General features: G+C 34.8%; 3 protein-coding genes and 1 long non-coding RNA gene across 5 annotated transcripts in view; 2 read left to right on the top strand and 2 right to left on the bottom strand.

Annotated features, from left to right (window-relative positions):
• Positions 1–1,604, top strand: part of LOC104893113 (60S ribosomal protein L13-1) — a 2,617-nt gene extending 1,013 nt beyond the window's left edge. Inside the window, exons 3-5 of the mRNA XM_010679191.4 lie at positions 19–152; positions 831–989; positions 1,199–1,604. Of these exons, the coding sequence (XP_010677493.1) occupies positions 19–152; positions 831–989; positions 1,199–1,420 (515 nt within the window). The 3' untranslated portion in view covers positions 1,421–1,604. The remainder of the gene's footprint in view (positions 1–18; positions 153–830; positions 990–1,198) is intronic.
• A 22,748-nt stretch (positions 1,605–24,352) lies between these two features.
• LOC109134953 (uncharacterized) lies at positions 24,353–25,405 on the bottom strand. The gene is made up of 2 exons (XR_002039833.3): positions 24,779–25,405; positions 24,353–24,643 (listed from the first exon to the last, which is right to left on the bottom strand). It is a non-coding gene; the product is annotated as an uncharacterized LOC109134953 (long non-coding RNA).
• Positions 25,406–35,973: 10,568 nt separating this feature from the next.
• LOC104893309 (glycine-rich cell wall structural protein) lies at positions 35,974–36,444 on the bottom strand. The gene has a single exon (XM_010679406.2). The coding sequence runs from the start codon at positions 36,442–36,444 to the stop codon at positions 35,974–35,976; it is 471 nt and encodes a 156-aa protein (XP_010677708.2).
• Positions 36,445–43,959: 7,515 nt separating this feature from the next.
• LOC104893308 (amine oxidase [copper-containing] gamma 1-like) lies at positions 43,960–65,974 on the top strand. Of its 2 annotated transcripts, XM_048644710.2 has the most exons (4): positions 43,960–44,694; positions 62,281–62,969; positions 63,607–63,720; positions 65,729–65,974. In XM_048644710.2, exons 1-4 carry the CDS (start codon positions 44,187–44,189, stop codon positions 65,759–65,761), a joined length of 1,344 nt encoding a protein of 447 aa, XP_048500667.1. In that variant the 5' UTR covers positions 43,960–44,186; the 3' UTR covers positions 65,762–65,974. The 2 variants fall into 2 exon arrangements, with proteins under 2 accessions (XP_048500667.1, XP_048500666.1); XM_048644709.2 differs by lacking the exon at positions 65,729–65,974 and having other exon boundaries at positions 63,607–63,872.
• The last annotated feature ends 6,115 nt before the right edge of the window (positions 65,975–72,089 follow it).

Genomic DNA, 72,089 nt, shown 5'->3' with positions numbered 1-72,089 from the left:
TTTTGTATGCAATTACAGCCAGGCAAAAGAAGGCTGTGAAGATCTTCCCAAGGCCTACAGCAGGACCTCTTCGCCCAGTTGTTCATTGTCAAACTTTGAAGTACAACATGAAAGTCAGGGCTGGAAAAGGATTCTCTCTAGAAGAGCTGGCGGTAATTTATTTGCTTTTCTGATACTGATTTTATGTATCCTGAGAAATTCACTGTGCTGGTTTGCTTGTATTTGAATTTCGGTATGGATATGCTCGATTTTATTTGAAATGGTGTTTGTTGTCATTGTGCCTGTAAAATTAGTATTGTATGTCTGTGGGACTTGTTAGCTATCTGAATATGTACGTGGAGAATTATTAAGGGTACATGGCACTGCTGTCTTTAGTTTTGCCTTAAAACCTTTAATCATACTCCTGTATTGTTGCTATGTCTGTGGTGGCAAAGCATGTAGCTTGAAGAGCTGGATTCGAATCTCATACTTTCATCTCTCTTGCTGTTCATTTTTTGAATAAACATTATCTCATAATTTTATGATGCGGCAATGTTTTGTTCTGATTAGGAATGGTTGAATTCCTGGCATCACATCTGCTTAAAAACAGTATTTAGAATGACTCGTGTCTTTTTGTCTGGATTATGATTGATCTCTCCATCATTTATAAGGGGGTTTTAATGATGTCTGGTTTGTCTGTCCTCCTGCTGGGCTTTTCTTCTCTGTTAACTTGATAGTCATAGGAGGTATCATTTGTTTATACTCGTCAAAAGTTTGTACTTTTAGTTACCTTATTTTGTTTTTCTCCTACCCGCTTCAGTTTCGGTATTCTTGACTTTGTAATGTTTCAGGCCGCTGGTATTCCAAAGAAGCTGGCTCCAACAATTGGCATTGCAGTTGACCACCGACGCAGAAACAGTTCTCTCGAAGGTCTTCAAACTAATGTGCAGAGGCTGAAGACCTACAAGGCTAAGCTTGTTGTCTTCCCAAGGCATGCAAGGAAGTTTAAGGTAAAATATTTATGTTTCTAGATAAATCACAAGTAATATATTTGGTTAATATTATCCACAGGTGATGAGCAATTAATGGTCCAAGTATGAATGTTTTGGGTGCCCCTTAAAAATTAAGGAATGGTGTATTATCCTGCGATAATTGTTTTTGTTTTATGTTGGCTGAATGCTGATTGGGCATTGTCTCATTTCTATTACTTCTTTAACAGGCTGGCGACTCTACTCCAGAGGAACTTGCTAATGCTACCCAGGTCCAAGGTGAGTTCCTGCCTATCAAGAGCGAGAAGGCTCCTGTGGAGGTTATCAAGGTTACCGAAGATATGAAGTCATTTAACGCATACTCTAAGCTTCGTCTTGAGAGGACAAACAAACGCCACCAGGGTATTAGACTGAAGAGGGCCGCCGAGGCTGAGAAGGAAGACAAGAAGTAAGGAGTCTATAGACTTGGATTATTAGGAAACCTGATGTTGTTCTTGTCCAAATTTTGGCTCCAATTTTGTGCTTTATGAGACTTTAGTAGTTTTACTTTGTTTGTGTAGACATATTGTTTTTGGATGAAACTTCAATTGTGGGTTTGTATCAATCCCATGCTATGAATTACAGACTTGTTTACAAGCTCTGTTGAATGCGTTTGTAGTCATTTTGTGGGCTGGCCACGCAGTTGATGTTATTGATGTCGTGGTATCCAAATATTTAGGATTTCTCTTTGATATTGTTTCTGGCTGTGATTTTGATGCTTTGATTGTGGAGTCAAGTTCATCATGGGTGCGAAAAAAGGGAGTTCGTAATAGAAAAAAATGAAAAATTTAAGGACCTTTTAGTCGATCCACAAAAATACATATTTTATAGAGTTGTATTTTTAATGTATACGTATACTTTTTTTTGCTGTTTTTCATTCATTAAAAAAATTCTGGTGATAATCTGCACTCTTCAAATGTTTTCCCTCCTTTCCCCTCGAAAAAAAAAACCTCACCTACTAGGCTACTAACAACACAAAGGTGCGAACGTTTGACATGAAGCACTCCATCATGATTACCCCTTAAATAAAAGTCCTATTTCACCATTCCTCACGAGCATCCTCCATGCAACATCATCTTTGAAAATCAACACCATGGAAGAAACTCCTCTCAACACCTCCTTGACAGTTCCAATGATCACCCAACAATTATCCAGTTCCAATGATCACCCAACAATTATCGATAACCACTCCAACAAAACTCGTGAACTATAATCTCCATCGACAATCCACTTACCTCGGTCGTCTAGTAATCTCTCTAACGTCTTTCACCCATACACTCTTCAGTCTTCAGCCCATTCCCAATTCTCTTCAACTCGTCCAACTCGTAATAAATCAGCCATGTAACTTCATCCTCGAAACCCAAATTGCTCAATCTCTTCCCCTCAACCTAGAATCCGATTCTATGGAGGTCATTGAGCAAGCCTGTAAGGACAAGCTAGCCATGATGAGTTGTTCGCTTCAAAACCTCTAACCCACAACCCAAAGCCTTGCACCTCACCCGAGAAACCAATCTCTCCCCAACAAATTCACATCTCCTCCAGAAAACATTCCAATATATTCCTTACAATTAAAAAGCATTTGAACTAGATTTAGAGCAACCATCAAACCGTATCTTAACTCTTCGGTCCAAAAAGAAATAGTGGGAGTCCAAGTGGAAACCCATCACCATCCATTGCCGTCGGGCTCCAAGGAGATTCAAGCAATGATCAATGCAGTCACATTGATGGACTCGTGGGGACTGAGGTTGTATCCGCTATGGGAGGAATATATGCCCATTCGATCCAGTAAGGGGAAGGAACCAATGGGGATGACTGGTCCCAAACCTCTACCTAACTTAAGAATGAAAATCATCGCCTGGAATGTTAGAGGTGCTTCCACCAATGCCTTTGTTCCCCGTGCTTGGGATGTAATTCGTTTTCACAAAGCCTCCATCTTCATTTTCTTTGAAACTAAAGCAGAAAAATGTCGTGCTCGACAAGTCATCAGAATCTTAGACTTCCATGATTCAAAGCCATTCTCGCTGTTGGTAATAAAGATGGTATTTGGATGCGTTGGAAAAATAACGTAGAGCTTGTCAATTGGAGTGTTCCTCTCCCTATTAGTTTCATTCTCTCTTGAAATTCAACCCGAAACATTGAAGTCCTTTTGACTAGGATGTATGTGCTTTGTTCGGCTAAATGGAGAAAAATCTGCCTCCAGAAAACGTTCCTTGGATGCTACTTTGTGATTTTAATGAAGTAGCTACTCACATTGGAAAAGGGGTGGTAGAACTTTCAACCTTTCTCAATGTCGTGACTCAACTTCAATGATAATCCTTTTACCCGGAGCATTGCTAGAGAAGGCTCTGCACTAATTTCGAGAGTGTCTGGATCGTGCAATAATCAATGCTACTTGGCTTGCAAAGTTTTCAAATTTCAAGTTAATTCATTTACCTGAAACTCACTCTGACCACTATCATGTTTGCATTAATGTAGATTATTCCAATGCTCATAGTAATTATCCATTCTGTTGTAAAGAAGCTTGTATTACGCATTCTTCATTTTGTTCCTTCTTTGTTGAAAATTCATAAAATACAAAATATTTTCAAATATTTCAAGTTAATTCATTTACTTGAAACTCACTATGAATCTGAACTAAATCCTTAAGTAGATAGTAGAATTTTTTTTGTCAACCATAATAGTGTAGGGCTCTAACGTGTTTGGAAATCTTACCATGCAAAAGAAAATTTTTTTAGCCCACATTAATGGTATTCAAATTGCTCTTTGTAAAAACTGGTCTTCCTTTCTCATTGATTTGGAGAAAAATTTACTTAGTGATTTAGATCAGATTCATAGTGTTGAAAGACGTATTTGGGCTCAAAAAGCTGAGATAAATCGGAGAAAGGTTGGTGATTATAATACAAAATATTTTCATCTTGTGCCTAAAATTGAGAAATCAAAAGCAAAGTTTCTTCTCTTAAGGATACTAATGGGAATTGTATTGAGGAAAATTCGATTCTAAAGTCAATGGCTAGGGATTATTTTCTTTCCTTTTTCACCACAAAGACCACTCATTCTAACATGAATCCTTCATTTAGGTTTATTAAGTCCATTCTTTCCTCCTACTTTAAGCTTAACATCCCCTATTTTGCATAATGAGCTTAAAAACATCTTATTTTCCATGGCTCCCATTAAAAGTCCTAGTCCGGTCGATATTCAACTGATTTTCTCCTAGCAATTTTGAGAGGACATTAAGGATCCTGTGATTAGCTTTGTTAATAATTGCTTTATTTCTACAGCCACACTCCATCTTTCTTCCCTTCATTTGTTTTTTGATTCGGAAGACGCTAGCAAGGACCCTCAGGAGTTTAATGACTCATATTTATGTCTAATTCCAGAAAAAGAAATCACAATCTCTAGTAGTGATTTTCACCCAATTGGCATTTGCAATACTATTCTTAAACTTATTACCAAAATTGTTGTGCATATGATCAAACACCTTCTTCCGGATCTCATAAATCCCTTGCAAGCCATCTTTATTTCCAATCGCACCATTGATGAAAATGTCATCATTATTGAGGAAGTAACTCATATTTTTAAGAAAGCCAAAAAATCAAAGCACATCATGGCCTTGAAAATATATCTTATAAAGGGTGTTGACAGTATTGAATAGGGATTCATTCATGATACTCTTTTGGCTTTCAATTTCCCCATGGCTTGACTAGTCTCATCATGAATATTTTTTCCACCCTCCTCCATTTATGTGCTTTGGAATGTTAAGATTACCTCAGCTTTTCTCCCCTTTTAGAAAATAAGACAAGGAGATCCTCTCTCCACATACATTTATGGAGAGATTTTCTTTTCTTATTGAACATAAAGTTAGAGAAGGGATTTGGAAATCGCTTAAGATCACTCGAGATATTCATGTCTCTCATCTCCTCTATGCTGATGATGTTTTTGTTTTTGGAAAAGCCTCCATTGACAACCTTTCTATCATCTTAAACACTGTTCATGAGTTTGGTGAGCTCTCTGGCTTGCATATCACTATGCAAAGATCAAACCTTATTCTTCCTTCCAACATGGATCACAACGTCAGAAGGGATTTGGCTTCTCACTCTTCCCTTACTTGCACTTCTAGCTTTGGAAAAATATCTAAGCATTCAAATTAGTCCTAACAAGATGAAAATAGCTGATTATTTTGAATTATCGGAAAAAATTAAAGAAAGTATTAGGGGTGACAAGCTAGATTGCTTAACATAGTTTGTCGTTGCACTATGATTAAGGGTGTTTTAAGCATCTACCCCCTTTATGCAATGCAAACGAATGTTCTTCCCTCCAATGTTCTTGATGACATTACTAAAAATTTGGAAAAAAATTATGGAACAAGGTTAGTAGAATTCAGTATATTGCTCGTACAAATCGGGATAATGTATTGTCTTTCTATGCAAATTGGGGGGGGGGGGGTTTAGGCTTTAAAAATCTCAAAATTTGGAATCTTTGTCCTATGGAAAAGTTGCGTTTTAAAATTTTGACTCAGCCTAAAAAGTTTTTGGTTCAAAATTTACTCCAAAAATAGGGCAAAGGTACAAACTTTATGGATGCTATCTCCAATCCTTCTCAATCCCCGATTTAGAGAAATATCCTTAAAGGGAAGGACATCCTTGCTTCGGGTTTAATGATCAAAATTGGTAATGTGTTGACACTTCCTTTTGGATCATTAGGTGGGTGATTCTCCTCTCTTTAGGATTCATGGGGTGAACATGCTTGACAATACAACCCATTGGAGGGTGGCTGATGTCATTAATGCTCATGGTTGGAATGTAGCCAAGTTCTAATCTTTGATTTCCCCTGAATGGGTCAATAAGATAATCTCCATCCCTCTTTCCAAATTTGTGCTTCGGCTAACAATTACAAATGGAAATTCTCTTCTGATGGTGCTTTCAGTATCAAATCTGCGTACCACGATAATTCCGAAATGGGCCCAATTCACTTCTCCTTTAGACAAATTATGGCCAAAGGTTTGGAAAGTTAGAGTTCCTTTCAAATATAAAATGTTAGTGTGGAACATCATGCATGCCATTCTCCCTGTGGCTATAGCTTTCTTTCAACCCATATCCCTAACCTTAGCCCAATTTGTAGCTGTTGTGCGCTTTATGACGAAGACCGCCTGCATTATTTTATAGATTGCTTCTTCTCTCAAATTCTCTGGGTGCGTATCCTCCATAAATTCACTCCTGATCTATCCATAACCTTCAAGTATTTTTTAACTCTTCTTGGGACAAATGGTTGATGTTTAACATGAATCAAAGTCACTACTGGCTTACTAAGTTTGTTGTTGCATTATGGGCATACCTGGAGTTTTGGGAAACAAAGTTGTTTTTTCAGGAGAGCATGACTCACTCTACCTCCCTCTTCAACCATTTTTTTATTGATTACACTACTGCTAACTTCGTATTGCAGAAAGACAAGAAGGGCAAGGCCCCTCTAATCATAATTAGACATGGAAGCCTCATTTTCAGGGCATCTAAAGCTAAACATTGATGGTTGTTGGAAGAGCAACGATAAAATGAAGGTGGTGTCACTAAAAAGATTGATGGTTCTTGGTTTATTGGATTGGATGGTTAATCTTAAGCACGCAAAAGAGATGCAAACATTATGGTCCCCAAGTCCACAACTTGTGCGCCTAGCCTAGCCATGGAAGAGGAGAAAAAAACTCACTTCTCCCCCGGCCTGTGGGTTTAAAGACTACGCACAGGAGAAGATTACTAGTGGTGGTATTATGTTGGGCTGATGTTGCTTGTTTTGACTCTTTTATGGCCCCTTGTGGTTTTTGCTTTACCTGCTTTAATTGTAATTTTAACTAGAAACCTCTTCTACCACTTCCCTGAGTGGGCTGTAAGTACTTTTATATATATGTTTATTGGACTGAGGCCCAAAACAATAAATCTCCTCATTTTGTGTTAAAAATAAAAAAGCCTACAAATAGAACAACCAAAGAGAATCCAAGTAACTGGCCCCCGATAACGTAACAAAATAAGGGAAACTCAAATGGTACTTAATTTACAGAAATATTTAAGGTAATTGTTTAAAAACTGATACATAGAAAGGTAATAAAAAAAGGACATATTGAACTACCAATCTACCATTTATCATGTAGGATCTAAATTTAGTTCAGTTTAGCAAAATTCAATTCAATTAGTTTCCTCTTACAATTTTAATTCAATCCGGTACAATTCAGTTCAGTTCAAGAAAATTCAGTTCAGTTCAGGAAAATTTAGTTCAATCTGACAAATTAAGTTCGATTCCGTCCAAAAGAACAAAGCCTTAGCTCAGAACTGAACATTTAACATTAAAATTTATTTCGCTGCAAATTTCACATTATTTCATTCTCATTTGTGACCATCATATATAGTAATTTTTTTTCCAATTGGGTTAAAGATTTTTTATCTAAAAAAAAACCTCTAGTAATTATATTGATTGTTGGGAGAAGTTGAAGAGTTTAGGGGGTGTTTGATTTCACTAGTTTTAGGTATGAGGTATGGGTTTGGAATGAACAAAACCCATACTTAGTGTTTGTTTAAATTATTTCTAAATTTTAAACCCATACCTCAAACCCATAAGGTATGAGGTTTAGAAACCCATGGGGAGAGGTAGGTATGGCTCATACCTTACCTCTAGGTATCAAATAAAAGAAGATTTTTCATTCCTAAATGAAACCAAACACAAGGTATTAAGTATCAAGTTCCAAACCCATACCACCTTGGTTTCATTCCTGATTCCAAACCCATACCATTATATGAACCAAACGCCCCCTTATTGGCTTGCGTGGGGGATGCCAGATAGTCTTGGATGAAGACTTGATTTCGATATTTGCGGGTGACCCAGAAGCAGCAACACTTTTTTTTTTTAGTTTTCCTATTTAGAACTAAAGTCCATGGGCCATAACCTCTCTCTTCTAGATGTACCTACTTAATTGTGGAAGGAGAGTTTGAGGCAAGTGGAGCATCATTGGCTTGGGTGAGATCAGGTTGACAAGGAGGATTAAGAGAGATGTTCGACAAAACACGGTTTGGAGGTAAATTGTCTGAATTAGGCGGATTAACTTTGGGAACAACATTGAAATTTTCGGAAGTCAATTGGGAACAACGATCTTTCAAGTGGCCCAATATTCCACAATGAAAACAAAGAAGATGATGATTTTTATAGCGAATTATTTGCCTTTGATTCCCCACCCAAATTTGGGATACAAGGGGATCACTAATGTTAATTTCAATACAGACTCTTGCATATCGAGCTCTAGTAAGAGGATTTGTAGCAAAATCAACACGAATTGGCTTTCCTACTTTATGACCAATTTTATATAAAGCATTTGTTGAGTCGTGTAGTATTTTGATGATTGTAAACAAATGATGATTATCTAACTAACATGTGTGTTTGAGATGTGCATATTACATTAACATGAAACAAGTCATCAAAGGTTGAATATATAACATCATGAAGGTCTTCCACAAGTGAAGTTCCTAAAAGAGTTCTTATAAGGAACACAACTAGAGCGGTTCCTAGGTACATCCTATGAGGAACATTGAATATGAAGTTCTGGAGCAGTTCCTGAGTGGGAGCAGCAATATAACTTTCAGAGTTGAAACAAGAAGTTCCTGAGCAGGAACTATGAGTGCGAAGTTTCTTAAAGGAACTAGCACACTGAAGTTCCAAAGGTGGAGCATCAACATGCGGTTCTTGAGTTGGAGCAGCATGGAGCATGAAGGCAGAAAATATGAGTTTATTTTCTAGGATTCATGTAAGTATATGGAAATATGAAAGGTAATGGAACAAGGTCTAAAGGAACTCGTAAGGTCAAAGGAACTCGTGGAACTTAGAGTCAAAAGTATTTAAGAGTCAATAAATCTGATGCATATTATTATCTTAATCTAAAGAATTTATTTAGAGTTTATTTCTTAATAAATCTCTACGTGGTTAAATATTTATAAATAATGTGCATTAGTTGTTTTAAGATAAGTTTTAGTTTTAAAATAAAAGATAAGTTTTAGTTTTAAAATAAAAGATAAGTTTTTAATAAAATCGGTTTCTTTGGAAATATGATTTTAATTAATTTAATTTTATCTTTTCAGTTTTTGGAAAATAAAAAGCCTAGATTTATAATACGTATAATGAATATTGTTAAAGAAATTGTCTGTCTGTTCCTCACTAAAGGAACAGACGTGGTAGTCTATTAATCTAAGTTAAAGGAACTAGACTTAGACGTGCAGTAATATAACGGTACAATTATGAAGTTGAGTAAGTCATGCCTAAATAATAGGAAATCAGTTTTACCCAAGTGAAAATCAGTTTTAATAGAAAATCTTTTAAGGAAAAGATTTTGTTTTTTGAAAAAGATAAGAAAATATTTATCCGGTTTTTATGAATATTTTATTTAAAAGATAATATTTTCTTAAAGATTAAAATTAAGTTTTAATGATAAATCTGTTTTATAAACTAACTGATTTTCGGATAAAGCTCAAGGAACTCCTATTACTTAGGAGTAGTGGCTAAAATATATCCACGTTCATATTGAGATCATGGGATCATGGGACATGATAAGGAACGTGTTCTTTCGTGTAAGGAACATCATGGGATAATGGTTTAACCACAACACATGATTAATCCACGTTCATTCTAAAAGACTACTATAAATATACAAGTTCAATTGAGTTTCAAATTGTCTGACTAGTGTCTTTCCATAGTGTTAGACTTATGTCATTCCATAAGTTTGGCTTAAGGAATAAAGTTATAAAAGAATTATATTTTATATTCCTTGTTTGAGTCAGTTCCTTTGAGTTTCAAGTTCCTACGAGTGCCATGTTCCTTTACAGTTATTCAGTTTCTATATACTAGAGTTAAACCAAATTATCAAGCGTCTGTATTTGAGTTTGGGGTTAAAGGGTTTGAGTGAACTCTTGTAATGGGAACTTGGTAAAGGGTTTGAGTGAATTCTTGTATCAAGTTCGAGTTAGGAACTTGAGTAAGTTCGAGTTAAGGAACTTGAGTAAGTTCTTATTGTGTATGCGTAGACTTAGGGTGAAGTCTATTCAAGGGTGAAGGGTTTGAGTAAACCTTTTGTAAAGAGTTGTGTGAACTCTTGAAAGACTTAGAGTTAAGTCTAGAGTATAGAGTGGAGATTGAGAGAGTTGGAGTTCCGAGTGGAACTTGAGTATGTAATAGGTTGAATCATAGGAGATTTCCTATTATAGTGAAGAGTTTAAATCCTGAGTAGGTCGTGGTTTTTCTTCTTGTATTGAGACAAGAAGTTTCCACGTAAAAATCTCTCTTGCACTTTCAGTTCCTTATTGCTTATGTTTTAAATTCCGCATTATTTGGGCAATAAGTTCCACACTACAATTCACCCCCCTCTTGTAGTGTTCCTAGTGAAATAACAATTGGTATCAGAGCCGGAACTCATTGATAAGCAGGAAACCTGCTGAGTTAAGTTCCTGCAAGAAGAAAGAAACGTACGAGAAAGGAACTCCACCCGATGTCATTCAAAGGAACAAGTGAAGGCTGACTTTTATACACAATTAAAAGTCACTCAAGGATTATGAACAACTCCTTTGATGTAAGTATCTCTTCCTTGAGATATTCTTTATACGCATATATTACATTGGAACTTGTTCCTTATAGTATTTCTAGTAAGATTGTTTTATTTGGCTTTGATTTTTTATAGAAATTTAGGATAACTTTAACATTGTTTTCTAAAGACAAATTCAGATTTCCAATTTCTTTAAAATATCAAAGAATCATATACTAGAAATAGTTGAAGGAACAAGTTATATGGAACAATGATATTTGTGTCTCTGGAACTTGGTTTCTCATCTTAAGAAAAATCCATTATTTTTGGCATGTTATATGCGCTCATATTATTATTCACTTGCCAAATGATAGTTTTATTATGCGTCATGAATATTTGAAATATTTCTTATGTCGGTACATGATGCTCCTTGTTAGTAGTAGTAGATATGTGCGTGCATCATGAATATGGATATTTATGTTGCTCCTACTACAAGAAAGGACCCAACATATATTTGGGTACCAAAAACCAGAACTTGCTTATTTTGCAGGTAATGTGAAAGGAACTGACATCTCTTGATGTAGAGGTTAGTTGTTTCTAGAAAGTAGTTCTAGACATGAGTTCCTATGACTACAAAAGCTAGAAAAAGTATGTAAAAGTGAAATATATTTCTTAGGAAATTGGGTAATAATCTTTACATACTATATATCTTGGTTATTATCTTATCAAATTTGATTTTTGATATCTTATAAATACATGATTGAAGAAGGTTATGAAAGAGAAGTTGTTTTATGGTTGTTACATATATATGAATTATTTCAATCTAACTTCTCTTCAAGTTTTTGTGCAAGTAAAATTAATCATTGTAGGTTTGTCTAGGATATAATTAATATTGGTAAAGGAACTTATGGTGTAATAAGAAATGATTATCAGTTCCTCTGAAAGGAACAGACGTATTGGCACAACTAAAATGATTCAAAGTAATAGTCATAAGAACATATAATTAAGCATGAACAACATTAACTTATATTCACGTCCTAATGGTAATAGAAGTTTAAGGCTAAAATTTAGGAAGGTTTTAAGAAAAAGAATTTTAACTAAGTTAAATCATTTTATTTAAAGAAAACCTTCTTAGATATTATTAAAAGAATTGAAATTAAACTCTTATTTAGGATAAGAAAAGATAATAAAGATCATGCTTAACAATTTCCTAGAATTTAGGAAAGTGAGATATGGATATAACACGTTAATTGAACGTATACAAATGGTGCATGATGTGCTTGTTCCTCAAGGAAAGGAACAACGTGTAAATCCATGATCCTATGACTAATCTCATGATTAATCTAAATAACTATTATATAGGATCTTAATTAATGAAGTTCTAAGTTCCTGACTAAGTGATTAAGTGAGTTAAGTAATTAAAGTCTAGTGCTTTTATTCTCTTATAATAGCAATTGTTCCTATTGTCTACTTATTCTATTTCCACACAAATTAAATGCATAAAATCAGCTTCTCAAATCAAGAAACATTGACTATTGATTTGAAGGAAGCGATGGTAAACTAATATTGTGGAACTATAAATGGTAAGAATAATCAAATTTGGAACGAGTTTCAATTCTTTTGAAATCATTTCGTTCAGAACAAAGCAGAAGTTCCTTTTCATATGAGACTATATTTTTTAAGGAACTTTATTTCATTATATGCTTTAACTATATTATCTCTTTTGACTAACCTACTAATATTAAAATGCACAAAGTATTTCTTTTTGGGTTCGCTTTACGGATTATATTTCTTAGTTTATGACAACCCAAAATGAAGGAACAAACAATATTTAGTGAGGGGAACAACTCGTAAGATATAGCTCGACAATGAGTGTTCCAAGCATATGATGATAGACAAATCAACATTACTCTCGCTATATGCTTATGATGAAGGAACTGTAGCTTCAGAAACCAACGTAAAATGGTAAGACTGTTTAATAATCAAATGTTGGTAAGTTAAGTTCTTGTTTAATTGTATATATCTTTATTGTCGAGTTAATGAAGCACATTATGTTTACAGTTTTTAAAGTTCACTAACTTTGGTTGTTTTGCAATTAAATTGCATCATCAATAAAAGCTAGAAATGTCATACTTGAAGGGAATCAAGTAGGGAACACATACTTTGTGGATCTCAATTTGGTTCCTAACAACATACATGACTAGTCATTATTGAGGATGATATCTACTTATATCTATCAAAATATTAACATTCTAACTTCATCATGGTTGACAAACTTAGACCAAGGAACTTGATTATAGGTATATCTTATATCTGGTAAATGTTTGTATACTGTGTCCATGAAGATAGTATGTGATCTTATCTTCTTTCAGAATTTGGTGTGCATCACAATTAATTCTTGAACCTTTTCAATGAATTTGCGTGGCAATTTAAGTGTTTAGATTAGAATTTTGAAGGAGATTTTTCTTGTTTATAGTTATTTAAGGAACACTTGATTCTTTACTTTAATCGCAAAGATAAGTATTCCACATAATGTGTAATCATGATAAGAAGATTAAAAGTATAAGTGTTCATAAATTATTATATTCAAGATCTAACCATGGAACCAAGTTCCAAACAAGTTTGATGATGTATGCAGGAACAAGGAACAAGTAAGAAAAAGCAATCGATATCACTTGCTAAATCATCAACAAAGGATGATTATAAGTTGATCAACAAGACATCCTATGACATCTTCAAAGGAGAAAACATTGGTATTATATTCTTAAGCATTTGATTTAAGTGTTTTGGAATTAATAGCAATAAGAATCATCTAAGGAACTTTAAAAATAGAAGCGATGAGGTAGTGTTAAAATGCACCTCTAATTGTTAAACACAAAAGCTTATAGCAAAATGATATATAATGTGTTGACATATTTATTATGAAACTAACTTGTTTATTCCCAGAAAACAAGTTAAAGATGATTTTTTAATATTTATGTTGAACTCACAAGTTCCTGTGGAGCTAGAGTTCTTAATATGAAATATGTCACTCTAAAAAGTAATAATAGCCAGCTATATGAACGTATGGAGAAGAGCTTAAAAATGAAGATCAAGTTCAAGTTCATCAAATAAAAGTTAACTCAATGAATATGTGTAAGCAAAGTTCCTGCCAATTAGTAGGAACAAACAATTCCAACAATCGAGTTTCTTGATTCTAACTGGAACATAAGAAGTATTACCTATGGCTCATTCACAGAACATAGGAAAAGAAACTCTATACAGTTAGTTGTTGAGAGGAACAACTAAACAAAGGTATTGATTTTGAGGAAACTTTTATAGCTAGGTCATGAAATAATTGAATATTCTTTTTGTTGCTTACATGGGATTTAGGTTGTTCTAAATAGATTTTCAATGTGTTCAAAATAATTTCTTTTCTGAAAATCTACGAGGAACAACATCAAGTTTCTTCTTGAAAAATGATTTCAAAATTAACAATAATTTCTGTTTTCAAGAGGAATTGACTTAGTAGTTGTACATCGTAATATGGATAATATGCTTGGTACACTAACTATTTTATGCAAGAGTTTTTGCTAACCTTATACGCAAATGAGTACACGAGCATGATAAGGGAACTCAACTACTCTCTTGGAGCATAATGATATTATGACAAAAACATGTCAAGGAACTTTTGAAGAACGATGAGTTGAGTCAAGTTGGAATGGAAGTGTCCATCAGATGTGAAGACATCAAAATGATGGAACTAACAGTTCGGGAATTCAAAAGTAAGTCATCAAAATCAGTCCAGTACTTGAGGTAATTTTATATTCATGGTGAAATATGACTTAAGTTATGATGTTCCTATTCACATTAATATATTACATTGTTAAAATTTATTAATCTGAATGCATAAATTTTATAAGTCTTGCTTTAAATTATGTGAATATATGTTCTTTATAATTTCACCTATTCATGGACTGTTTAGAGGAACAAGACTTAATGAAGTATGACTTGAGTATAAACATGTTCTTTTCCAAAAGTTTTGTCGAATTGGGTTCTTACACATACTAAAATTGAAGTGATTATATGCACACTAGAGTAAATATGTTACACTTAATTTTTGTGTCGTAAAGGCATATTCCCTTGCCTAAGAGTGTTAGAGGTCTCATAATAGAATGTGGATGCTGTCAAACATGAAAGTCCTAAGTTGCCAAAGGTACAATGAAAGAAACCTTGTTGGAACAAGACGGTAAATTCCCTTAATATATTCCATTTCATTTAACTTTTAAAGGGAACAAACCTATTCTTAGCCAACTATCAACAGTTCACACCACTTTCTTCAAATACCCTTTGATTAATTAATTTATCATTCCATTATATCTGTCACTTCAAATATCCTAATTCCCATGTGCTCTAAATTAAAATTCATGACTTTTTATGGTTCAATGATACATAAAGAGTGATAAATGGTAAATACATTTTGAGGGGGAAGTTAAGGAAGAAGTGAGAAGCAAGTATTATATTGTTTTACAATTGATGCTCAGAAAGATATATCATTAGATGGAACTACTCATATAAGTTCCTAATGATGAAGGAATGGTAAGGAACTCAAGGGGAATAAGGAAGGAATCGATATATATGTTTTCATTCTTGGTGGTGGATTTCAAGTATGTGTGAGTAAGCAATTACTTCTTTGTGGCTGGTAAATGGACATTCTAGGAAAAGTGCAACAACTTGTAGTGACACCCTTGTTTAAAAAAAAAAAATAAAAAAAAAAAAAAAAATAAATAAAAAAAAAATAAAACCAAAAAGAAGGGTAAACAAGGGGTGATCAAATCTTTATTATTTCCCAGAACTCAAAATGCCATATATATGATGGTGAAGATGCTTACTCATAAATTTGATGAGAAGAGGAACATGAGCGGAAAATTTGAAAAACTTGATTATAAAGATGAACTCGTTCAAGTTTCTTCACTCAATGAGTTCCTCATGGCTAATTAGTCAAGTTAAAGTGAACTTGATAGATATATATCAAGTGAATGTGTGTGGGGTTTGACAGAGATTTCAAAAGTGTGAGGTGAAGTGATTAACTCTAATGATTGTTGAGAACCTCTTATTATAAGTCTAAACCATAGAGCACACAATATATCTCAAGTTCCCTCTACTCAAAATTTTCCACAAACTTCTTTCATATTTCTTTGAGCCGGATATTACAATGTCCTATCATTTAATCCATTCTTGACCTTTAAAATTGATTTTTGCTTGACTTTTATTTTCTTACTTGTCAAGTTCCTTCAATGGTTTTTGAAGTTGGGTCTTTGGATTGTGAGTTGGAAATTTGTGTAGCACATGCATCCTAAGTTTGAAAACTGAGATTCTTGAGGCTTTTGGGACTAACAAGTGCTTTTATGGTGGTAAGGTAGCATATAAAATAAGTGTATATGATTTACCTAAAATAAATGTGTGTAAGATGATCCTTTTTGATAATGACAAAAGGGGGAAGAATATGTATGATGCTTATGGTCAAATATAGTTAAGCCTATATCCTTCTATGATGAATGTTCTTTATATGATGTGTTTATTTATGTTGATATCTCATGCATGACTTGTTCATTATGGGGAATTAAAGTACATCGTTTATTGCTTAATTTGTGATAAGCATCATTTGTTTGTCATCATCAAAAAGGGGGAAATTGTTGAGTCATGTAGTATTTTGATGATTGTAAACAAATGATGATTATCTAACTAACATGTGTGTTTGAGATGTGCATATTACATTAACATGAAACAAGTCATCAAAGGTTGAATATATCACATCATGAAGGTCTTCCCACAAGTGAAGTTCCTAAAAGAGTTCCTATAAGGAACACAAATAGAGCGGTTCCTAGGTACATCCTATGAGGAACATTGAATATGAAGTTCTGGAGCAGTTCCTGAGTGGGAGCAGCAATATAACGTTTCAGAGTTGAAACAAGAAGTTCCTGAGCAGGAACTATGAGTGCGAAGTTTCTTAAAGGAACTAGCACACTGAAGTTCCAAAGGTGGAGCTATCAACATGCGGTTCTTGAGTTGGAGCAGCATGGAGCATGAAGGCAGAAAATATGAGTTTATTTTCTAGGATTCATGTAAGTATATGGAAATATGAAAGGTAATGGAACAAGGTCTAAAGGAACTCGTAAGGTCAAAGGAACTCGTGGAACTTAGAGTCAAAAGTATTTAAGAGTCAATAAATCTGATGCATATTATTATCTTAATCTATAAGAATTTATTTAGAGTTTATTTCTTAATAAATCTCTACGTGGTTAAATATTTATAAATAATGTGCATTAGTTGTTTTAGGATAAGTTTTAGTTTTAAAATAAAAGATAAGTTTTAGTTTTAAAATAAAAGATAAGTTTTTAATAAAATCGGTTTCTTTAGGAATCTGATTTTAATTAATTTAATTTTATCTTTTCAGTTTTTGGAAAATAAAAAGCCTAGATTTATAATACGTATAATGAGTATTGTTAAAGAAATTGTCTGTCTGTTCCTCTCTAAAGGAACAGACGTGGTAGTCTATTAATCTAAGTTAAAGGAACTAGACTTAGACGTGCAGTAATATAACGGTACAATTATGAAGTTGAGTAAGTCATGCCTAAATAATGGAAATCAGTTTTACCAAGTGAAAATCATTTTAAAGAAAATCTTTTAAGGAAAAGATTTTGTTTTTTGAAAAAGATAAGAAAATATTTATCCGGTTTTTATGAATATTTTATTTAAAAGATAATATTTTCTTAAAGATTAAAATTAAGTTTTAATGATAAATCTGTTTTATAAACTAACTGATTTTCGGATAAAGCTCAAGGAACTCCTATATACTTAGGAGTAGTGGCTAAAATATATCCACGTTCATATTGAGATCATGGGATCATGGGACATGATAAGGAACGTGTTCTTTCGTATAAGGAACATCATGGGATAATGGTTTAACCACTAACACATGATTAATCCCACGTTCATTCTAAAAGACTACTATAAATATACAAGTTCAATTGAGTTTCAAATTGTCTGACTAGTGTCTTTCCATAGTGTTAGACTTATGTCATTCCATAAGTTTGGCTTAAGGAATAGCGTTAAAAAGAATTATATTTTTATTCCTTGTTTGAGTCAGTTCCTTTGAGTTTCAAGTTCCTACGAGTGCCATGTTCCTTTACAGTTATTCAGTTTCTATATACTAGAGTTAAACCAAATTATCAAGCGTCTGTATTTGAGTTTGGGGTTAAAGGGTTTGAGTGAACTCTTGTAATGGGAACTTGGTAAAGGGTTTGAGTGAATTCTTGTATCAAGTTCGAGTTAGGAACTTGAGTAAGTTCGAGTTAGGAACTTGAGTAAGTTCTTATTGTGTATGCGTAGACTTAGGGTGAAGTCTATTCAAGGGTGAAGGGTTTGAGTAAACCTTTTGTAAAGAGTTGTGTGAACTCCTGAAAGACTTAGAGTTAAGTCTAGAGTATAGAGTGGAGATTGTAAGAGAGTTGGAGTTCCGAGTGGAACTTGAGTATGTAATAGGTTGAATCATAGGAGATTTCCTATTATAGTGAAGAGTTTAAATCCTGAGTAGGTCGTGGTTTTTCTTCTTGTATTGAGACAAGAAGTTTCCACGTAAAAATCTCTCTTGCACTTTCAGTTCCTTATTGCTTATGTTTTAAATTCCGCATTATTTGGGCAATAAGTTCCACACTACAATTCACCCCCCCTCTTGTAGTGTTTCTAGTGAAATAACAGCATTCTTGTCATAGTACTCAACAAGAAGTTCGTGAAAGTGAATATACATAGAAAGAGTGCAAAAGGATTAGTTGTGGGCCTAAAATTGGGTTGCCAATGAGCTAACTGTTGGGTATATGGTAGTATATGAAGCTCATGGAGGTGTATGGGTGTGGAGATGAGGTTGCGTAGAAGGAAAACGTCATTTGGGACATAAGGCTAACTTTGAATGGACATATCTTTCAATCTATTTATGATTTTGAGGTGATTCAAAGTGGAGGTGATAGCTTGTTCCGAGAGCTTTCCAATGATAGGTCATATGTCCAATTCCGGTGAGAAACGAGAAAGTTATGACGGTTTTACGAAGAACTGACGAAATTGACGAGTTTCTTCAGTGTTTCTGTCCGCCCGCGGGCTAGGACCCTGCGCCCGCGGGATGTCGAGCTGCGGGGTTACGTTTTTCCGGTTTTTTTTTGTTTAATAAGAGTATAAATAGGTGCCCTAATTATAATTATTATTCATCATCTCTAAACACATTTTTGAGAGAGAAAAAGCTGTAGAGAGAGTTCTTGAGTGCTTTTGTAATCTTTCTTGAATATTCATCGATTCCTAGTGCAGATTCGTGGTTTTTCTCCCAGTTCTTGGGTTTCCACGTAAAATTTCCGGTGTTCTTTCTGCTTTATTATTTGATATTCTATTATTGTTTGCTATTATTCTTAGATTGATAGTCAATAGAACTTACAAGTGGTATCAAGAGCTAGGTTTGATTATTGTCTAGATCTAGAATAATTAACAATGGAGGATTCAAAGATTAGAATTGAGAAGTTTGATGGGACAGATTTTGGATATTGGAAGATGCAAATAGAGGACATCTTATACAGAAAATTTGTATCAACCTTTGTCTGAAAAGCCTGCTGAGATTGAAGAGGCTAAGTGGAAAGTACTGGATAGGCAGGCACTAGCGGTGGTGCGTTTGACATTGGCTCGGACTGTGGCATTCAATGTCAAGGATATCAAAATAACGACATGATTAATCAAAGCCCTGTCAGATATGTATGAGAAGCCCTCAGCAATGAATAAGGTATATCTGATGCGCGTTTGTTTGATTTAGAGATGAATAATGGTGTTCTGCTGCTGAACATATTAATGAATTTAATTCATTATAAGTCAATTATCTTCGGTTAATATTGTCTTTGAGGATGAAGTGAAAGCCCTAATTTTGTTGTCCTCTTTACCTACTGCTTGGGAAACTGTTGTAACTGCTGTTAGTAATTCCTCTGGTAAAGAGAAATTGGTTTATGATGTTGTCCGTGATCTGATTTTGAGTGAGAGCATTCGAAGGAAGGAGAGTGGAGAATCATCTGGAGCATACAGTGTAGAAGGTAGAGGGAGGGGAAAAGGGAGGAACTTTCAGGAAAATCGGAGTCAAAGGGGGACCGGAGTAAGTCAAAAGGCAGGCTAGTGTTACTTGTGGGGTGTGGTAATGAAGGACATTTAAAGAGAGATTGTCCTAAGAAAGTGAATGGGAAAGGGAAGAAGAAGGTTCAAGAAAGTGATGATAAGAAGAGCATCAACTAACTTGATTTCTGAGTACGATTCTGATGCTTTGATGGTAAGCATGGATGATCAGGATGAGTTGGTTGGGTGCTTGGAATCATGGGTCTCGGATTCGGGTTCTTCTCATCATTCCTCACCATGCAGGGAGTTGTTTCGGAATTTCAAACCCGGAAAACTTGAAAAGGTCTATCTTGCGGATGGCAAGGTAGTGGAAGTCATGGGGAAAGGTGATGTGAGTGGAAACTCACTCATGGTGGCTTTTGGAGTTAAGAGATGTCAAGTTTTCCCAAGGTTGAAGAAAAGCTTGATATCATAGCCCAACTTGCTATATCGGGTTACAAGGTTGTGTTTGATGGTGGTTCTTGGAAGATTGTCAAGGGAGCTATGATCATTGCTCGTGGGACAAGGAGTGGAACACTTTACACCATGGGGAGCACAATAAAGGAGTCCGGGAATGGGATGAGAACTTCATGTAAGTGTCGTTTGGTCGGAAAACTATCGATAGTGGGCCAAGGGATGAGAACCGTGGTGAAGCGGTATCCCGGTGGCAAATTGACCGGTAAGCGAACAAGGTGAAGGACGGTTCACAAGCATGTTGTGCCGGAAATCCTAAGTGGAACAAAGGGTGTATTGTTCGAGTGGGAGCAAGTGAGTTTACTTTTAGAACAATGAGAAGCTTCTTTGGCTTAGGTGGTAATTGGTTTTATTGAAGTTTGATGAGACTTCAATGTGCTTATTTGGTTGGAGAGGAAGTGATTATCTTCCTTAGTTGTAGAGGAAGGGATCTTCATTTGGTTGTGCTTGTCTCTAAGGTGATCCGACCTCCGGGGTAGGAGGGTGTGTAGTTCATGGAGTGATGGTGCAATGATTTGGAGGTTAGTGATTAAGAATCAAAATCGGTGTAGACTTTGATATCTTTTGTATTGGAGTTGGTGCAAACTTCAATGTTATTTTCCTTGGTGTAGAGGAGATGTGTTGTCATGGGATGCTTAAGGTATGACATGGTTTGGACACGACTAGAGATTGCTTTTGCAGTGGGAGTTGTGTGTAGGAGTTGAGATGAATGAGATGATGATGAAGGTATGAAGTTTTCTTCACTTACACCTATCTCCAAGTGGGAGATTGTTGGGTATATGGTAGTATATGAAGCTCATGGAGGTGTATGGGTGTGGAGATGAGGTTGCGTAGAAGGAAAACGTCATTTGGGACATAAGGCTAACTTTGAATGGACATATCTTTCAATCTATTTATGATTTTGAGGTGATTCAAAGTGGAGGTGATAGCTTGTTCCGAGAGCTTTCCAATGATAGGTCATATGTCCAATTCCGGTGAGAAACGAGAAAGTTATGACGGTTTTACGAAGAACTGACGAAACTGACGAGTTTCTTTAGTGTTTCTGTCCGCCCGCGGGCTAGGACCCTGCGCCCGCGGGATGTCGAGCTGCGGGGTTATGTTTTTCCGGTTTTTTTTTTGTTTAATAAGGGTATAAATAGGTGCCTTAATTATAATTATTATTCATCATCTCTAAACACATTTTTAAGAGAGAAAAAGCTGTAGAGAGAGTTCTTGAGTGCTTTTGTAATCTTTCTTGAATATTCATCGATTCCTAGTGCAGATTCGTGGTTTTTCTCCCAGTTCTTGGGTTTCCACGTAAAATTTCTGGTGTGTTCTTTCCTGCTTTATTATTTGATATTCTATTATTGTTTGTTATTATTCTTAGATTGATAGTCAATAGAACTTACACTAACATCAAATAATGATCAATTAAGGATGTACCAGGGCCCCCAAACAAGTCCCTTTCGAAATCATCTCGAAGAGAAAAACAGTATAGATAAATGTCTTTGCCTAGATCAATAACTTCAATGGATCCCTTTGGCTTCCATATTGCATGGACTCGCTGGGCCATGAAAGAGGGACAAATGCTCAATCCAAGACATTTGCCCATCAGAGTTAGCTTTCAAGGTTCTCTTAGTTTAGCTAGTTGATCTTTAGAGAAAGTCACCAAATTAGAGTTTGAACTTAGAGGGGGGGGGGGGATTTCATGATCTTCTCATGCCATAGAGTTGATCATAATATCTTTGGCTTCATTGAACCAATGGCTTGATGGGGTCACAACCTCTCTAAATGATAACGGAGATTAGGGGTGTTAACGAGCCAAACCGAGACCGAACATACCCAGGCTCGGTTCGGCTCGAGAATGAATGAGTTCGAGCTCGGCTCGAGCTTGAAGCTCATCGAGCCTAAAAAATTTAGGCTCAGCTCAAGCTCGAGACGAACAAAACCAGGCTCGGCTCGGCTCGAAGCTTGGCTCGTGAAATTAAAATTTTATAAATTAAAAGAAAAGCTTAACATTAACCAAGACTTTAGATATAGCCCAATGTTTTGCCAAACTTTTTATAAGTATGGATATGAGGCTAATTTTCATTAAATAATACAAGCCCAACAACCATACATTCTACTCCTATCTATACCCCATATATAATACAAGAGGTCCCTTATTACTCTTGCTTTCTCCCCAATGTGGGACTTTTAAAATCCCAACAACGGAACTCACTTAAGCTTTATAGCGAGCAGCGAGAAAAAAAAAGAGATGAGTGCTTTAGATTTTTCTATCATGCGCCTTTTATAATTGGAGATGTGAAGTTTTGCTTTTGCCTCACCGATGTGGGACTTATAAACCTTAACTAAATAAGCTCAACATTATGTTTTGTCAAACTCTTTAAGTATGGATGTTAGGCTAATTTTAATTAAATATGACAAGCTCAACAACCATAAATTGTACTCCTTTCTATGCATGCCCATATAATACAAAAGGTCCCTTGTTACTCTTGCTTCCTCCCCAATGTGGGACTTTCAAAATCCCAACAAAGGAACCCACTTAGGCTCTACAACGGGCACCAAGAAGAGATGGGTGTAGTTGTTGTCCATATCATGCACATTTTATATTTGGAGATGTGAAATTTTGCTTTTGCCTCACCGATGTGGGACTTATAAAACTTAACTAAATAATTCACAAACATTGTGCATTATTCCTCATATTCCCAATATGGGTAGAAGAAAGGTGATAGAATTATATATATAGTAAAAGAATTAATTTTATGCTAATCCAAATTTCTAGGCTTTGCATATTTAATGATTGTCCAACATTATAAAATAAGACAAATCAATTAAGAATTATAATGAATTTAAAGGATAATAAGATTATATAGGGAAAAACAAGGTTGGTGTTTACTTTTCTATCGATGTGGGACAATACTTTTTTACATAAAGCCTATCTAAAACATTTCACGAACATGTTTGCGAACTTTCGAGCCGAACTCTACTAGGATCAGGCTCGGCTCGCTAAGATCACGAGCCGATCTCGAACTCGAGTCGAGCCCTCCCGAGTCGAGCCCTCCCGAGTCGAGCTTTGACCGAGTTTTGACCGAGCCGAGCTCGAACAGTTTGCGAGCCACCCTGACTCATTAACACCCCTAAGGGAGATAATCATAATATCTTTAGTTGAATGAACATTTCATCAATCGGAGAGTCAACATCATGCATGAAGGAGCATGAGGAATGTGATTCGGGTTAAAATTCACGGATTCTTCTGGAAATTTTAGAGATTGATCGAAGTTGTTCATGATAATACCATTACCTAAGAGTTGGAAAGCCTATTCTTGACTCCCAAGGCCATTTAGATTATATATCTAAAAGGTTATCTCTGATGATCAAGAGACAAGTAAGGCTCAAAGGAGGCTTGGAGAGAAATTCTAGAGAGAGCAATTTTTTTTCAATGCGGTTACTTCTATTATTTGTATGCTTATTTCCTTTTCGAAACATCATTTATGTCAAATATTTTCAAACTCTCTTAAAAAACTTGAGTTGACAGTTTATTGTGCATTATTGTTTCACTTGGGGGGACCTAATAATTCAATTTCAACCAAATATGGTAAGAATGTTTTATTTTTTCGCAGCTCTATAAGAGGACACAAAATACAAGTTAATTTGGGTCTATTCTTATAAGCTATGTTACTTCAGAGTTGGTGTATTAATATATCTTCAGGTATTGTACACTTATGGAAGACCACGAGGATTAAGGCACTTGGATTAAAACGATATATCATAAGCCAAAAACGGATTAGAATTGAAGAAATTACAAACCTCTTTTCATAGTTGTGCACTAGTATAATAATTGCTTATTGCTGTGTTCATTAAGTGGCCTATTGAGGTAGTTTTTGCCACGCAACAATGAAGGACGCAGCAATAGGTAATCGATTTTCAGCCGTAGTAGTGATGATATACAACAATAGGCTTCATTTTTTTATAAAAAATATACATATTGCTGCGGTTTCTACCCAAAACCGTAGCAATAGGTATATTTTTTAATAAAAAAATGAAGCCTAATGTTGCGGTTTTGGGTAGGATCCACAGCAATAGGTATAAGTACAGGTAATTTTTTTTTTTTTTTTACAGTTTGCCATCAAATTTGATAAGAAAGTGCAAGAAGAAAATAAAACACACAAAGTAATGACAACGAATGCAAAAATACAAAAGCAACATATATTCAAAAAAAACAAAAGTTAAATATGAAAAACGATAACAAAAATATCAGAAACCCTGATTGATTCTTAACAAACAAAAATAATAATATCACCACCTTAGCTATTAGATCTAATAAATAAAAAAAAAATCTAACTAGAAAGAAAAAAAGGAAAAAATGAAGACTCAAAATCACAAAACATCGCTGAAACTTCCATATGACTTAAGAGCACCACCAATAACAATATCACAACCACCAGATTCGCCAAATACGTTGGTTTTGAAGGTTACCTCATATCTTAAAAAAAACAACAAAAATGAAAATAAAATGTAAGAAATCCAAAAATTAAAATACCATAAAGTAACCTCAGATCTGAAAAAGAAAACAAAAAAAAAAAAAAAACGAAAAGAACTCTAAGTAAGTGTAACTTACAAAGAACCGACGCTTGGGAGAGGCGATTATGAAGTTAGCGAAGGTTGAAGGCGAGGCTAAAGGTGTTAGCACTGGTTGAACGCGCACGAAAACCGTTGAAGGTTGAAGGTGTGGCGAGCGGTGTTGTGGTGGAGTCGAGCGGTGCAGAGGTGCTGTGGTGGAGTCGAGCTGTGCAGGGGTGTTGTGGAGTCGAGTCGGTGCAGCGGTGCTGTTTGACGGAGAGCAGCGACGAAGGAGTAGACTCGAAGAGGAGAGAGAAAACTTGAGTAGGAGAGAGAAAACTTGAGGAGGAGAGCAACAACGAAGGAGTTGACTCGAAGAGGAGAGAGAAAACTTGAGGAGGAGAAAGAAAACTTGAGGAGGAGAAAGAAAACTTGAGGAGGATGGCAACGATGAAGGAGTAGACTCGAGTGATGAAGGAGATCTGAAGTAGTGAGAGACGGGTGAAGGAGTGAGAGGAGGGTGAAGCAACGAGGAGGAGATAGAAAGGAGTGATTGAACGATGAGTGAGAGGAAAGCAATGGGGGAGCAAAAATTATTAAAAGAGACGGTATAATTCTAATACTCTCTCCGTCCTAAAATATAGTTCCCATTTTCATTTTGGGTGTCCCAAAATACAGTTTTCATTTCCATATTTACTTCCACATTTTAAATTTGTCTAGGAAAATCGTGTCCCATCATTTATTTGTTTTTTGAATTTTGTTTTTTCCTTTGTTTACTCAACCAAAATGTTACAATTAATGCTTTTTTTACCAATGATTCTCCATTCTCTCTCCTAAAATCATCTTTTCCCATACAACATTTATTTAAATAAACAAAAAATCTTTACTATCCCTCTTAGATTCTACTTGCATAAATTACCGTGAAAAAAGGAAAATGGGAACTATATTTTGGGACGGAGTGAGTATAAAAATAGACCTAGTCATTAAATGGATTAAACTAGTGATCGAAAAAAATTAACTTAGTCACTATTGGGCTAATTCTGTTTTTAATATTGGGCTCAATTGCCTAATTTTAATCTAAAAGTAGGCAGTCTTTTACAAGACAAACACATGGAGGAGTGTGTGAGTGGGAATGCCGGTTTTTGAAAACCCTTATTTACTTAATTGTTCGATGTGGGCCTATTGCTGCGGTTCCACCTAGAACCGCAACAATAAATTTAAATTTTATTTAAAAAATAATATTTTAATCTATTTCTGCGGTTCTGGATGGAAACAGCAGCAATATGTTTGGTCAAATTAGTCAAACATTTTTGAAAAATTCTCATTAATATCTATTGCTGCGGCTTTTATCCAGAACCGCAATAATAGGTTGATTTTCGAATTTTCTTTTTCTATTGACGTGGTTTATTGCTGCGTATGGGTGGAAACACAAATTTTAGATCTGCAAAATAGAGAGTCAAAAGATGTGAACAAAATACTATTTTATTGAATTTTTGTATTTGGGTTACAATCACTATTCACTAATGTTTAATCCTCTGATTAAATCTCCACGTGTATTTGAACTTTGCAATTCACAAACAAATTTGACTTTCATGAATAAGGGCCTTCATGCTTGATCTTGTTCAAGGATGTTGATGTAGGATAGAACGGCACGTCAATTTGTATGCTTGTTGTTCTTCTTCTATTGGAAGTATTTGATGTTGGTTTGTTGTTGCTCACGAACCAATATGATCTTCCTGAATGAGGGCCTTCGGGCTTGATCTCGCTCAAGGTTGATCTTGTTCTTCTTCTCGGAGACAATCTGATGCAACTTGACTGGTAGAGAGACTACTTGAGAAGTTTAGGTTTTGCCTTGTGTTTTTCTCCTTGCTGGCTCTGGAGTCTGATTTCTTTTTTTTTTTCTCTTTTTTTAGTCTTCTGTTCTCCCTCCTGACAAATGAGGAGGAGCTCTCTATTCATAGAGATAGGAGAACCCTAGGGTTTCCACTTGAGCTGCCTCTTGGGCCCCATAGACATAACAATCCAACTTTCATTTAATGAGTCCAAGACTCAATAATAAATGATTTAATTAAAATAGATCACGTTTAATAGTGAGCCCAAATTAATTAATTTAGATAATCATTTGTTAACAAAAGTCAACATTTGACTTTAATGTGTGACGTGGCATATAATAAAAAGTTTATGCATACAAATTGCCCCCTTGAGACTGTATCACATACACGATTTTGAGTGTTTTGATTGTGATTAAGTCTCGAATTTTTTTTTTTAACATCCAAGCCCATGGTCATATTGTCTTGATATGACCACATGACTTTTGTCATGGTCAAGCCCACCAAATATTCTTCAGGTTGACTTTGCTTTAAGTAATCAAATCATAATAGAATTTGGTCTTGAAAAAAACCGAAGCCCACAAGTATTTTTGTGGTTGACTTTCCAAAATCAGGATATAATTTGCTCTTTCATCAAGATAGAAATTATATGAACGCTCGTGTTCCATGTTTGGCCGGATTTTATGGAATTTGAAGGAGATAATTGTTGCTTCAAACTTTAATCCAAATCTTTTGTGGTTTAGGATAAGTAAGTTTGTAGAGTTGTCATCCAACTCAAACAGTGATTCCCACATTATATATATGCATCATAGGACGCGACAAATCTTACTCCACCATCAAAACAAGACGCGACCTTCTACCGACGCGGAGGACCCGAAACCGACACCGAGCATAAGTCGAAGCCATACGCACTGTCACCACTATACTGCACTGCCCCTAGGCCCTTGCGTTCCCGAGCCGTGGCCTCGTCAGCACTACCACACCCGCATTGCACCGAGGCCCTGCGTTTGACGAGGACTGAAACCGAAGCCGAGCACACTACCACCGCTATACTGCCCCGAGGCCCTTGCGTTCTCGAGCCGTGGTCTCGCCAGCACTACCTGTAATCCCCCACAATTTTAAAGAATTTTCATAAATATTAAAGTATTTATGTAGTTATATTTAAATTCAAATGAGTTTGGAAAATGATTTGACTTTTAAAAAGGGTTGACTATTTTAAAAGTCAACTAAAAATATTTTTCATAGCTTAATAAAATTTGTAATGTTTTAATTAAGCATGTTTTAATAAGAGTTTTAATTATTAAAAGCGTATTTGAAAAGGAAGCTTAATGGAATCGAAAGCCCAAAAGTGATAAAAAGGGAAAGGGTTATTTGATGACAAAAGTCCTAATGAGCCCATCTTCTTAGTCATCAAAGTTTCATTTATTAAAATCTCTTTTCCTAAGCCCAAAAGGAAAAGCCTCTATTTAAATATCCTAAAAACCCAAATTTTACCCTACACACTTTATTTCTCTCTTCTCTTTCTCACTCGGCGCTTTTCTTTCCTTCTCTCTTCTCCTTTGTGCGTCATTCTTGATCTTCTCTCAAAAGTTGTTTCTTCTTCTTCAAGTAACGTTTCTTGTTGAACAAGAAACGTCACAAATCTTTGTTGGAGCCAAGAATTTGACCGCCGGTTTTCTTGTTCCGTGGCTGCTGCTGTCCGGCCTTCCTTTCCTCCATTGTTGTGGTTGTTTTTCTTTTCTTCCTCTTCAAGATTCCATTAAAGTACCACTTTTTATATTATTTTATTATTAACTAGCATGTTTATGATTTAAATTACTGTTTTACATGCCTTAAAATATTTCGGCCATTATGTTTATTAGTATAATAAATTCCAGATTTTATATGTTAAGTTTTTTTTTCAGTTTTTATCATGAAATTTATAGTTTTTAGGGTTTTTAATCACTAGAAACTATATTTATAAAGTATAAATCATGAGATTTGGTTAGGATATAATTTTATATGTATTAAATATATTTTCAGAATATTTATTAAATTTTATAAATGCTGTAATTTCAGAAAATAAGTATTTCAAGGGTTTCAAATGATTTTTAATCACTAAAATAGTTGTACTATACTAGGGATTAAAAATAACGAAAGTTTGGTACGTAAAAACGATTTTAAAACACGTTTAAGGGGGTTTTGATCGTTTTAAAGTTGCTGTAAATTTTTAGTACGAGATATTTATTTCATTATTTTATTTTCTAGGCGGAGATTTCGTAGTAAAAGACTTTTAGCGAGTAAAAGTGGCCTACAGATTTGTTTATACAAGGTACGTACATTGTCTACGTGCTATATGATTTAGAAGCATGATCTAAGAATGTTTTATTTATTAGTATCATGTATAGGACTCTATTTGTTCATATATATGATTACTGGAATGGTTTTACATGTTATTTGCCTGTGTGCTACATGTAAACTAGAAGTGTTTATGAGTATAAATATTTGTATGGAAATTTGATGCAAGCAGAGTAAGTCAAGTTCATTTATTAATTCGTGAGTGAATTAATGTAAGTTAGATTGAATCATGTTTTACATGGATTCTTGAGTATTATTATTATCTTATAAGAACCGTGGATCTTATTTGGTAAGTACAAGTTATACCTATATAAAGGTAAAGTTTATTGTTGGCTAAGTTCAACAAGCAAGTTAGTAAAGTATAAAAAGAAGTTAAAGGATTCTTGATTGATGAGTTTTGATCACTTGTTAATCCAAAGATAAAAAGAGTTTCTGTTATGATTGTGTGATTGTTAGTTATATGTTATTTGCTTGGTTGGTGTCAACACAAGTAATAAAATATATTCAACGTAAAGTGAAACGAGAATAGGTTATAGACTTTAGACTGGTGCACGTCTAGAGTTGGACACTAAGGGTTGGAGTACATGGTGGTAGCCCATGGCTTTTCTAGGATTTGATTGATCACCATTCCTCATTAGTTCAAAGGTTCCTCGATATCGCAGGTCAATTTTGCAATATGTGGTAGCTCCCATATTTCCTATTTTCAGGTTGAGACAACTCGTCCAATAACTATTCCATTTAAAGAAATAAATAATGTTTAGAGTCTAGTTCAGTAAGAGTTGTCTGCAGATTATTATATGTTTTATTATTGTTTATTCCTGCATGTTATTTTGTAGTATCATGTTTAGGATCATGTATGTCTGATATGTAGTACTCAGCTTTGCTGATTACATGCTTGTTGTGTTTGTGATCATGGCCTTGCCTATTGATCCTGTGGTGATCCTTCGAGGGAGCAGAGTCAAGACAGCATTGACATTACAGGTTCGCAGATGCATCTCATTGGGAATCTGGAACGGAGAGACTCTTGTAGTATTAGTTCATTTAAGTTGTTTTCATAGGAGCTTATGTTTCAGACATTAGTTCGTTTTAAGTTGGTGTGTTTAGTTTCTGACAATTGTTTTTGGTTTCATAAGTTTTAATAAAGTTGTTTTAGAAAGTTGTTTTCCGTTGCAAAATTTTGAGTAAGCCGAAACGTTATCACACGGGCGATAATGCCTGGGTAATTCTCTAAGGTTTATTATAAAAGTATTTTCTAGAAAAAGAGAATTATCGGGGTGTTACACTACCACACACGCATTGCACTGCCCCGAGGCCCTGTGTTCCCGTCTTCCCGAAGCCGTGATCTTGTCATAACTCCTTCTCGCCTACAATAAACGCACTGCACCGAGAAGTTGCTTCTCGATCAAGCAGGTAAATTTTTTCCGTTGTCGGAGAGCTTCGTTACTGTTTGTCTGCTTGTCATGACTGAACCATAACGTTCTTCTTCTTCATTGTTGTGGGTTTTCGAAAGTTTTGTATCCTTTTTTTTTTTTTTTTTTGGTTTCATGTGTTTTTGGATTTAAAGCAGAACCCTTGGTGTTTATGTGGGTTGTATGTGCTTCGCTTTTGTCATGGCCCTGAATCATATTTTGTCGGCAATCTTGGTGCACATGGAGAAGTCGACATTCTACCATGATTTATATATGAGGGACGCCTCGAACACTTTGATGAAGAAAATCGTCCCTTTTGACATCATTGTTATGAAGTCGTGTTAGAAGCTCTGACACGATTACCTTGACACGATGTTGGTGCTTGAAGCTTTCTCCAATTTTCATGTCCCCTTCATTTTTTTCTTTGCAAGTCTCCAATAGAATTTTTTCTAATGGCCTAAGACATGCTGCTTTGAAGGTGATGGTGCTTTGAAAGTTTCTCCATCATTCAAGACTCAAGATATTTTGGTGCTTTTGAGCTCTTCTCCAATTCAATCTTGATATGTTTGTGGCCAAGTGTTAGTGCTTGGAAGCTTTCTCTATCGATCTTGTTGCTCAAATTTTTGTCGGATCTCTGGTGCTTAGAAGCTTTCTCCAGAACTTCGAGGAGATTTGACGAAGTATTGGTGCTTGAGAGCTTTCTCCAGTTTCCATGCTTAACATTTTTGTTGAAACTCTGGTGCTTGATAGCTTTCTCCAGAACTTCGAGTGAATGACAACCGCAAAGTTTTTATCATGCTTCATCATTTAACAAAGTGATTAGTGAAGCCAAGTGAACAACAGCTATGCCCCCAAGCTTGTGTTTCATATTTTGTTAAAACATATTTAGACTTGATGGAGTACAATTTTAAAATCATACTTATTTTTTTTTTGTGGCTGCTCTTGAATATTTAATTATCCAAAATGCCTACGTACCAAATAAAGTGGTTTTTTACACCTTTTTGGATCAAGCCAAATGTAGTTCGATTTACTTTTTTTTTGACAAGTATGCAGTTTATCCTCTTGCTTAAGAGTAATTTTTTTTTGTTCTAGTTATGCAGTTTATACTCTTACTTAGGAGTTCTTTTTTTTTTTTTTTGAATTTGCAGTTTATACTCTTGCTTAGGAGATTTCTTTTTTCCAGATATGCCGTTTATACTCTTACTTAGGAGTTTTTTTTTGGGTAATTTTTGTCCTTTTGTGAAATTTTTTTTCATAAGGTTGCAGCCATGAACAATCATCGACGTAGATGTCTAATCATAATTCTCTTCATGGTTGGCGATGGTCATCTCCATTTCGTGAGCCCGAGTTGCCAGTTCTTGAAATGTGTTTGGCTTAATTCCTTGCAATATGTAAGCCATGTTCCAATGCATGCCTTGGGTGCACAACTCTACAGCGGATGCTTCAGACAGGTGATCTTTGCACTGAAGACACAACGTTCGCCATCGATTGATATATTCTATAACAGGCTCATCCTCCAGCTGGGTGGTTTGTGTCAACTCAGTCATGCTGACAATACGGCGAGTGCAAACGATCCATAAATTCTTCTTGTATTTGTTCCCAATTATCAATTGATCTAGCAGCTAAGTCAATGTACCAATCGAATGCCATTCCTTCCAAAGATCGAACGAACTGCTTCACGAGTAGGTCTCCTTCAGTACCTGCATTATTACAAGTTTCAACAAAGTGTGCTATATGTTGCTTGGGATCGCCAATGCCATCGAAATGCATGAATTTGGGAGGTTGATAGCCTATAGGCATTTCTAGGGCATTGATTCTATTTGTATAAGGCTTGGTGTAGTGGTCGTTCCCGTCAAAATCTCCACCAAGTTGGCGTTTGACAGCTGTGGCTATCATATCTTGAATTTGTTGGAAATTGAATGAATCGCCATGGATAGCTCCATCCTTTTCACTAGTCTTTGACTTCATGCTAAATTTGGATCCACCACTATCGCCTTCCCTTTCACCAGTTGGACGTTTCTCAAGTTTCTTTGTCAGAGCAGCAAGTTGTTTGCTTTGGAATTTGATTTGTGCTTCTTTTTCCTCATTCTCCTTGGCGAGTTTGTGAATGAGCATCTTCATGTTTGCTAATTCTTCCTTCATGGTATTTGCTTCAATGGTCATGACACTTACATTAACAACGTCTGTCGCTCCAATGATTGACTCCGTCGAAGGATCCACGCTTGGAGTAGGAAAGGATTTGTTGTTGTCATGAACAGATCTTCTCTTGGCCACCATGGTCGAATGAATTTGTTCATTGCTTGACTGGAGAAAAAGATGAGAGGTAGAGATTGTCCCACCGGGCGTGCCTAATTTGTAAACACAAATTTTAGATCTGCAAAATAGAGAGTCAAAAGATGTGAACAAAATACTATTTTATTGAATTTTTGTATTTGGGTTACAATCACTATTCACTAATGTTTAATCCTCTGATTAAATCTCCACGTGTATTTGAACTTTGCAATTCACAAACAACTTTGACTTTCATGAATAAGGGCCTTCATGCTTGATCTTGTTCAAGGATATTGATGTAGAATAGAACGACACGTCAATTTGTATGCTTGTTGTTCTTCTTCTATTGGAAGTATTTGATGTTGGTTTGTTGTTGCTCACGAACCAATATGATCTTCCTGAATGAGGGCCTTCGGGCTTGATCTCGCTCAAGGTTGATCTTGTTCTTCTTCTCGGAGAGAATCTGATGCAACTTGACTGGTAGAGAGACTACTTGAGAAGTTTAGGTTTTGCCTCGTGTTTTTCTCCTTGCTGGCTCTGGAGTCTGATTTTTTTTTTTTTCTCTTTTTTTAGTCTTCTGTTCTCCCTCCTGACAAATGAGGAGGAGCTCTCTATTCATAGAGTTAGGAGAACCTTAGGGTTTCCACTTGAGCTGCCTCTTGGGCCCCATAGATATAACAATCCAACTTTCATTTAATGAGTCCAAGACTCAATAATAAATGATTTAATTAAAATCGATCACGTTTAATAGTGAGCCCAAATTAATTAATTTAGATAATCATTTGTTAACAAAAGTCACATTTGACTTTAATGTGTGAGGTGGCATATAATAAAAATTTTATGCATACAAATTAATTAGTTTATGCTTAAAGTTTTTAGAGAGAAGTTAGAGAGAAACTTGTAGATCTCTATTTCTGCCAGACTCTACCTTTCTTTCATTAATTCAAGTATTTATTTTCATATTCTTTTCTCTTTATTTCCCATTATGAAGGTTCTTTCTTCGCTTATTTGTCTATCTATTTCAATTAGGCTTGAGTAGTTCTGTTACTTATGGTTAAGCTGAACTCTAATATGAATTAATTTATGATTATACCTTTAAATTTCCAAAAATAATTGTTTAGTTGTTCTTACACTAGTTTATGAAATTGAAACTAAAAAATTTCACTTTGAATTATTGAAAGTGGCAAATTTTCAAAATTGTAATTATGAACAATAACCTAAATCCCCTATTTAAGATTTGTGAAGATAATTGATTTGACGAAAGATCTACTAATCGTGTTTGAAGTTGAGTGAAAGGGATAACGTGTAGAAAACTTGATGGATAAATGTAAGGAAATTGGAGGAAAATAGAAGTGGGCCTTACTTAACTAGGGAAGATAGATAGAATTCGTTAAAGATTGGAAAATCAATAATTTGAGAAAAAAAGTAGTTAAATGTAAAAAAAATTAAGAACAATAGTTATTTCAAAAAAGTGATATAGTAAAGGTAGTTAAAACCAAAATTTTCATAAAATTATTGTTATAAATAATCTTCTATACAATTAAAGGTAGGACTATCGAGAGTATATAGTTTAAATTGAAAAAGTACAACACAAATGAACACTGATTCTAGTCCAAATTATGGTTTAACTTTCAATGAAAATTTTCTGAATGTTTAATCAAAGATCATTAATACAATGGTACATTACCTATATCCTCCATAAAGGAGACCAAGGTTCAATTCCTAGGAGCAACAAGGTAGTGCTGGAAAAGGGAGATTGAGGGGAGGTTTAGTTCTGAGCCTTAAACTGGCGTGAAACGCACAGGATAAATGAACTACTGTAAGCTTGACTATATCTTTTCTCTTGTGAATGTTTAGCTCACTAATTGCATATCAAAAGGAGATCCAATAACGTAATAAAACCAAAAGCGATTCATGGGCTTAGAATAAAAACGAGGAGCATTATGTTTGATATATACATTATATAGTGAACCAGTGGCAGACCCAGAATGGGACATGGGGGTACAACTGTATCCTCATTAAAAAAAAGCTTTAATAAAAAAAAAGAAATCAAGAGGGAAAGTCAGAAGCCCAGAAAGCGAGTGAAAAAGTGAAACCATGGTGGTATTAGATCAACTTTGGAAAGTAATATATCTCAGAGAAAAGAACAACAATTTCCAATTTTGTCTCTCTTTGATCTCACCTAAAATTTATGTTTTTTTTTAAACACAACTAATTGTGAGACGACTTCCATAACCAAAATTTCTCAAAACTTCAAACCTCTTCACAAGGGAGATCTTCGTTCCTCTGCTTCTGCATTTGCTTTCGGCTCTTGCATGGAAGGTTGGTACTATTGCTACCTTAGCCTTGAACCTTAAACAATTCTTCCATCCAGATTTCAAATCAATCACTAATTCTAATTAATTTCTCGTAGATTCGAACAAAAGAATTTGAATTTATTGTTTAAATTTTTGGAAAGCGAAAAACATATTTTAAGAAAAGAAAAAAAAGAGATGTTGCTAAGGAAGCAAAAATATATCCAGGAGAATTTTTCTAGGTAATGTCAAGTGTCAACCGTCAACCTACTTTCTCTCTCTCATTCAATGCGTATAATAAGTTTCTTGTTTTATTGTTTTAAATTTTGTTTTCCATTTTAAATGATTACTTTGCTTAATTAATTGATTGTTTTATACTTTTATGTAGAAGTATGTTAGTTAGATTCTTTATTTATTTGAATATTTACTTGTAAATTGTTGATATTATTAATTAGTTAGCGTGTAATTGAAACTGAAGATTGAAATCAAGTATACTTTCCCCATATCAAAAAATATCATTATTCAATTTCAAAATATGAGGAGTCATACTATGCAAATGTAATCTGAACTATAAGTTTTTTTTTTTTCTTATTTTGGGTTGTATAACTATGCATATTTTGGTTATGTATTAAGCAATTTATCCACTTTTTTCCTTTACTATTGTGTTTGTTATATGTCCGTACCCTCATATTGAAAATCCTGGGCCTGTCACTGTAGTGAACGTAAAAGGTTAACAAATTTTAAGATGTCCAAAGCATCTACGGGATACTTCTAGATCTTATTTCTTACAGCAACTTTTAGTCTTACACATCCAAATTTACAGACTCATCAGGCATGGCATGCATATGCATGCATGGCTTATAGCCTTATACAAAGCCTAACTGGCATATAGCCTTACGCAACGCCTAAGTCTTACACATACAAATTTACAGATTTTTCAGGCATGACAGCATGCATGGCTTACAGCCTCCTCATGCAACGCCTGGCTTATAGTTTGTTACAAAGCTTAACTAGCACATATCATTACTTTAGTAGTAAACATATATATGATTGCATAATGTAGTTTTGGAGATCTATCTCATGAGAGATACTAGCCGAGCTCCCCCTTGGCCTTTAGTAACCACCATCACCATGAAGGCCATCATAAACACGTTTAGGTCCTCCACCGGCACCACGACCAGCTCCTCCTCCATGATCACCTCCTACACAACCTCCTTGTCCGCTGCTTCCTGTGCCCCATTTTCCTACAGCACTACTTCCAGCACCTCCACCCTTATAACCACTGCCACTACCACTACCACTACCACTACCATGATGGCCTCCTTCATAACCACATCTTGTACCAACACTTCCACCATGGCCTCCCGGGATCCACCCCACTTCGCCGTTTACCTGGACACCTCCAGACTCAAGCCCTTTATTATTACTTCCAATACCTCCATCATGAACTCCTTCTCCTACAATACCGTCCTTACCCACATTGGTTTTTCGCTCCAATTGCCTTCCCTCAGCCAACCCTGCAAACAACAACACAATTGATAACATTATAAAGGACATTCCTAAAGCTCTCAAAACCTTCCCCATTTTATTTTCTTTCAACTCCTTCATTCAAATTTAACACACTACGCTTTTTAATTTGCTGCACTGCACTGCATACACATTAATTGCGACTTTACGTGCCCTATTTATAGGGAAATTATGGATTGTAAAATGACAAAAAGAACCCCATTTTGGGACTTAAGAATAGTAGTTATACTTGATAGAGTATTAAATTATTCCTGAGACTCCAACTATCAGCTTAAGCTTTTGGTTGAGTTGATCCTTAACATGTTATCATAGCCAGCGTGACATAAAGGTCACGGGTTCAAATCTCATCCGTCCCCTCCTTTCTCAGTGGAATATTTAGCGTCAACTCCAACCATCAACTTAAACTTTTGGTTGAGTTGGTCATTTGACAATACTTATACTCCCTCATACGAAGTTGTCATAGAAAAAGAAAATACTCTCTCAGAAGTCCGTACGTGGTGTTAACTGCGGCAAACAGACAAAGATCATTAATTCATATTACAAAGTTTCTTCACATTGCTTAATCAAAATATTAATTAGATTTAGATGGTGCTTATTTTGTGTCATTTTATCTGACTAAGAAGTCTTACCTTCCATGCATGCAGCTATTTTTTCCACTGAAAGGGAGTAAACAATCTACTAGCAAGTACTACATTTACGTAACCTTCTTACCTTCCTAATGCATGATTGCATGAATAACGGAATAAATATTCGACACGTACATTTTTTAACGTCTTATCTTTAAAACTCTTGGGGTATTATCCCTACTAGACTTTGGCCCTATTTGGTTGTGAGAGTTCTAGACAAAAATTGATTAGAGATCTGATTATCCAACCTTCCGTATTGAAAACTGAAAACTCAATAGTACTTCTTGCTGTCATATCTCATATATATATATATATATATATATATATATATATATATATATATATAGGAATGAGATCTTGTGAAAACCACTAGCTAATCTGAAAATTGAAAACAAGCAATCTCAACCTTTAGATTATCCATAGTATAATCTAAGGGACGAAATTCACGGATGAGTTTTGAGCAAAAAATCGAGCGCGTACTTTCTCTCAGAGCAAAATTCCAGATCAAACTTTCTCTTTCCTCTTCTCCTCTCTCTCTCCTTCGTTGATCTTCTGAAACTCAGAAATTTTCTCTCTCCTCTCTCCTTTCTCCTTCGTTTATTCCAGATCAAACTTTCTCTCTCCTCTTCTCCTATCTCCTTTCTCCTTCATTTATTCCAGATCAAATTTCCAGATCCAGCGAATTCCAGATCAAAATTCGAGTAAGATTTCTTCTGTTTTTTGGTTTTAGATTTAGTTTATTTTCATTTACAATTTTTTTTTGAGTTATGTGATTTGATGAGTAATTGTTAATTTTTTGATAATTTTGAGCTCATTTTGGTCATCATTATCAGATCTTCAACTGAATTTTTGAATCTAGTAATTTACGATCGAAATTGCCAAAAGATCTTCATTTTTTGTTCAAATTCGATCTGTTTTGTTTGCGATTTTGAAAGATCTATCACATTTTTCATAACTAATGTATTTATTTGAATTATTTGTAGCAGATTTTGACTGCACTGGACAAAAATGAAGAGATATGTTTATATCAATGATGATGAATCCATGCGTGAACTTTTTTTTGACAATCACATATCGAACAGGAAATATACAGTTTTTAATTTCTTGTATTTTTATTGATAGTAAATTTGCTTTTTCTTTATCAAGCATTTGTTGTTGCCGAATTCGTTGAATGTTATTGCAAGTGTTGATAAATCGAGTTATTGTTGTTTCGATAATTTTTTATAGTTACCTTAGAAGTGGAAGAAGTTACTCTTATAGCATATAAAGTTACCCTAAAAGTGCTAAAAGGTACCCTTGAAATATATATAAAATTATCCTAAAATTGCTAAAAGTTACCTTAAAAATGGTAATAGTTACTCTTATAATAAATAAAGTTATCCTTTAAATATATAGAACTACCCTTAATATAATAAAGTTACCCCAAAACTGGAAAAAGTTACCCTAAAAGTGTTAAAAGTTACCCTAAAGGGGTTAAAAGCTACCCTTTTTTTCAGTTTTCAGATTAAGAGGTGTTTTCAGCGGATCGCCGGATCCTACCCCTATATATATATATATATATAAGACAAGGGAGGAGGTGTGGTGTCCTCTTTTGAAGTGACTAAAATACCCTCTAATAATTTAAAACAATATTTCTCTTTTTATAAAAAATTGAAAATAGAGAATCAATGAAACTTGTCATATGAGTAGGTCAAAATGGAATATGCAATATCATTAATAACTTGAAAAACTAGATTAACACAATCAATTCACGAAATCAATTAGAATCTTCAACAAAAAAAAGTTAGCAATATATCGTGATAACATAATATTTTATATTTACAAAGTTCAAACAATATGGTTTATTAACATTTATAATTGTTAAAGAACTATACTAAAGCCGCTGAAAAGAAAATTATTAAATTATCGACCAAATTTTAAATTGATGGTATTGAACAGTTAAAAATCATTCACTTTAATTTGAAAAGATGATAACATCTGCAAAAGAACCTCAATAATTTACATCACTATCAAAATAATTCTAGATAAAAAAAACATGTCCATTTGTATATAACTACATAAATTTGTCGACGCACGCATCACGTGCATATGCAATATAGAGGAGGGCTAACGCCTCCTCTATGTGAGAACACTTTTTTTATGTGAGAACCAATCTGGACCTTTGGATCTAATCTAATCTAACCATTCTAAATACACTTATGAGTAATGACATTTTTGTAATTTAGTTTAACCCTTATCCCCTTTTTCCCCACCCCTTTCACGCTACTTTTTTTTCTCTCTATCTTCTCTTTCTCTCTCCTCTGTATCGTCGTTCATGGAGTTTTAGTTCTTCAATGTTTTAGTTCGATTATTTGCGGATTCCACACTATTTTTTTCATAAAGTGTGTTGGTTAATATGATATAGCAGAGGGCCACTATGATATAGTAGATGGTTGTGTTGGCTACTATGATACAACAGAGGGTCACCATGATATGAAAATAGTAAATATTATTTTTTCTTGACTAATTTTATTCAAACATGTGATAGATGGGTTATTATGATATCACAAACGGTCACTATGATATTTTCTCATAGTTTTGCAGGTTTAGTTGCTCAATGTCATTTTCTTGATTCTCTTGGTAATTTTCTTCAATTTTAGCTTTAATGGAAAAAAAAACAGCTCGAACACATATGACATAGAGTGACCGTTATACATATATAGTAACGCTTCAAATATAGTTTTTAATGTAATCCTAGAATGTCGTGATTTCCAAAGAACAAGTTCAACGTGTGTGAGAGAGAAAAAGTTGCTTGATACAGCATAGGGTCACTATAATATAGCAGAGGGTCACCATGATATGAAAATAGTAAATATTTTTTTTTCATGACTAATTTCTTTAAACATGTGATAGATGGGTTATTATGATATAATACATGGTCACTATGATATTTTCTCATAGTTTTGCAGGCTTAGTTGCTCAATGTCGTTTTCTTGATTCTCAATGTACGGATGAGATTCATTCTCACATAAAAAAGTGTTCTTACATAGGGATCGGACCTATTCTCACCGGATCCCAACCCTATATATATATATATATATATATATATGTATATATATTGAGTCCTCTTTCAGGAATCCGTGGTAAGATGAATTTCCTCTTGGCTATCCTCGCACAGGGCCACTCATCCAGAGGCCACTAATCCAGAGGTCCAACAAACCCCAAAAACTCCCCTCCCCCAACAATGTTGTCTTTTGGGTGTTTTATGTAGTTTTCACTAATTTATTGTGGTCGATTAGCCCATTGTCTTTTGGGTGTTTAGCAGTGGCAGATCTAGGATTTGGCCTGCGGAGTTCAAAATTGATCGACCAAATACTCACGCTTAATTGATTAAAAATTAACAATTTATTAGTCTAAAATTTAAATTGCGACCAATCTTTATTATATAAGGGAAGAGAAGGGAAACACAAAAAATACTAACTAAATAACTATTTCATTGAAAAACAATCTAAAAAATAAGTACATAAATACAACGGCACTTGATAGTGGATACTTAAGTGGAAATCAATAACTTGTAATGCATTATCAACTATTTTGTTTAAAAAACAATCCCTATTAATTAACAATTAGTTTTAATTCTTTTAAGAGAATACAAAACACATTATACGAACTATCGTTTCTTCTCTTTTCCCTTTCGTAATTTTTTTCTCGTCCCTTAATTATTATCTAGTGTATTTTAGTAGAATTTTATATGATTTCGTACCCATCGAATAAATATAAGACTAATAACTTCTAAGTTTGCCTATTACTATTATTTAAAACGAATGAAATATGTATTATAATTAATCTACTGTATCTAATAAAGGTATAGCTGGTAAAATTGACCCGTACCTGTTGACCCGACCCGAAATACCCGACCCGCAACCCGTTTTTCACCCGAAACTAACGACCCGAATATGACCCGAAACAACCCGACCTGACCCAAACCCGTCCCGAATTAAAATAGACCCGAGTATGACCGAATCTACCCAAACCCGAATCTACCCGACCCGAAAATGGCCCGATAATGATGACCACAACCCGAACCCGACCCGAAAAGTTGTCATATTAGTTACTTTTTAAAGAAATTTAAGGAAAATATAGTATTGAAATATTATATATAATTTAGCCACTGTCCATGAATTATTTAATCTACTCTCATTAGTTTTATATGTGTTAATTTATTTGGGAGATTGAAAACCCGATCTAACCCGGCCCGTTTTAACCCGACCCGATATGACCCAAAATCTCATGGACCCGACATTAACCCGTACCCGAACAAACCCGACCCGTACCCGACCCAAACAAAAGTTGACCCGATTATGACCCGACCTGTTTTAACCCGTCCCGTGCCCGACCCGTTTGACCTGTTTGCCACTTCTAAATAAAGGTAAACTCTAAGTTGTATCAAAAAAGAAAAACAAATCGAACTTGTGTAGAAAATATAACTTAGTATAATCTTATCGCGCGCTTGTTACCACTGAACCAAAGGCTTACTATAATTTAATTACCGCGCGGGAAGTATACACCTTTTTTCTCTTTTTTGCATTTTTCACCGTTTACTCATTTTTTTTTAGATTTTCGTTGGTTCAGTTGAACTCACTGAATACACGCAAAATGTGTCCCATGTTTAGTTGAGTTGTTTTTATCTACATTGTCTTTTGGTCTGCGACACGTATAATATGATTAATTCGTCCATTACTGTAACACGACATGTAACTCTCCTACCTACATTGATAACACAATTCGGGTTTTGGCCCCACTATCTCACCCACAAAACAAAATTATAACATGATCAATTGCTCCATTAAATTTTGGGTTAGTGCTTGGTCCCGTTTAGGACAGGTAACTCTCTTAATTAATTAATTAATAATAAACTCTTTTGTTTCATAATATAATGCTCATTTTTCATTTTCACAAGAATTAAAGAAAATGGAAGGAGTTTTAGGATTTCACAAAAACATATATTTAAGTAAATATTTATTGTGTATTTTTGTCTTGGAACTAGTTTTTTTTTTCTTCTTTTTCCTTTAAAATAAAAAGAAAGAGCAATAAATGTTCCTTGAAATCGTGTAAAACCATAAATAGAGGCACAAATTATAAAAGAAAGGTAGGGGTATTTTGGAATGTTTTATGTAGAAATGAAAGATAATTTAGCCCAAATAAATTGATAAAAAAGAAATAGACACAACATATTGGGATATTAATTCAAAAAGGAATGCAAACATTATATTATGGGTTAGAGGGAGTAACACGATTAATTTTGATATCTCCTAATTAATTACTCCCTTCGTCCCATAATATAAGTCATATTTCCTTATAAAGTATCCTAAAATATAAGTTTTATTTCTATTTTCAATTAATAATTATGTCCAAAATACTCTCATTAAAATAATTTTTTTTTCCAAAATGTCCTCATAATTTCAGCTTCCAATCACCATTATTAATGACAAAATGTAATCTTTTACCATATTGAACTCCTCTACACATTAAACCATGCAACATTAATGTTTAGTTTTTATTTTTTGTTAAAAAGAAAAACACAATGTAAGTGTTTCCCAATAAAAATAATTTTTTTTATTAAAATAAATTAAAATTACACTTCACCTTAATTCTCGTGTAAAAATAGAATCAGGACTTATATTATAAGACGAGGAAAGTATTAATATTACATAATTATTAGAGTTATCTATACCTTTCGTGGGTTCTAACTTCTCCTTTTGTGGGTTTTGGGGACCAAAGTTTAAACGTTTAGGTTTTACGGTCCAATATGGATGGAGTAAATAATTAGGTTCCAAACCAAAACTAGAAATTTATTCCCAAAAATTGTTATCAGAAAACAAAAAAAGAAAAAAGAGAGTAAAAGTATAACCATCTTTAAGAAAGAAATGCATGAATCTGAAAAATGAAATCATGCTTAATGAATGCGGGAAGAAAAAAATAAAAAATTAAGCTCAATTTTAAGGCAAGACTTGATATAATTTGATATTTAATCCTTGAAATTTCTATAAGATCACACATATAATTGAATCAGTCGGATAACTATTGAGAATCCGACTCATTAAATTAAATGGGTTGTGTCATATACTCCATCCGTCCCTAAATAGAGTGTCTAGTTTTTCATTTATGTTTGTCCCAAATAGATTTCCTATTTTCTTATTTGGTATGGGTCCATCAATTAAAATATTATTTTGCTTTCAACTTTATAATATCACCCACTTTCCCATATGATGCATATTTTCTCTCCTTAATAAATAATTTATAAAAAATGTACCAACTTCTATATTCAATTGATTTAATACAACTAAGCTCTTACACATGCGTTTGATAAAATCGGTTACACTCTCTACATTATTATTATTTGTCCTTTTCTTGATGATGTATACACTTTTCTCTTTGTCACCATTTTCTAAATTGTATAGATTTTAGGGAACTAAAATTTTCCTACTTTTGGTTTTGGATACCTAATTTACAGTAAAGTAACTCCATTTATACTTCGGACCCTAAAACCTAAACCTTTAAAATTTGATTCGAAATTGAAATTGAAAACTTTAGTCCCAAAAGTGTAGGTAACGAGGTATGATAAACCTCTAATAGGTAGATGAATTAGACACAAGTTTCCGTGTAACGAATATTGTTTGTGTATGTAAAAATATTGTATTTGTTGTTTTCCCTTATTTGTTATACAAAACACAAACAATATTTTTACATACACAAACAATATTTGTTACACTAAAATTTGTGTTAGATACATCTAACTATAAAAAATTTATCAAAAATGGTAGGAAACTCTAACAAGCAACTCTTCTAGAATTAGAGGACATTAATCCAAGTTCCTATGTGGCCTTTGCATACTTCAAATAATGTATCCACACAAGCCAACATATAATAAAAATAATAACGGGAAGGTTTGATCCCTCTTCTTCTCCATTATTGTACATCATTAGTCATAGTAGGGAGTAGGGAGTCTCTCTCAAGCCACAACAACGATATATAACTGGTAATATGTCAATTAAATGTAGCCCTGTTTTAGTATAGACATGGTATGTACGCCATCTTATATAGTACTTCCACTGTGCCACTTGAATGCACCCCACATCTACATAAGGTGGCTAGCACCCTTCCAGTCTATCATTGTACATTAACATTTCTGTCATGGAAAGACAAAATTGCTACCTCAATATTGTTTCTCATCTCCTAGCCATTCTCCAACTCTTAATTATCTCTAGAGCTCACATTAACAACCATACAACCACCCTAACTCGCCATCCCCTGGATCCAGTGACGGTCCACGAGATAAATCGAGTCCGAACCATACTCTCCTCCTATGCTGCTAATAAGTCCTTCACCGTTTACTCCTTGACTTTAGAGGAGCCTCCTAAGTCTCAAGTTCTAAATTGGAGGAAAGGTGATCTTTTATCTTTTAGAAAGATCTCAGTCATTGCAAATTTTGAAGGTGGACCCATTCTCGTGCTCTCTGTGGACTTGAAGTTGGGCGATGTGAGTCAGGTCAAGACTATCCCATCGTCTAGATACCCAGTTCCAACCTCAGAGGAAATTATGGCTTCACTGAGTGCAACATTTAGTAGTGCCGAGTTCAATCAAAGCATCCTTGACCGTGGGGTTAACTTGGCGGACGTGAATTGTGCATCCTTGTCTCCAGGTATGATTCTTATTTTCTTTGACGACTCTACTCTATATGTTACCCTTTTATTTTCATGTACAATGGGAATTTAAGATGTACTAGTCCTTTGTGCATAGCTTGAGGGAAGAAGAGTGGCGAAGAGGGGGGGGGGGGGTGGCGGCTCAGTGACGGATCTAGGAATTTTAGATCGGGTGGGCCAAACTCGACGTATACTTTTTTATCATAAAAATATAAAATAACTTTAACTATCCATAATTAGGTAAATATTGAAGATATGAAGTAGTTACACTTTTTTTTCTTTTTAGTTCTTTATCCTTAATTACAAAAATCTACCCAATATTCTTATAACAATGAAGATAATTTTAGTTGTATAAAAAAAGCAGATGTAACAGAGTAAGTATAGTAGTACCTAATAGAAAGTAAACGTAGTATAGTAATAATTAGAAGTTTTTGGTAGAAAAGGAACAATTTAACAGAACTAAAAAGAAAAAAAGATAATATTGTATCTGAAAGAAATAATAAGAGGAAGGAAAGCAACTAGCAAGGAATCAAATGCTGAAGTTAAAGGGAGAAGATGTTCAAAACTGGAACAGTAATCAAGAAGAAAAATATTTTTTAAAAAAATGGCAAAATGTTTGCAAAAAAAGTCTACAACAGGTTTTGAACCTGAGAACTAAGCAAAAGTCAAAGACACGCTAATACCAACTGAACTACCATGATTGTATGTAAATATTTGCAACATTTAATACTAGTAAAGAACTAAAATCATGGGGTGGGCCATGGCCTAGGTAGGCCCCCCCTTGAATCCGCCACTGGGGTGGCTAGTGGTTACTGGTTAGGCCTTAGGGCTGTAGGTGGGTGGAAGTAGGAATATTCTATGGCCTTTGCACTTTGCAAATGTTCCTCTCACTTAGGGATGACGTACAATTGGGCGGAGCGGGTGCACAGGACGGTGCCTTCACACTTGTACTCACATTGAATTTCCATCCTTATCCCCATTCTCGCCCCACCACCCATTGCGGGGGAAAGTTCAAGACCCATTCTCCCCCCACCACCCGCATGGATACTTGCACCTGCTTCGTACCCACTTCATACCTGCACCACCACCCGCATGGGTACCCACACCCGCTTTGTACCCGCGTCATACCCACATATTTATAATTTGCAAGATAAAATTATTTATAGTATAAGTATATAAATAGAATGTTAATAACAAATATGGAGGGCAGCCGGGGGTGGGACGGGGCGGGCAGGGATAGGGCGGGGCTGGCGGGAATAGGACGGGTATATAATAAAATCTACACCCGCTCCACCACCCATTGCGGGGTTTTACTCCCCATCCTCGCCAAATTTAGACCCATCCCCACTGCACTTGGGCGGAGATGGGGTGAGTCTTCTACTTGACCCGGCCCACTGTCATCCCTACTCTCACTTCATAGTTGAGTTAGTACCTTACGATTCCTAGTCCTTGTTTGTGTTGTGGCCTTGTGGAGTTGTCGGTCTAGCGGATAGTTAGCCCACTTATTGTAGAACTATTCAAGTAATACTTCGTTCTTTTGCAATACGAGAATCTTAACTAAACTGAAACAAGCTAAATTAAATTGAGCTTTAATGAGTTGGACTATATATTTTATTTTTCTAAAATCTATAATAATAATCAATAATTATTAACATAATAATATCAATATTTATTATTAATATTAATATAATAAAAACACTAACTATCATAATAATAATTATATAAATATTAATAACAATAATATAAATAATAATAAAAATAATAACGCGAAAATTATAATATGAATAACAACAACAATAATAATAGTAAGGTTAAAAGTAAAATACTCCCTCTGTATTTTTTATCTTTCCTATTTTGACTTTGCACGTTTGTCAATACACTTATTCCACATTAAATATCTTTCATTACATATTAGTAAAAATCATAATAATTAAATATTAATAAAGTACTCATTGAGACGAATCAAACAAGACCCTACATGACTATATTTTTTCTTATATATTGAGAAAAATCTAAAAGATTCTCTCTAATTGTGAATAGTGTCAAGATTCTAAATGAGAAAGATAAAAAAATACAGAGGGAGTACTAATTAAAATATTGAACTGAATTGGACTGAAGTGAGATGAACTGAACTAAATTGAACTAAACAGAACTAAACTGAAGATTAAGTTCAAAAGAACAGTAAGTCTTTTTATCTTGTATTTTAACAACTTGTTTGGTTCATTTTTAGTAATCGAAAAGAAGGGAAAGGGAAGGGAAAGGAAGGGAAAAGGAAAACTTCCCTTGTCTAGTTTAAATTTTCTCTTTCCTCCCAAATTCCCCCATTTTTGGTAGGAAAGAAAATTGTAAATCTTAAAGAGTCTTTCCTTTCAATTTCTTCCATTTATTTTCATTTAAATTTATTTTTTGAGCCAAACATTGGAACGTAACAACTTTCCTTCCACTTCCTTTTTACTTCCATATCCTTTCTACCAAATAAGTTTTAATCAGGAAGTCTAAAATTTCATTCACTGGTTTTGTACCAAATGTGAATTTTTATGTTCTAGCTTCTCTTGAAAGCTTTGGGGTGCATTGGGTACAACATATATTGAGACACATAGCAGAAAAAACAGTGAGGAAACTAGATAGCTAAGAGTTATTGGCCTGTTGGAATTACTTAGGACTACTTTTGGTAAAGTGTTTGTCGGATAAAGTGTTCATCTCAAAGGTTGATAGGAAATAAAGAGCAATATAATGTAGGGAAAAAGACTATAAAGAGCTGTTGTATTGATTAATAAAAACCCTACTACCTCACGTTGATTTCATTACATCATATATACTCGGGAAATTCCCAATGGTAGGCTTCTATTTTTAAGAATTCTCAATGGTAGATTTAACTTCTTTTTTTCCCCATTGCTAGGCCTCAACTTTTTTAATTTACCCAAATGTAGCATTAATGAAAAGCAAAACCAAATCAAAAAGAGTTGTTCACATTAAACTAAAAATATACTAGTACTTGGCTACTTGCAGATTTATGATTCTTGTATAAAGGTCTAAGACATTAATTTACAAATGATATATGCCTCTTATAATATAATACTCGTATGGCCTATTAGATTCTCAAACTAGTTTACATAATCTGTAGAAACAAGTACTTATTCAATTGTGGGTAAAAGTAAAAGATTTAGTGGCTTTAACATAAAATAAAGATTGATACTTTAACATAAAACTAGTTTGCAAATATTGAAAATAAAAATTGATACTTTGAAAATTGCAAGGTGGGTTAGTGGCTTAGTGCCCACAAATCAAAATTCATGAGATTGACATCATAAAATAATACACCCATGTCAATATGCATCATACTCAAGAAAATCTGAACCAACTCTTTGTATGTCCTCATAGAATTCACAGAAACAGAGACGAATTTGTGAGAAATTATACCAGAAACAGAGGAATATCAATCAAATAAAATTAAGGGAATTCAGTTCGGTGTAGTTATACCTTATTCCCTTGCGTTTAATTAAGAAAAAGAAATTTTTATTACAATTGAATTCCAAAAAGAAACCCTGTTGCAATTGAATGATAAGTATTTCAATAGGGAAGATGAAGAGTTTTGAAGAGGAGGGTGAATGAAACGGGAGTGTGGCAACAGTATAAGAAAAAAAAGAAAATAAAAGAAAAGAGGCTAATTTAGGTTTAACATAGTTAACTTAGGGGGTTTAACGCCTAATTAATGTCAAAATCCGATTGTTAACGGAAAATTATCACTAATGTCATATTTAGTAAATAAATAATAGTTGAAGCCTAGCAATGGGAAAAAAAATAAGTTGAATCTACCATTGAGAATTTTAAAAAATAGGAGCCTACCATTGGGAATTTCCCTATATACTCCCTCCGTCCCAATTTATTTGCTACATTTTGTCATTTAGGTGTGTCCCAATTTATTTGCTACATTTGCAACTATTTCCATATATAGTACATAGGTCCCACACTTTATTTACAACTTTGCCATCACTCCCTCCTTGGTTTTTGTAAATATTTCTATATATAGTACATAAGTCCCACAATTTACCTATTTGCTTTTTTGTTAATTCTTGTTATGGCAATAGTCCCACTCCCTCCTTGGTCTTTGTGATAAAGCAAATGTAGCAAATAATTTGGGACGGAGGGAGTATTCACTTTAGGACAAAAACTAAGAATAATCATTAAAGAATAAAAAGGACAGAATTACAGCTCACTAATAATAGGTCATCAGTGGTGATGTACATTTGCAACTTCTCGGAAGATACCTAGGAAAAAAAAAAGCAAAAGTAAAAGCTAAAGGTAAAAATACTTTTTACTCCTTTTCTCATTACTCCCCCTCAAGCTAGAGTGAGTGAGCAGAGGAAGCTCCAAGCTTGGCCAGAAGGTTTTTGTGTTGTTGAACTGGGAGAATTTTAGTGAGGATATCAACTAGTAGCTGATTTATAGAAGAGACATGTTCTGTAACAATGTCTCCTGAGTTGACTTTCTCCCTAATGTAGTGACAATCAACTTCCAAATGCTTAGTTCTCTCATGTAGAACTGGGTTGGCTGCAATTGCAATTGTAACTTATCACATTTCAGAATGGTAGGTTGTAAATTCCTTAGCCAAGATCCTTGAGAAGGGTGATTAGCCAGATTACTTCATAGGTGGTTATTGCCATGGACTTATACTCAGCTTCTGCTGTTGAACTTGCCACCACACTTTATTTTTTTGGCTTGCCATGAGATTTATGCAATAACCAGAGTGGATATTCTTGACATTGGACAACTTGCGCAATCACTATCATAATATGCTGTCAATCTTGCTGCTGATGTGGAAGCAAGTAAAATTCTTTGACTGTAGGACCAAAGTAGGTATATTAGGAGCCTCTTTGGAGCTTGCATATGCACAGTTGTAGGTTGATGCATGTGCTGGTTGGTAGTTGCATAGAAAAATTTATGTCTGGTCTTAATATAGTCAGGTATATTAATTTCCTAGAAGCCTCTAATACTCAGTGGGAGATGGCAGTACATCACCTTGATTAGGTGTGAGTTTAAGGTTAGGATCCATAGGCAATTATAATGGTTTTTCCTCCATCATGTGGTGTTCCTTTAGAAGATCCAGAGTGTATTTTCTCTATGAGATGAAGAAAGAAACTTGAGATCTTTCAATTTCCAATCCTAGAAAATACCTCAACTCTACCAGATCTTTCACGTGGAAAGATTTATGCAACATATCTTTCAGCTTCTTCATATCTTCAATGTTGTTGCCTGCTATGAGTAGATCATCAACATATACTAGCACCAAGGTGATGCTGGTTTCACTGGTTTTGGTGAACAAGCTATAGTCATACCTGCACTGTGTGTATCCAAACTTCATGAGCGTGTGTGTGAGAGTTTAGAAAACCACTGTCTGGGAGCTTGTTCAAGCCCATACAATGATTTTTTTGATTTTGTATACCACTTGTGAACTTATTTTGCCAGATATAAAGTTCAACTTCACCCTACTACCCAAGTGTGTATAACCTTGTGGAGGTTTCATGAATACATGTTCATTGAGATCACCATGTCAGAAGGCATTTGTCACATCCATTCGGAGTGTGTGCCAGTCCTTCATAGCGACCACAACCAACGTTGTTCTCACATTGCTCATCTTTACAACAGGTGCAAAGGTTTCAACATAATCCTCACCATGTTTTGATTACACCCTAAAATGACCAGTCTACCTTTGTACCTTTCAACACTTCCATGTGGATTGTACTTGGTTTTGAATAATCATTTACATAGCATAACCACTTTTCCAGGTGGTAAAAGAGTTACATTCCATGTATCATTTTGCTTCAATGAATCTAATTTTCTATTCATGGCTTCTACCAAATGTAGGTGAATTACTTCTTTAAAGTACGTAGGTTTGGGGTTGGATGTGAGGTCAGCCAGGAAGCAAAAAAAAATGAGTCATGCACAACAGTGTCTGTGACATAGGTTACATACGAGGGAGATTCCAGGTTGTAATTAGAGCTAGTTTTGTACATGTGTGTTTGGCAGTCTTGAAGCCGGGTTGGTTGAGTGATTTGTCTTGTTGTTCTTCTAAGGATATAGGCAGGTGGTGTAGATTTAGGTGTAGATAATCTGGAAGGAGATGGATTAGGAGAGGTGTTTATAGGTGTGGTTGTCATAGATGGTTGTTGAGGAGATGTTGTAACAAGAATGGTGTCACATGTTTGTTCAAGTTCATCTTGCATGAACCAATTGTCATCAAAAATAGGTTGAGAGTTGCTAGGTGTAGGGTTTGGAATAGGATTCATGTAGCTCTGTGAGGCATCATTTTGTAAGGGAAATATATTTTCATGGAATAAGACATCTCTAGAAACAAACATGAGTATGGTGACCAAGTTTAGGAGCTTGTACCCCTTTTGTGTAGGTGGATAGCCCATGAACAGATAGGGCACACCCCTAGAATGAAATTTGTCATCATGGTGATCTGGATTACAAGCAAAGGCTAGGCATCCCATTACCTTGAAATGATGATAGGTGGGTTTTTCGTTGTGTAAAATTTCATATGGAGTTTTGTTGTTAAGGACTTGAATAGGTAATCTATTTATAATGTGGGCAGTAGTCATGACACAGTCTCCCCATTACATGAGAGGAATAGAGGCTTGGAATCTGATGGCTCTTGACACTTCTAGAATGTTTCTGTGCTTCCTCTTAACTCTTGTATTTTGTTGAGGCCTTTTTACACATGATGTTTGATGGATAATTACATGTTGAGTGAATAACTCTTTGCAAGGTTTATCATTGAATTCCAGAGCATTATCAGACCTCAAGTACTTTATGCTTTTCTTGAAGTGATTATTTTCATAGCTCATGAAAGCTTCCAAGGTACTCAGAGACTAAGATTTATATTCCAGCAAGTAAATCCATGTTAATCTAGTGTTGTCATCAACAATGGTCAAGAAATACCTGTATTTTCCTCTACTACACACTCTGTAAAACCCCCAAATGTTGATATGAATGAGTTCGAATGGTTTAGTTGGATGAGAGGTGCTGATAGTGAATGGAAGTTTGACAAAGTTAGACATGAGACATATGAGGTTTTTATTTTGAATGTGAGGCTTAACAACATCAATGGTTATAGTTTTGAGAGGGATGCACATGTGGTGCCACAAGGAAAATTGATCCGATTTATCTTTTGGTAGGCTTAGAGGGTTGTTTTCTAGTTTAGGGTTCTTTTTTGAGGTAAGGTAGGCATTGGGTGCAGTGTTTAGTTAGTATATGTCACTTCTCTTATGACCTACACCTTTCACATGTTTTGAGCTTCTATCTCTTATCACACATTTCTCAGGAAAGAATTGAACTTCATATTTTTCATCTCTAACCAGATTCTGCACAGTGACCAAGTTATCCTTAAATTTTGGACACAAAGCACATTTTTTAAGCTCAGCTCCTTTATAAGATTTAGACTGTGATTTCAGTTCTTGCTCCTGTAGTCAACTTCATTTTTGGTGAGTTTGGAGCTCTGACCACATCACTTATCTTGCTCACTGATGATGTGATGTGATCAGATTCTCCGTCCAGAGTCCACAATCCACTCCTCTGGAGTATCTGCAGGATGGAAGCATGAGATCATGCTTGAAAAGTGGTGATCAATCTCATCATCAGTTTTTCATCGCTTAACATTCATTTGAGCTGTCATGGCTGGTAACAACTTGACCAGTTGTTCTATTTGTTGTTGAGTAAACAACAACCCATGCTCCCCTTGACATATATTTGCAGCCATCCTAGACGTGTTTTGCTTGGTTGCATTACATTTCACCCTAGAACCTCCACCTTCTTCCCACTGTGGTCCAGTAACCCACTTGTTTGCCATGCTTGGGATGCCATTTTGGAAAGTTTCTAGTGAGGCAGTGACATACCAACATTTCTCAGCATTGTGTCCTTTTTTGCTACACACTTAACACACAGTCATGCTCTTTTCATTCACATTTTTAGTGAACATTGATGACATTTCAATTTCAAGTTTTGAAGTTCTTAGAACCTCTCTTTATGATTCATCTTGCTGTGAAACAAAACATGTAGTCTCAACTGTAGGAAGTAGGGTTAACATAAGCATCAATTGACTCTTATGAGTTCCATATTTAGGCTCCAATCGATTCAAGAATTAGAACAACATAGATCCTTCTTTCTGCTGGTTTATGTTATCAATAAACTTCTTCATTTCTTCATTAGGGTTAGTGATAGTTGGCAACAAGTTCATAGACTCCAACTATTCCCTTATCATTAAGAGAGTAGTATAATATTCATTCACTGTGAGATTGTTCAGTTTGATTTCATATATATATATTTATTTAGTTTATACTTCCTAGATCCGTTTGTGAAGGCAAATTTGGCCTCCAGTTGTTTATATATGTCTCTTAGTTGAGTTTAACGTATATAATTGATTTCTTAATAGTAGGTTATACATTGTTATAAATTCATGCTACTACCATATTGTTGCATATTTCCCAGAGTTCATATTTTACCTCATCTTGAAGCTCATTGACTGTGTCACCAGTGACAAAGCCTAACTTCCTCTTAGAAGATTTATCTCCATGCTCCTTTTCTATGACTTGTAATCAACAACTCCTTAAAGCTTGTCAACTTGTATGGAGGTAGCTCCATCAGAGGGGTGAATAAACAATGGTTTTTTCATATCAGTAAATGTATCCTTAACATGATTCAGGTCAATTAAAGAAGATTTTGGATGATGGGAAAAGACATAGATAACTTTTCAAGGTAATCAAGGTAGCATGTTGTTTGGTTTGATAACAGAAGGAAAGAAGAATTTTTTTGGATGATTTCAAAGTGTCTAAGTTAACGAGTTGTATCAATACTTGATAAGAATTATTTGGTAGCTCTAATACCATGAAAACCAAATCATTCCCAATGATCTTCTAAATGTGTTACTTAGTTTACCTCAAAGGTTGTCAGGAAATGAAGAACAATAAGAATGTAGGGAAACGACTGTAAAGAGTTGTTGTATGGATTCATAAAAAACCCTGCTACCTCAGCTTGATTTCATTGCATCATATATATATATTTACTCTAGGAAAAAAAACTGAGAATAATCACTAGAGAATAAAAAGGACAGAATTACACACTAGTAGAAAAAGGACGATTTGCTTCGCCTCATTTGCATCGCATGAAAGGCAAAACAACGCAATAAAGTAATTTGCGTCGCACGTAAAGAGGATTGTAACGCATAACATGGGTACATAAGTACCAGATACGAGATATATGCGTCGCACGTGCCTTAGGTGCGTTGCAACATCCCAATTTGCGTCGCACCTTATTCAACGTGCGTCGCAGATACCAAGGCCACGAGGCCCACTTCCTTTTTTATTTCAAAAACCCGATTCCTCGCATCAACTCCTCATGGCACGCCGTCACTCATCTCCTCTCTCTCTCTCTCACTCTCCACCCCACACTCAACCCTAATTCCTCGCATCGACTCTCAGTCGTTTCATCATTTCTCTCAGCCGTTTCTCTCTATAAACCCCACCATCTCTTTGGTTTCTTTTCAAATTGAACCATCTGCTTCTTCACTTCAAGTTCTCAAGTTCCCATCAACTAAACTCCGTTTTCCGGCGAGCGAATCTTCAGCGCCGACGACACCGACAACACCAACAACAAAGGGCGATTTTTCATCGATTTTTTCCCCAAATTGAAGGCCGATTTTCTCGAAACTGTTTTCTCAAATTCATGAACGAAAATTCAAGAAGAACGAGATTTGAAGAAAGAACGAAGTTCGCTCTGATTTTGGCGATTTAATTTTTTTTTAAAATATATTTAGTGTAGTTTCATTCTTGTATGTTAGATCTGATTTTGTTTTTCTAGGTTCATTTTTTTTAATTTCGTTTTTTGTATGTTAGATCTGAATATTTAAGTTTTTAATTTTGTATAGATTATGGTTGATTGCTTTCGTTGATTTTCTTTTTTTGTTTTTATTAGTTTCTGTTGAATTTTGTTTTTAGCGAAGGAAGTTGATTCAACTCTGTATTCACACTTCAGATCTTGCTAGGCTTTATTCTTTATTAGTTTTACTGAATTTCGTTTTTAGCGAAGGAAGTTCTCCATTGTTAAGCAACTATTTAATATCACCGTTATGGTTTATTCTTCTGCCTTCGATTCGCGAATTTAAGTTTAATTGTGTATGCGTTTTTTCATTTTTAGGATTAATTTTGTGTAGATTCAGATGTATTCCATTCTTGTAGTTTCATGTTTACGTGAATTATTTTTTTTAACAAAAATTACCCCATTTGCGTCGGATGTAAGACAAAGTGCGACGCAAATGGGTCTGACTTGCTGGGCTGCTGTATCCATCTGCGTCGCAGGTAGAGCAGGGTCCGAGGCAAATAGCTTATCAACTGCATTGCATCGTTGTCCGATGCAAATCCTTTATCCTGATCTGCGTCGAGACTTGTGCCGTCAGACCCATGTCCGACGCAAATGGGCGCTTTGCATCCGACACAAATCGTCCATTCTGTACTAGTGACAGGTCGGTCACTAATAACAGGTCATCATTGGTAGTGCATCAACAACTATTAGGAAGAGACTTAGGACAATAAAAAAGCTAAAATAAAAGTTAAAACCAAAAATACTTTTTACAGGAGGAAACTAATTTTCGGAACTAATCAGTGATATGTTATGTAGTTGGAGCAAATCCCCCAGCTCAAGTGATAAGAGGTTTTTTAAGGAGGATCTGGAGATCACTTAAGGTGGATAAAGTAGCTATGATGAAGAAGGGTATATATCTTGTAAGGTTCGCAACAATGGATTCGAGAGATAGAGTGTTAGCAGGACATTATTTTTGACAAGAAACCATTGATTGTGAAACCATGGTCATCAGAACTTGATTTTGAGAAAGAGGAGCTTAAAACACTGCATGTTTGGGTTCAATTGAGGCTGAACTTGAAGTACTAGGGAGAGAAATCTCTTCACAAGATTGTATCACAACTTGGTGATCTAATCAACAGAGATGATGCTAATAGGAATCGAGATAAACTTCAATATGCTCGTATAGTAGTAGCGGTTAAGATTGATCGGAAACTTCCTGAAGTTATTCATTTTTGGTATGAAAATGTGTGTTTGATTGCGGTACCTGTGGTATTTGAATTGATGCCAAGTCAATGTAATTTTTGTCATGGATTTGGGCATGTTGTTCAGGAGTGTAGGAGGAAGAAGAGTAAGAAAGTCTGGGTTCCTAAGGCTTCCAAAGCACATGTTAAGAGCTCTCTAGTTCCTGTTTCTATGAACACAAATGCTGCAACTACAGAGACAATAGTTATAGTTCCTCCTGATAATATTGTGCATACAGTAGATACACAGGTAATCTCCAGAAAAAAAAGTTGATCAGGAAGGTTTCCAAAGAGCATTGAAACCTATCAGGGTTAGAACCTTTACTATTACTATAACTAATACTCAAAATCACTTCCAAGCTTTGGACAGGGTTGAAGGACATAATACAGGAAGTGTAGTATTGCAGCAAGAGCAGCAGGTGATAAGAAGGGAAGGAGGGGGGAGAACCTCCTGATTTGAATGGATAAGTTACTTTGTTGGAATGTGAGAGTTTTGAATAGCTCCAATAAGCAAACCAATGTGAAAAATTTTATTCACAAATTTGCTTTTGGAGTTGTTAGCCTATTGGGAACTAAAATAAAAGCTAGGAATCTAGGGATCTTGTATCCGAAAGTTCTTAGGGGGTGTTTGGTTCATAAGGTGGTATGGGTTTGGAATCAGGAATGAAACCAAGGTGGTATAGGTTTGGAACTTGATACCTAATACCATGTGTTTGGTTTTATTTGGTAATGAATTTTTTTTCTTCTATTTGATACCTTGATGTATTGGTATGAGCTATACCCACCTACCCCCTTGGGTTTCTAAACCGCATACCTTATGGGTTTGAGGTATTGGTTTTAAATCTTTTAATTTTGTAAACAAACACTAAGTATGAGTTTTTTGCTCATTCTAAACCCATACCTCATACCAAAATCATATGAACCAAACGCCCTCTTAGAGGCTGGTGATTCACTAGCAATTCTAGCTTTCACAATGGAGGAGAATTCTTTTAGCACGGAAGCCTGAGAGTTTTCAGGTAAACATTATCAAATTTACTAGTCAATTGATTCATTGCCTATTACAACCTGTTAGTGGTAGTAATGCCTTTTATTGCACTTTCATTTATGCTTATAATGAAAGAAATAAAAGAATCAAGTTATGAGAAGATTTGAAATTATTGCACACTCTTGATCCTTGGATGTTGTGTGGGGATTTGAATTATGTGATGAATGTTGATGAAAGAATTGGCTCTCAAGTGAGGGAGATTGAAATGAGGGATGTAAGGGAATGTATAATTGCCTGTGCAATGGAAGATGTCAAGAGTACAGGTCTCTTCTTCACTTGGAATATCAAGCAACAAGGGTATGCTAGAGTCTTCTCTAAGCTTGATAGAGTCATGGATAATCAGGCTTGGCAAAATGTTTTTCCTTCAGCTGAAGTATGCGTCCAGTGTGAGGGGGAGTTTGATCACTCCCATGCTGTTTGAGCTATTTATCCCACTGATACAGAGGGTAAAAAGCCTTTTAAATATTATACAATGTGGAAGATCTCTCCACATTTTGAAGCAAGAGTGAGTAGTGCTTGGAATATTAACATACATGGCACAAAAATGTATAAAATTATGCAAAAGCTTAAAAGTGTGAAGCTAGCTTTAAAGGAGCTAAATAAGGAAGGTTTTTCTAATATACAAGCAGCAGAACTTCGGGAACCTTAGAGAATGTTGACAGCTCAGGCACTAATGCATGAGATCAATCCAGGGGTAGAATCATATGCAGAAGCTGAGTTAGAAGCAGTAAAAGAATTTCATCTTAAGCACACTGCGTATTTGGAATTTTTAACTCAAAAAGCCAAGATGTCATGGGTTAAGGATAAAGATGAAAATACCAAACTCTTTCATCAAAGTATCAAAGCCAGAAGATTGAATAATTAAGTGTACATTTATATATGATGAATTTGGTGAATTGCATGACTCAACTGAAACCGTCTCTAATGGTTTTTTAAACTACTATGAGAAATTGTTGGGTTTAAATGTTCAGAGCAGGAAGAAAGTCAATGCAGCTTTAGTTCAGAAGGGCCCTCTTGTGACTGAAGAGCACAATGCTATTCTCACAGCTCCTTATACCAGAGAAGAAGTGAAGAAAGCCTTGTTTTCAATCCTTGGAGATAAAGCTCTAGGAACTGATGGTTTTGGAACATACTTTTACAGAGACACTTGGTCTATTGTGGGGAATGAGGTTATTAGTGGTGCGTTAGATATTTTACAAGGAGGAAAGGTATTAAAAGCATTGAATACCACTGTAATTACACTAGTACCTAAGACAAAATGCCCCACAGATGTGATAGCATTCAGGCCTATATATCATGTTGTAACACACTATACAAATGTGTTACCAAGGTATGTGTGGCAGACTGAGAGAAGTATTGCGTGATTTAATCATGGAGATTCAGGGGGGATTTGTGGATGGCGGATTCATAGCTCACAACATCATGGTCATTCAAGACATGGTGAAGCATTAAGACAACAGGTGAAGCCTAGTTGCTTAATGAAGATAGATCTACAAAAAGCTTATGATACAGTAAACTGGGAGTTTCTTAATGAGATGATGCAAGCTTTGGGATTTCCTTCATCATTTATTGTACTCATTATGGAATGTGTCTCAACTCTTATGTTCTCCTTGATGTTGAATGGTAGTATGAAAGGCTTTTTAAAGTCTTCTAGAGGATTGAGACAAGGGGATCCTATTTTTCCTTTTCTCTTTGTTATATGCATGGAATAGTTGTCAAGGATTTTGACAAAGCTTGGAGAATTAGAACAATTCCATTTCCATCCTAGATGCAAAGAAATGAAACTCACACATATGTGTTTTGCTGATGATTTGATCATGTGGTGCAAAGGAGATTATGTGTCTGTTCACCTTATGCTGAGGGCATTTAAATTGTTTTCAGACACTTTTGGATTGAAAGCAAACATAAATAAATCAGTTTTTTACACTTGTGGAATGCAAGAAGAGGATGTTCAAAGAGTTGCTATGGCTTCTAGTTTCACTCAACAATCATTACCATTTAGGTATCTAGTGGTGCCCATTTGTGCAAAGAAAATTAGTGCTGGTCAATGTGAAGCTCTCATACATAAAATGACTGCAACGGTTAGAATTTGGAGCTCAAGGAACCTTTCCTACTCTACCAAGGTTTAACTTGTCAACCCTGTATTACTTAGCCTTCATGTTTATTGGGCTTAAGTATTTATACTTCCCAAAAGTGTGCTGACTGAAATTAACAAGACACTAGTAGAATAAATGCTTATTTCTGCGGTCATTAGGTGGCCTATTGCGGCGGTTTTGGCCGCGCAACAATCAAGGGTGCATCAATAGGTAATTAATATATTGCTGCGATTTTAAACCGCAACAATATTTGAACACATTGCTGCGGTTTCCGGGAAAAACCGCAACAATATAAGTATTTTATATCAGAATAGTACAGCATATTGCTACGGTTTCTAGGGAAAACCGCAGCAATATGTTGTATTTAATAATAAAAAATACGCGTATTGATGCAGTTTCTACCTAAAATCGCAGCAATAGACGCTAAGCAGGTAATTTTTTTTTTTTTTTGCATTTCGTGATTAAATTTGAAAGAGTAAAACCATACTCAACCCCCAAATGTATTGCAAATGAGCCTGATATTGATAAATACAACTAAATGATTAATTAAAAAAAATAAAATATAATTACAGATTTAACAAAAAATTATAAAAAACAACAGTTAGACAGATCTAAAAAATGAATCATAAAAATAACAAACTGAAAATAAAAAAAATCCTAAAACATAAAATTTACAAATATAGAAAATGAATCCTAAAAATAACAAACTGAAAATAAAAAAAATCCTAAAACATCAAATTCACAGATCTAAAAAATGAATCCTAAAAATAAAAAAAATCCTAAAAAATAAAATTTACATATCTAAAAAAAAGAAAAAAAAAACGTAAGAAACGAAAAGAACGAAAAAAAAGGAAAAAAAAGAACAAGTGAACGACGAAAGTTCGCCTTTTCCCTTTTGCCAACGCCAAGTGAACGACGCCAAGTTCGAATCTAAGGTTGTCAGGGGAATTTTGGCGGGACACAGGCTACGAAACCATGCTTCGGAATGAAGGGCCGACGTAGTGGGTCGGGATTAAACCGTCGGTCCGATTTCGACGAGATAGAGGAGGGACGAACGACCGACGAAAGTTGCGAGGAATGAAGGGATTAAGGGTTTCGAGTTTCAGGAGAAAAGAATGAACGACCGACCAACGAACGAACGATCGACGAAGGTTGTTGGAACAAATGGCCGATCAAGGTTGGTGGAACGAAGGACGAACGAAAAGGAAGAGAGAGAGGGATGATGACCGGAGTTTAGAGAGAGAGAGGGAGATTCCCACGAAGAGAAAGGGAGAAATAAAAGAGAGGGAAGAGAGAAAGAGCGGTTGAGAGTATTTTTTAGGGTTTACACGAGAGAGAGGGATATATGAGAGGGAGATTTGAGAGGGAGAGAGGCGCCCCACTTAACTTATATTTAGGGTTTTTTTTTGGTTAGATATATTGTTGCGATTTCTGACAAAAACCGCAGTAATATATTAAAATATTAATTTTTTAATATATTGCTGCGGTTCTTGTAAGAAACCGCAACAATATGTATGGTCAAATGTTAACTTTTTTTCAAACTTTTTTTCGTTGAAACAATATTGCTGCGGTTTCTGTCGAGAACCGCAACAATATGGTTATTTTTAATTTATCTTTTCTTTTAACGTGATATATTGCTGCGTATAGGTAAAACCGCAGCAATATCACCGCAACAATAAGCAATAATTCTACTAGTAAGATATGTAGAGCATTCCTATGGATTGGTCAACACTTTTGTTCTAAACCAGGGATAATAACCTGGGATTAGGTGTGCACACAAAAGTCTGTAGGGGGACTGGAATTTAGAAATATCATTGTTTGGAACACTGCTAGTTTGGGCAAGTATGTTTGGGCTATTACTTCGAAGCAGGACAATGTATGGATTTAATGGATCAATTCTATATATTTGAAAGGAGCAGATTGGTGGAATTATGAGCCTGCATTAGGGGAAAGCTGGTATTGGAAGAGGATTTGTATGGTGAAAGAACAACTGAAGCAAATTTTTTCACACACTAAACGTAGTAGTATGACAGCTTATTCCATTAAAGCTGTATATTACGAACTTATTGTGGAGCAGCAATCTGTCACCTGGGATAAAATTATTTAGAATAGATTATCTATTCCCAAACATAGATTCTTTCTTTGGTTAGCTGTGCAGTCCAAGCTCCAAACTACTGCAAAGTTAGCACAGCTTGGGATAAGTCAAACAGATTTGTGTATGATTTGTGCTGATTTTAGGGAAGATCATGGGCACTTGTTTTTCACTTGTCAATACAGCAGTGAATGTTTAAAGCACCTTAAATAATGGGTCAGAATTTCATCAAGTTCTACTGATTTGCAACAATTACTCAGGAACATTTAGAATGGAAGAAGATCCAAGTTGCAAAGGCAAGTAATATTAGCTAGACTTACAGCTCTCGTATACTTGATATGGCATAGTAGGAACTCTAGTCTCTAGCTACCGGCAATAATGTATTCCTAGTGTCAGATTTGTTGTGAAAACAAATGAAATGCCGCACAAAAGCTAGACTTTGGGCAATGTTACCTAAAAAGATTTATAGGAAGGACTACAATTGGTCTAGAACATTGTAATTAGTTGCCTAAGATGGCTTGTTTTACCTGCGTAAAGGTGAAGGAGTTCAACCTAGTTGGTTTCTCTCCTTTTAAGTTTGGTTAGGTTGTAAAATTGTGGTTTCATTAACCTACTTTCTTAATTAGCAAAAAAAAAAAACTTTTTACTCCTTTTCTCATTAGTTTTTACCAATGGAATTTTCTGAATTCTTTTGGCTTGCTGGAGAGGATACAAGATTGTCAATGAGTGCTTTGGCTCATCAGGACATGGGCTGAATAAAGCTCCTATGTTTCGGTGATATCTTTTAGTATTGTTCATCAAATTGTTATTCTATCATATATGTTCTTTTTGGTGGATTGTAAAACTTTATGAGATTGATTTCGATTTTCTTTACCTGCAATATATCATAATAGAGAGAATTAAAGGGTGGACTTCCCAAAAGTCCCATGGTTTTTATCTTTCACATCTAACGTATAATTCTTGCTTCTTGATTGCATCTTTTTTTCTGCCTTTATATCTCATACTCGTTGTCTCTTATTGGCTTTATTGGTGAACTATATTAGTTGGTGAAATATTTATGGTGAATTGTTCTTAATTAACTGTCTTAGATCTGATCCTTGTTAGGTATTGTGATTTGTGATCACCACCTCGCGGCTCAGATCCTACAATTTGGCCGTCAAAACATGCTAATGCACACATATGTTTTGACAGCCAGAAACTACATGTTAGCATAAATTCGACCTGTGTTATTTTTACCTATGCATTGTTATGTGCAGGGTGGTTCGGAAAGCATGAGGGAAATAGAAGGATAATAAAGATACAATGTTTTTCCATGAAAGATACTGTTAGTTTGTACATGAGACCAATCGAAGGGTTGACAATAGTTGTTGATTTAGACACAAATCAAGTGGTGGAGATCTCCGATCATGGAAGGCACATCCCCATCCCAAATGCTGTGGACATAGGCTATCCTAACTCAGGCCCAAACAACACCCATAAGAAAACCAAGCCCATCAACCCAATATCCATGGAGCAACCCAAAGGTCCAAGCTTCATCGTAGAAAACAACCACTTAATCAAATGGGCAAATTGGGAATTTCACCTCAAACATGATCCTAGAGCTGGTGTGATCGTCTCTAGAGCCATGTTTGAGGACCCGGAAAGTGGAAAGTTGAAAAGTGTAATGTATAAAGGGATGGTTTCAGAGATGTTTGTACCATATATGGATCCGACTGAAGCTTGGTATTTCAAGACGTATTTGGATGCTGGTGATTATGGGCTCGGGTTATCCACAAGGGCACTTGACCCGCTTAATGATTGCCCTAAAAATGCATATTATATGGACGGGCTGCTTGTAACAAGTGATGGAACACCATTTATTCAATCCAATGTGATTTGTGTATTCGAGAGATATGCAGGCGATATCGCATGGAGTCACACTAACAATTATGTTGCTGGAGAAGAGGTACCATACAAAAAAATTGAAATATATTTACGTTAACTCAATTTTGAATGGGTGGCATTTTAAATTTTGTCATGTAACTTTTTATGTTCCAACTACCTTAATATATAATTCATCAAGGAAAATACCAACAAATAAAATATGATACTATATAGAAAAAATTGTAACAAACCACATACAAGTTAGAAAGAAGTATATTTTTGGCAAAAAAACCACATTATAAATAAATATTGTCACAAACTATCTTTTATAACTTTTTTGTTGCAAAAAGATACATCTAGTCCGAACCCTGTGAGTTCACCAAGTATTCTAGAAATGGTTCTGTGATTTTTATTTGCCCGTTGTGGCCAACGACATTGAAACATTTGGTCAACTCACTGAAATCCAACAATTGGTACCTTTTTGCAACAAAATGCAACCAAAAAAAAAAAAAACAAAATCATAAATGATACTTTTTGACAATATTTTTTTTAAAGTTGTTTTACACAATAAGTGTACTTAATCAGTTACTTTTTTTTTTTACATATTTCTAAGATTAATCTATTTTATAGACAAAGTATGTTAAGAATAATCAAGGATAAATTTCGTTTTAATTAAACGTTTAATTATTGATCTGCTTCTTTTTACCCATTATTCGTAGATTTATGAACAGAGATCGAAGGTGACTCTAGTAGTTAGAATGGTACCTTCAATAGGTAACTATGACTACATCATGGATTGGATATTTCAAATCGACGGACTAATTAGAATTGAGGTTGGTTTTCATTCTGAATGCATTAACTTGAAGTTATTTGTTATTGCAATAATGGATGATTTTAGAATGGCTACAATATAACTTGTATAATATCGACTACTTAATTTTTGGTTTTAAACTTAATTATTGATTGAGTTGGTTTTAGAAATAGATAAAATAAACATATTTATCATAAAAAAAGGCAGGCAAACTAACATTTATAATGTGTTATAGTCTTGTAGAAACATGTAAGGTTTTTTAAAATTTATGGTTCTATAGGTATTCAATTTTGTAGTATTTATTTATAGGATGTTAATTGAATATATATTTTTAGACTTCCTTTAACTAAAGGAAAAAATATTTTTAATAAGTTAACCTTTTTTTTCTTAAAATAAGTCAACCTTTCAATAAACTATGAATAAGTTAATATTGTATCCACTTTTGCTATAAATGAGTTAAATCGCAATGTCATCCTATTAAAATGTGACACGTATCATAATTTCAAAGTCGTTAACTCGTTTACAGCATAGGTAGATCTAAGGTTAACTTGTTCTAAGATATTCAAAAGATTGACTTATTTTGTAATGATCAACCAAATGCTGACTTATTAAAAATGAATTTTCCTTAACTAAACTAAATAAAAAGACAAAATTGGTGAATATAAACAAAGGATTTAGGTTCAAGCAATTACGACGAGAACAATTTTAGAGTCCATTTTTGGTGAGACGGTCTCACGTTAGTGTTAACATGAGACCAATGATGTAATGCTGACATCACGCGAGTGCATCAAACCAGTAGTTGAATTAGTTAAGCGCTTGCACCTATTAGTTATGCTAGCCTTAAATTGCTTATGGGTGAATTAGTTAAGCGGTGAAGTGTATTAGTTAAACGCTGAAGTATATTAGTTAAACGCTGAAATATATTAGTTAAGCACTGAAGTATATTAGTTTTATCATAAAATTAAGATTATAATGCATTTTATTGGCCATAATTTCAGTATCATGTATAAATATAATTCTCTCTTTCTCAAAAAATTAATGCACTAATTCTCTCTTTCATAAATAACTATCGCATCTTTGCACTAGTTATGGCAACATCAAATAACCAATGCAAAAACAATGTTTACTAGTGCATACAATAAATAAAACTAATGACCTTAAAATCATAACTATTGACTGCCCATACTATCAACCTTCAAAGTATGATTGTTAACCAAATATCAAAACAATAACCATAAAACTAGGCATCATTGTTACTCATGAAATTAATAAATAATTATTCATATGCTATCATTATAATCTTTCAGTTATTTTCTAGTTTGAAACTATTAGCCATAAAATCGGAACTAAAAAAAACAAAAAGTCATATTTATTGTAAAAAAAAACTAAATATCAAAATATCATAACTATTAATCAGAATATAATAACTAATATAGCAAGAATCACAACTATCAACCATAAAATTAAACCATAATTATTAACCACAATTAATAACTAATAACTTAAAAATCATAACTATATATCCCAATTTCATAACTATTAAGCAAAAAGCTAACTGTGAATCAAAAAACCATAACTAAGAGCCAAAAATACGTAACTAATTATTTAAATTCCTTAACTAATTGAAAAATTATAACTATAACTAGAAATCACGCTACAATACCAAAATACATAGTTATGAACACACAACTACATACTCGCAATAATTTTTTTTTTTCATAGTGACCCTAATAATAACTATAATCAAGCCAATTTACATATAGTAACTAAATTGGTAGCATAGTGACCTTTAATCATGCCAAAATTCAGATCACACATGTCAATAATCATCATGAAATTAATTCATGCCAAAGCGCCATAAAAGTCAGCAATCGATCAAATTAAAAAGATGGATTCATTTGACTTAGCTCCCCCATCTTTTCATCTTCATTTTCTGCTAGTACTCTGTTTATCCTCATTTCTAATTTTCTAATTTAATTCAATTCGATCAAAAATGAAGATTTTTGAATGATATGAAGATTTTGTTATAGAGTGTAGAAGATGAAGTGAAGATGGAGAGATGAATAGTTTTTCCAAGGAACCGACAACCCCGAGCCGCACCTCGATCTCTTTCCCCCACCTCGGCGTCGCACCTCCGTCTTTTTTCCCCAGCTCAATGTTGAACTTGGAAGGTCTCACGTTAAGACTAACGTGCGACCGTCTTTTATAAGACTTTGTGACAATTTTATTGGAGCCATTGAATAGTCTTCCTGAAATAATAGCACATACCTTTATTATTCTTTGATATTTTCCTTAAAAAGTAAAGTTGGGTAATCTTATTTGGTTGAAACTTTATAGTAATACAATCTATATTACTCAATTAATCTTCTATTTTTATTGGGTGGTTCTCCATTAATAAGGAGGGTCCAAAGAAAAAACATATATCTAGTTTAAATATACTCAATTCTAGAATCCCTATGCCTACCAACATGCCGAGTACTATCCATTCTCATTTTAACTCAATATCAAAGATTCCTTAGTGATAAACGTAGAAGGCTATGTTTGATTAACTTATTATGACTTATCTGAAATTATTTTATTTTATTTTAAGTTATCTTATTTTATCTTTTTTTATTTGACATTATCTTTATAATACCACTTATGATTTCTTTAAAGAGATTTAACAAGATGCATTTTTCATTTATGGAGATCATTTAATAATATACTCCAAAGTTAAGTAATCTTGGATGGGAATAGTCTAGGGATGAGTGACCTCCTAGGATGTTTCTCAGGGTATATATGCATGATTGAGGATCAAATACGCTGCAAGAACTTGTTTTCGTTATTAAACACAGTTGTTGGCCTTGGATACACATTGGTGACAATTGACTCAACTCCATCTGGGTCCGCTGTTACAAATGGTATTAGAGCAACATTGCGGTCGTGTGCTGATCGTGTGGATAACTAATCCAAGGTTAGCTGCCTAGTGTGGGAGAATTTTGCACCTATCACCGATTGCAGTAGAATATGTGATTAGTTTCTTGGCAGGGGCGACCCACAAGTTCTTCTGGACGAATATGCGGAGCAGTCAGGCGTAACGAGGGCGTTGTTGTGCATAAGTGGGGGTGGGTGTAATACCTTCATGATTGCTTTAAAGGGATTTAATAAGAGGTGGCAATCGGGTCAAACGGGTTGGTTCAAAACGTGTCGGGTCATAATCGGGTCAACCTTTTCGGGTTACGTTCGGGTCAGGGTTGTTCGGGTACGAGATAAAATTGGGTCCATGAGATTTCCGGTCATATCGGGTAGGGTTAGAACAGATCGTGTTAGAAATGGCCAGGTTTAAACGAGTCGGGTTAGATTGGGTCTTCATGTCACAAATAAATAAAACACATATAAGACTAATGAGAGTAAATCAAATAACTAATGGACAGCAGCTAAATTATATATAATATTTTATGATATTATTTTCCTTAAATATGTTTAAAAGTAACTAATATGACAACTTTTAGAGTCGGGTTCGGATTGTGGTCATCATTATCGGGTCAATTTCGGGTTGGGTAGATCGAGTTTGGGTAGATTTGGGTTCGGGTCATATTCGGGTCTATTTTAATTCGGGTCGGGTTCTGGTCGGGTTATTTCGGGTTTCGGGTCATATTCGGGTCGTTATTTCCGGGTGAAAAACGGGTTTTGGGTCGGGTATTCGAGTCGGGTCAACGGGTACGGGTTAATTTTGCCAGCTATAGATTTAATAGACTACTCGTGTTAACAAGATAAATCTTTCTCTTAGGGAGCTCATTTATTAAGTTACTCCAAAATTAAGCATTCTTGGCTAGGAGTAGCTCAGGATGGGTGACCTCGTGGAAATTTTATCAGAGCGCGCATGAGTGAGGACAAAATGCGACGGAAGAACTTGTGTTGGTTATTGAGGACAATTGTTGGCCCTCGATACGCATTGGTGACGATTGACTCGACCCCGTATGGGTTGGGTACAATGTTACAATCTTATCTAATCTTATTTTGTTTTATCTTATCTGAACTTTTTTTTTCTGAAAAAAGTTGAAAAAAGTTGAACAAAATAGATCCTAAGGGACATTGCTAGATGAATTAACTTTGGTTGGTGAATTTAGCGATAGAATGCCATATGACTTTTGTCATAATTAGCAAGGTCAATACTCTATAATTAGCATTCTTTACTCAGAAGTTAGGGATTTACCATATTTATCTACCTCCCTGACTTTCTCGAGAATTTTTTCAATAGGTAAGAAGAAATCCTTTTGATTGTCCTTGTACAGAGCCCCAACCTAAAGGCCCATTAAAATCATACAACCCTAACCTCCCAACCCTAACCTAAAGGCCCAATAAAAATATTACCATGAACCTTAGCGTTATGGATGAAGAATGTAGTGTAACTTGTCATTTCATGTAGCAGAGTACAGTATATATATACAATGGCTAAGCTATAATAGGAAGCAAATAATAACCTACTGCAATATACTATACAAGATAGGGAAAACAAGATTGCAGATAATACATAATATATCTCTATTATATAAGGGAAGGGGGGAGCAATGATGTCCTCTTTTGAAACGCCTATTTTGCCCCTCTTCCCTTTCTAAATTACAAAAGAAATGTCAAAATCAAAATCGGCACTCAAAGAAAACTACCGAAAATAAATTTACAACACTCACTCACAAATCACTTAAAAGAAGAAACTTTACAAATCACCCATACAATTGAGAATATCACGTTATAAAAATCACGCAAATCACTCAAATAATCAGGAAACTTTTTTAAAACTTAAAATTAACTTACAAACTAAAACTAGCTAATAACCTAGAACGCCAATACATACAAAAACATTTACAAAAATTTACTTACAAATCACTATTCTCAAGAACCATTCACACTTAATGGTGGGTCATGATAAAAAAAATAGAGGTGTATTTGTAATGAAATCAGAATTTAGAAGTTAGACAAGGAAAAAAATTATTTACTTTTTTATAGTGTTTTCTATATATAATGAAACTTTTATATATATTTGGACCTATTTTTTCTATTATATAATAGCTATTAATTATCAAGGTAAAAAGGTTTATGTAAAATATCATTCAAGAATTAAAGTACAACATATCTCTATTATATAAGGGAAGGGGGAACTATGGTGTCCCGAATGAAGAGACTATGTTACCCGCTTCCCATTTTAAATTACAAATTCACTTACAAATCAAAGGGGGCTTCAATTAAAAATATCAAAAATATAATTATAACAATCACTCATAAGTCAACTAAAATCATAAAATTTCATAATTTACGTTATGCAAATCACTAAAATGAGGAAATTTTACAGGAACTTAAAAAATTCACTTACAAACTGCAACCTATGAAAAAATTGACTTGAAATCAAAGTGTCTACTTTCTTTACAATTTATGAAGTATTGTACTTAATTCAAAAATCAACTAAAAAATTATAATATTAGAAATCATTAATAAATTCAATAAAATTTCTATTTTAATTTGTTCATAGAATTTAACTTTGAAAAGTAAAAAAAAAAAAACAAAAAAAAAAACAAAAAGAATGGTGAGAGACTTAAGTGACAGAAACTAAACCAATCAAATTTTGCAACTAAAAACAATTATACTTCGTATGTCTAATTAATGTTCAAATTTTGACTCTTATGCCGAAGAAAATCGAGTTTCTGTTTCGGAAAAAATTTCAAGCACGCATCGCGTGCAAAAAATTCTAGTGATAAGATAAACAAAGATGCTGAGCATCAAGATAAGATCAAGAGGAGATGTTGAGCTGATCTCCAATATACCCCCGCAAGACGAACGGGGAGTCGGCAAGTTCGATCTTGGACAGTAAAGCATCAAGCCGAGGGCGAAACAATGGTTTAGTTAGGAAGTCAGCAAGCTGATCTCCTGTAGGTACATGAGTAACACGAAGAGTACCATATTGAACTTGCTCACGGATGAAGTAAAAAGCTGTGGCAAGGTGTTTCATTTTGGAGTGAAAAACAGGATTTGCACTGAGATAAGTTGCATTGAGATTATCACAGTAAATAACAGGAATGTGAGAGAGTGTAACACCCATTTCAGTGAGTAAGTTATGGACCCATAAAAGTTCACCGACAGTAGAAGAAACCGCTTGGTACTCGGCTTCGGTTGAAGATTTAGCTATGGATTTTTGTTTCTTAGAACACCAAGTAATAGGATTTCGGCCAATGAACACAACATAGCCCATAGTAGAAGTATAGTCATCATGATCACCAGGCCAATCAGCGTCGGAAAAGGCATGAAGAGTGGAGGGTGAGTCTCGAAAAATATTAATACCTTTGTCGAGAATGCCGTTTGAGTACCGTAAGAGACGTTTAAGAGCGGCCCAAAATGATCTGAGGTTGGGCGATGCATAAACTGGGAGAGTTTGTTTACAGCATACGCGACATTGAGCCGAGTAAGTGTTAGGTATTGGAGGCTGCCAACAACAGCCCTATAGTCCTTCGGTTCTTCAAGGGGGATACCTGAACCAAGAGTGAGATGTTGAGTGGTGATGATGGGTGTAGGGGCGGATTTAGAATCAAGCATTGCCATCTTGTTTAGTAAGTCATTAATGTAGCGTTGTTGACTTAGAAAAAGACCATGAGAATTAGGCATGACTTCCATGTTGAACCCTAGTTTTGATAATGACAAAGAAACAAAGGAACAAACTAAGTAGTGAACTAATAAATTATTTAAGTGTATGGTGTTTAAGGTATCAATGCAAGGAACTGGGAGAATACGAAGTCAATGAAGAAGTCAAGAGAGGATTTCAAAGGCTAAGTAAAGAAGTTTCTATGTTGATACTGGAGCAAGCATTGGATCAAGAATAATAGAAGCTAGGCGTTTTATTTTCTAGTTCCAATGTAAAGGAACAAAGAAAGAATGGTAAGGAACTATGGCAGTCTATTTGAGAATGAGCGTTTGTTCCTTTGTAAGGAACAAACTAAGTGGCACTTAGCGAATATGTTAAAGGAACTGAGTTAATAAAAGGAACTAGACTTAGGCGTGTAATTAGTGTAACGGTTAAAATGATAATGGAGTAAGTCATGCCTAGATTATAGGAATTTAGTTATTTCTAATTTCAAATGATAAAATCAGTTTTAAAAAGAAAATCTGTTTTGGAAAAGATTTTATTTTTCGGAAAATAAGAAAATAAATATCCGGTTGTTAGAAAGATTTTATATTCAAAGATATTATTTTCTTAAAGATTAGAAATTCAGATTTAAAGATAAAAAGAGTTTATAAAAACTGATTTTCGGATAATGCTCAAGGAACTCCTATTACTTAGGAGTAATGGCTGCATTTTATCCACGTTCATTTATAGTTCATGGGATCATGGGACATGATGTAAAACGTGTTCCTTAGGGGAAGGAACATCATGGGTAAATGGACTAAAACGTGTACTCTAACATTAACCCACGTTCTTCATGATTAACAATAAATATAGAAGTCTAGATAAGTTCCAAATTGTGTCTGACTAAGTAATTAAGTGAGTTTAACTTATTAAGTGTCAGTGCCTTCATTCTCTCATAATAGCCATTTGTTCTTTGCCTTCTTACTCTAATTCCACTAAGCTTATTTCGATCAATTGTATTTTGGTTTTTGGGGTAAGGGAACTTTGAGTGAAGTTCTGTAAGAAGAGGCTTTGAGTAAGCTTGTATGTGTGAGAAAACTTCGAGTGAAGTTGAGAGGAACTGCTGTTAAGGGAACAGTGGTTCAGGAACTTGAGTTTAGGAACTCAAGGTGTGGCTCGAGTTAGAATTAGGTTGTAACAGAGTTGTTTGGCCTAATTAGTGAAAGTGTTGAGTTTAAAATCCCTAGTGGTCGAGGTTGTTTCTTCTTGTTGGGCCCAAGAAGTTTTTCCTCGTAAAAATCCCTTGTGTTCCTTTAGCTTGTTTATTCGTTTAAGTTTTAATTTCCGCAAAAAGTTACGTTTATTTCTACACCTACAATTCACCCCCCCTCTTGTAGTGTTCCTAGGGAAATAACAATTGGTATCAGAGCTAGAACTCACGTAAGATAGGAAACCCTATTGAGAAAAAGATCCAAGGAACAATGAATACCACCGAGAAACTTGAAGAAGGTTATTCCACTCAAAGGCCTCCTATGTTCAATGGGAAGTACTACAACTATTGGAAGAACCGCATGGAGATATTCATCAAGGCTGAAAACTATCAGGATGGAGAGTCATTGAAGTTGGTGATTTTGAAGTCACAACTACAAATGACAAAAATGAGGTAACTCTTAAACCCCTCTCTGATTATGACAAATCTGATTTTGAAAAAATGGAAGTAAATGCCATGGCTATTAAATTATTGCATTGTGGACTTGGACCCCATGAACATAATAGGATCATGGGATGCAAATCCGCAA

Source organism: Beta vulgaris, chromosome 5, assembly GCF_026745355.1.
Source record: "Beta vulgaris subsp. vulgaris cultivar EL10 chromosome 5, EL10.2, whole genome shotgun sequence".
Lineage (NCBI taxonomy): Eukaryota > Viridiplantae > Streptophyta > Magnoliopsida > Caryophyllales > Amaranthaceae > Beta > Beta vulgaris.
Note: the sequence above shows the minus strand (reverse complement) of the source record. Positions and strands in the feature narration are given on the sequence as shown.

Bases quoted from the DNA above. Each gene is read 5' to 3' on its own strand.
- LOC104893309 (XM_010679406.2), bottom strand. From the start codon at position 36,444: ATGGGGAAGGTTTTGAGAGCTTTAGGAATGTCCTTTATAATGTTATCA.
- LOC104893308 (XM_048644709.2), top strand. From the start codon at position 44,187: ATGGAAAGACAAAATTGCTACCTCAATATTGTTTCTCATCTCCTAGCC. The intron at 44,695-62,280 runs GTATGATTCTTA...TGTTATGTGCAG, and splicing joins TTGTGCATCCTTGTCTCCAG to GGTGGTTCGGAAAGCATGAG. The intron at 62,970-63,606 runs GTACCATACAAA...CATTATTCGTAG, and splicing joins ATTATGTTGCTGGAGAAGAG to ATTTATGAACAGAGATCGAA.